The sequence below is a fragment of the Colletotrichum orchidophilum genome (assembly GCF_001831195.1).
Source record: "Colletotrichum orchidophilum strain IMI 309357 chromosome Unknown Scaffold_2.1, whole genome shotgun sequence".
Classification (NCBI taxonomy): domain Eukaryota; kingdom Fungi; phylum Ascomycota; class Sordariomycetes; order Glomerellales; family Glomerellaceae; genus Colletotrichum; species Colletotrichum orchidophilum.
Genome location: NW_019172958.1, coordinates 154,483 through 215,430, shown reverse-complemented (window position 1 = coordinate 215,430; position 60,948 = coordinate 154,483). Strand labels below are relative to the sequence as shown.

Below are 60,948 nucleotides of genomic sequence, written 5' to 3'. Positions count from 1 at the left end.
ACGAATTATAAGATAAAAGATTTATAAAATATTATTTAGGAATTCGGATTATATAAAGTAAAAAAAATAAAAAGATCTATTTTATATATAACGCTTATATAAAAAATATAGTTAAAAAGTTCGACCTTATAAATAATATTTATCTAACTACGCTATTATTTACGGGCGATTTAAAAGCGTATAAAGACTAATTTATACTTATATAAATAAAAGTATACTAAAAGAAAATAAGATCGGTCTTTTATATTTTAATATTAATATATCCGGACTATACATAGGCGGTTTTAACGTTATTTAAACATTTTAAAAACCTAAGTCCTAAATACCTTCGGGTAATAAATTAGGTTATTAAATATTTATATAGGATACGCTATTTAGCGATTTGTTACGGCGCATAAAGGGGTAAAATTAGTTAAGAATTTAATTATAACCTACCCTTATTTATAACCGGCGATACTTTTTTTATAAATAATAAAGCTATAAAAAGGTTATTATAAAGGTATATCGTAATTTTTTTAATAACCTAATCTAATAAAAAGCGTCTAAATAATTAATAATAACGACCTTTATAACTAAAATAGAGCTCTTTTATTTATAAAAAACTATTAAAAAGATAATAGCGCTATAAAGACTTTTTCGTAACTTTATATTTGATTTAAAAACCTTTTATATAGTTTATTATAATAATAAATAAATAATTAGATTAATAATAGCGGATATAGAAAGGGTTTTTATGCGCTTATATTATATAAATATTTAAAATATATAGTTCTATTAAAAGTACGCTATTAGCTATTTAAAAATTAAATATATAGTTACAAAAGATATATTAATAAACGGTCTTATAAAAAACCTAATTAAAAAAAAGTTCTTAAGTTTTAAAACTTATTTAAATTTAATAAACGTACGAAGAATAGTTACGAAAAAAATATAAGCATAGGAAATTAATAATTTAATTATAGTTCGAACCCCGAAGGGCGTTTATCGGAAAGTAACCTGCCCCATAAGGCTATATTAAATAAAAATTAATTATTTTATAAGGTTATATTAAAAATAAAAATAATAAAAATAAAAACGATAGTTTTAAAAAGCGTATTTAACTATTATTATTAACGGCGGCGTAAATAAAAAATTTCTTTTTTAATAATATTAAAAATATAACGGTTTTTAATAATAAAATTAGTAAAATATATAAAAACGTTATTATTATTATTTTATTAAAAAGAATTACTTATAATAGTAAACTTAGCTTTTTTTTTAATTTTTTTAAAAGCGAGAGAGGATTTAAAGTTTTTAGTTTTATAGACGGCGGAGCGGGCGTAAGTAAGAGTTTAGTATTATTAATTAAAAGCTTATAAAACAGATTTTTAAAGACTTACGTAGGAGTTAATAAAAGGGTTATTAATTAAAAAGCTTATTAAACGAATTATAAAAAGGTAGATATTAAATAAAATAATAATATAAATACGACCGTTTTAAAAATACTTAGCGTATTTATTTTTAATATAAGAGGCCTTTTCCGTAGTAATAAAATACGTATAATACGCTTCGGTACTTTTATTAAATTTTATTAAAGTAAGGTAAGAAATATAAAGAACGGGATTTAAAATATTAAGCTTTTTTTTTATATTTTTTTTTATTATAATAGCTTTACTTTTAGCTTTATTTTTAAATATAACTATAAGTAAAGCCGTACTGACCTTAGATTTAGTTAAGGATTTAACCGTTTTAATAAAGGTAGTATAGATATTAATACTTTTTTTTTATTTATAAATTATTTAAATACGTTAAGAATAACGTTTTAAAAAGTTTAAAAAAAAAAATTTATAAGCCTTAGCGACGGCTTTTTTAAAAGCGTTATTAAAAACGGCCTTACGGTTTATTTTCTTAACCCGCTACTTAAGCTATTAATATAAGAGCTTTTTTTTTTTAAAATTAATAAAGTAAAAATTAGAGGAGGTTTACGACTCCTCCTTTTTTTTTACCTCCTCCTTAAGGTTTTAAGGCCTTTATTAATAAGCTCGTTAGCCTCTTTTTTAATAATGGCCTTAGCGGCGGCGTTAATAGTGCGTTTAATAGCGGCGGCGGCGTAAGTAGCGGCCTTCTTAACCTTAACGGCGTAAGCGGCCTAGGCGCGCTCGGCGGCGCCTTTTTTAATAAAAGTAATACCGGCTATTATATATATATATATATTTAATTACTATATTATAATTTATTAGCGTTAAAAAAGGGTTGCGCAAGGCTAAAAACTAGCCTAAAAGATTTATAAAAACGATTTATAAAAAGGTTAAAAAAGAAAAGAGATTTAATAAAAAGGTAAGTAATAGAAAAAAGGTATTTTTATTATTTATTAGCCTACTTAGGTAATAACTTAACGACCGACCTTATAATAATTTATTTACTAATAAATACATATAATAATAATAATAACGCGTTTATATAAATATATTATAACGCTATTATTTATAAAATAGTATAGGATTATTATTCCTAACAAGTTCTTTTTATTAAACTTATTTTCTTTTATTAATTATTTTTATATTTATTTAAAAAGGATATAAAAAGGATTTATATATGCGATTTAATTATAAATAGCTTTATAATTAAGGGGGTATATCGTAAGAGGTCTAGCGTATAGCTATATATAACTAAAGTAGTACCTATTTAAATACGCTTATTAACTTACTTCCTAAGCGCCCTTAGCCGGTATATCTACCTAATCGATCTATAAAAGATCCTCTCAAAAAGATAAGCATTTTAGACTATAAGAACTACGTTTCTACGCTCCTGGCCTGCAACAAGTTTTTAAATACCGGCTCTAGGAGTAAGATATAAAAAACCGGGTAATATCGTATCGTATTTAAGAGTTTTAATTTAAAATTAATTAATAAATTTTTTTTAATAATTTCGAAAGGTTTAAATTTTTTATAATTTAATTTATCGCTTAGTCGTTTTATTTTAATGTTATAGCGAAGGAGGTATATATTATTTCTTTTTTTTAAAGTTAATTTACTAATTTTTAATTTATTAATATATTTTTTTATTCGCTATTATATAAATTCGAGGTTTAGGAAGGCTTTTTTTTAGATTTTTTTAAGTTTATTTATGTTTATTACGGTTTTTATAGCTTATGGTCCTTTGCGTGTTTTTTTATATATAGTTAATTAAAATCCGTAGTTAAAGTAAAAAAGGGATTTTTTTATATTTTTATTAATTACGCTGTTATATATAAACTAGGCTATTAGTAATAATATTACTTAATTATCTTAGTTATAATTTATATAATAGCGGAGGTATATTTTAAGAATTTAGTTAATTCTTTTTATTTATTTATCGGTTTATAAATAAAAAAAGGTCGATAATTTATAATCTATACCGAGCTATAAAATTAAAAATCTTTAAAACTTAATAATAAATAACTTATCTTTATTAAAAACTATTTCCTTAGGCAAACCGTAATTAATAATAACTATTTTAAAAAAGGTATATACTAATTTTTTAATATTATTTACTTTTTTATATAATATAAAATAAGTAAACTTAATAAGTCGGTCGACGATAATTAAGATATTATCGTATTATATATTCATAAGTAGTTTTTTAAACTTTAATAATTTAATAATAAAGTTTTAAAAAATTAAATACTATACTTTTAATAGTATTAATAAAAGTTATAGCTCTTTATAAGGCTTATAAAGGCTATTTTTATTTTTTTTATAAATATCGTAGCCCTTAATAACTTTAACGATTTTTATTCTTATAACGGTTTTATTATAATATTAATAAATCCGTTTTTATATCTTTATAATACCTTAGTAACTATATACTCGAGTATTATAAACTTTTATAATAAGCTTAGGAATTATTTTTTTAAACGGGCTAGTATTAACTCTTCTAGCTATTATAAAGAGTTTTATAATAGGTATAAAATTACCGTTATTGTTATATTTAAAGATTACTTATATTTCTTTAAGGACCGTAATTTTATAATTAAATCGTTTACTAAAAGCGTTTACTCTACCGTTTTTTAAACCTTTTTAATAAATAATTCGAAAATTAAATTTTAATAAAAATTCACTTTATTTAATTTATCGTTTATTTAAATTCTTATTTATCATAAAATTCGTAAGGTTTTTATAATCTATATAAATAATAACTTTATATTTAATATTTAAAAGCTATAGTCTCTATTTTTTAAAAGTTTTAATTATAATTATTAATTTTTTATTATAAATTTGTTAATTTAATTCTACTCTATAAAATATTTCAAAATAAAATATATAAAAGTAAAGTACTTTTTATTAATCTCGTTATTTTAAAATAACTTTTATAATAAAATCCGAGGCGTCGATCTTAACTTTAAACAATTTTTTTAAATCTAGGATTATAGTTATTAATTCTAAAATAATTAAGTCCTTAACTTTATTAAAAGCTTTTTTATATTTTTTATTTTAAATAAAGGTTATATTTTTTTTATTAAGTTATTAAGAGGTTTAATAATATTAGCGTAGTTTTTAAGGAATCGTTAGTAAAAGTTAACGAATTTTAAAAATAATTATATGTTTTTAATGTTAATAAGTATAGGTTAGTTTTTAATTATTATTATTTTAAATATTTATATATAGATTTATTTTAATATGATTATATAGCTAAAGAAATCTATTTTTTATATATAAAATTCGTATTTATTAAGCTTAGCGAAAAGCTTTATATTTTAAAGTTTTTAGAATATTATATAAACGTGTTTTTTATATATCTCGAAATTAAAAAAGAAAATAAAGATATCGTTAAAATAAACGACTATGAAGATATCGATATACTTCCTAAGTATATAATTAATTATTATTTAAAATATAGTGGGTACGTTAATAAGTTTAAAAGGCATAACTAAGTATTTATAAAATCCTTTATAAGTTCAGAATACCGTCTTCTATTTATTTCCTTTTTTAATTTTAATTTAATTAAATACTCCTTTAAGGTTTATTATAATAAACTATTAAGCTCCGTATAATATTTCCTTAAGTTCTACGATAAGGGGTAATAAATAATAATTTTTTTTAATAATTTTATTAAGTTTTTTATAATTAATTATAAGTCTAAGCTTTTTTTTATTTTTCTTAAGTATAAAGAAGATTAGTATTTTTATTAGAGAAAATAATAATTTAATATAACCTTTTTTAAATTTATTATTAATATACTCGTTAAGTTCGTTACGTTTAAATTAATTTATAAAGTATAGTAAATAAAACTTAGGTTATATTTTTTTTTTAATTCGATCTTTATATTTTAATTATTATATTTTAATAATTCTATTTTTTTTTTAAAACGAATAGTTTTATATAAATCCGATATTTTTTAAGTATAATTTAGAATAGGTCCGATCCTTGATCGTCCGTATTAAGTACGAATATTTTAATAAGTTTTATCGTTTTAATAAAGGCGATATATTTAATTTATTTTTGTTTGTTAAGTATTATATAAGACTTATTTAAACCCTTTTTTTTAAATCGTTTAGTAATTAAGTTTATTTAATAAAATTAGCCGGTTTTTTAATTTATTTATAAATTATACTTTCGTAACTATAAGATTCTTAAGATAACGTCGGTATCTCCGATTTTTATAATATTATATTTTAATTATTTTAATTAATTATTAATATATATTATAAAATATATAGTCTTTTAGTTAATATATCTGTTGTTATAATTAACTTATTTTTTTTTTACTATTTATAAAATATATAAGTTCGTTTTTTATATTTATAATAGTTTATATTTATTTACCGTTCTTAGTAAGATAAAAATTCTTTAAACGCCGTTATCGATAATAATATTTATATTATATTCGTTTATTTAAAGTTTAAATCGTAAATATTTTTTATTAAGGAGTGTTATAAAATATAAGAATTTATTTATTTTAGCCGTTTTTTATTGTTCCTTTACGATTAACGTGCTTAGTTTTTTAATATTTTAAAAGCTAGTGCCCGTCTTTTTTTTATAAGCCGTTCGTAATTAATTACTAAATTAGGACGCCTTTATTTTTTAATAAATAAATATAATATATTAATAATATCGTAAATATCGTTTATTTTTTTATTAATAGGTTCTCTCTTTTTAAAAAATAATTTATAGTTTTTAAATACTTTAATATTAAATTATATATTTAAAATATATCGGTTATATAAATAGTTTTTTAAATCCTTAGTAAGCTAATTTAATTCTTTTTAAAAGCTTATAGATTCTTATTATTTTAACTACTTATTTAAATCGGCTTCTTTTTTAGTAATAAAATTGTTAATATTAAATAGTATTTTATAATTAATTTTTAATTAAGTACGTTGTTAAGCGACTTTACGAGGTTTGTTTAAGTTATAAAGCGATTATTAACTTATTAGCTATTCGTAATCCGATATATTAATATTATCTAGGAGGGGGTTATAGTTTAGTCCCTCAATATTAGATTTTATAAATATATTATTAATAGTTTTTTTACTTAAGTTATTTAATTTAATACTTTTTTTAAACGCAGGGAAGTTTTATTTTAAATAGAGTATATTGTCTTTTGTTATTATTTTAAGTTATTTATATATTTATTATTTTAAAATAATAAGGATTATTTTTATAATTAGATATTAAAGAATATAAATATTTATTATATAATAGGCCTCGCTTAGTTCCTTAATATATTAATAATAACGTTCTTTTAATATCTAAAGTCTATATATTAAATATATAATATCTATTTCTTTATCGATTTCGTATTTTAATTAAAAAAGGTTTTTTTTTGTTTTAGCTTTTAGTCGTTTTTAGAGTCGTTATTAAAATAGGATAAATATTACTTTTATATCTAATCGCTTTTTCTTTAATAATCGGCTAGCTTTATAATAATTAATTAATATACGGATATAATCTTTATTATAATTTTTTATTATTAAAAAGCGATATTCATAATATTAAATTATTTTATTAAGTATTTATCGTATTATATAAATAAATTTATTTAAAATCTGTATTTTATAAGCTAAGATCTCGTTTTTTAATTAAAATAAGTCGTTTTTATTTTTAATTATTATCTTTTTTTTTAATTTATTTCCTATTATTATAAAAGTTTACGCTTAGTTAAGAAAGCTAATAGGTTATGTCCTAACTATTTCGTATATTATTAATAATATTTAAATATACTTTTTATTATAGTTTTTAATAGTTTTAAAATATTAAACTACTTTTTATTTATTTATTATAATAAAGGTCTTATTAAAGGGTTTTTTAGGGTATTATCTTAATTATCCTTTATTATTTCGGTAGGTGAGGTAGTTATTGTTATAGTATACGGTTTAAAAGAGTGATTTATAAGGTATTTTTTTAAAAGTAATATTAATTTATTTCTTAAGGATAGGTCGTTATTAAATTTATTTAAGCTATTTATAATTTTTAGTTATATATCTTAGTTTATTATAGTTATAATATTTAAATTTTTTTTTTAACGGGATTAGTTTTGTTTTGTTATATTAAGGTTTATAAATTTGTTATATTATTTATAAGCGGTGGTTTATTAGGGATTATTATTTTTGTTATAACGGTATTTTTAATTAAAGTTATGTTAAGGTTATTATTAATATTTACGTTTTAAATTAGGTTTTTATCGTTATTTTTTTTTTTATAAAAACGGTTATTAATTTTAATTATAAGTTTAGTATATTAAAAGAAATCGTTTAGTTTGTCGATCTTAATAAGTTCGTTTTTAATTTTATTTTTTAATCCTTAATAAAATATAAAAATTTTAATATCGTTAATAAGATTAAGTTAAGTATTAAGGCGTTTAAACTCGGCTAAATAGTTTTTTATTAATTTAATTTATTAAAATTATAATATATTACGCTTAGCTTATTATTTTTTATTTAGATTTTAAAAAAACGATTTAAAAGCTTTTTCGAACCTATCGAAATTATAATAAATATATCGTACTTTGATAGAGTATTTATTAAAAGTTTTTTTTTTAAAATATTTTTTTTAAAAGGGTTCGAATTATTTAAAAACTTATTTTTTAAAAAAGCTAATAGTATATACGACCTTCTCGATTTCGTTATTAAAAATTTTTTAATAAAAATTCTAAAAGTTTTTAATTTAAATTAAGAATCTTTTTAAAGTTCTAAAGGTCCTATTAAAAGTAATAAGTATATTAAGTTTAAGCTTTTATTATTTTTTATTAAAAAGGGTAATAACGATATTAATAGTATTTTAAAATATATTTATTTAATTAATAAGGTTTAAGGCTTTTTAACGTTTATTTTTAAGTTTTTTAAATATAATATTAAATATTTTTTATATTTCGGTAATGTCGCGGTCGTTTTTGGCTTAAGCTTTTATTAATCGGGTAGTAATAGTATTAAAGAGGTTTATTAATTTTTTATTATATTAAATACTTTAATTAATAATACGGTGTATTTAGGCGTACGTTATCTTATTAAAGACCGCGTCCCCGTTAAAGTTATATTTAATATTAAATATCTTTACGTCTCCTTTAGCTTAAGCTAGCTTAGTATTTAAAGCCTAGGGCTTTTTATTTTTATTAAAAGAGGATTCGATAAATATTATTCGTATTATTTAGTGAGTTTTTATAGAATCGACTTATTAAATAGGAGTAATTAAAGTATTACGATCGGCTAATCGTAATAAGGTTTATATTAATAAAAGTCGGGGCTGCGATATTTATAAATAATAGTCGTTATAAAAATAGCTTTAGTAAAGTTATTATTTATAAATCGTAAGATAAATAAGATTTTAATAATTAATTATAATCTTATTAAATAAGTTTTTAATAAAGATAGTTAAAAGTAATTATTAAATCTAATATAAAAATTAATTATTAAAAAAGCTATAGAAATCTGTTTTTAAACTTAGCTCGGGCTATCTTATATATAAATTTTAATTATAAATATATTTTTTATAATATTTTATTTACTATTATCCGATTATTTACTAAACGGTCGTCCGTTTTATATTTTTATAATCGCTTATTTTATTTATTTATGAGCGTCCGTTTTTTATTTTATTGTACGATCGTAGTTATATAACTTATTTATAGTTCTTTCGTCCTAAGGGAGGCCGTTTAAGTTTTTATTTATTATATATATAGTGTGGTAGCCGCCGTAGGTCTTATAGGGCAGGGCCCTAGTTTAGTAATGCGTGTTAGGTCGTAATATTTAAGTACTTAGCTATATTATTATAATTATAAAATTAAAACGTATTAAAATAAATAAAAAGTAAAAATAAATAAAAAAACAATTATAAAAATATTACTACTAAGTATTATATTAACTTAAATATTTTATGTTTAAAAAATAATAATTTAATAACTTTTTAACTTTATTAAACTAAATTAAATTTTAAAAAACCTATAATAATTTTATAAATTTTTAATATAAAAATACCGCTGCCACGCGCTATATTAACTTAGTATTTTTATATTTAAATAGCGACGGCTTAATAAATTTTTTACCTTATTAAATTAAATTAAATTTTAAAAAACTAACGATAGTTTTATAAATTTTAAAATTTAAATTTTAAAATTACGATATATTTATTTTTATATCTTTTTTAATTTAAATATTTTATTATATTATTATAATTCTTAAGTTTTTATAAATTAATATAATAAGTATAAAAAAAATATTAATATAATTTAAAAATAACGGATATAATAATTAATAAAACGGCGAAAATATATTTAATTTTTTTAATTATATAAATATAAATATTAATAAATTATAAATATTATTTATTATAATAAGCCGAGGCCGACGTATTATTGATAAATAAATAATTAAAAAAATACTTTATTTAATAAATAGAAAAATATAAAAAGCTAATAATAATCTAATTAACGACCTTATTATTTAATATTAATATAAAATTAAAATTTTTAGTAATAAATATATTTTATAAAATGCTTTATTATCGCCTTAATAACGCAATATAAGAGATAATATAATATTAAAAACCTAAGTAATAAATTAAAACGCTATTATTTTATAATTTATAATAATATTAAAAAAGAATTTATAAATTAATTATTAAAATTATAACTATTTAATTTATTAAAAGAGTTATAAAAAGCTTTTTATTATAATTATTATTTTTTTAATAAAAACGTAACGATAATATAAATAAGTGTCGGATTAGAAGCCTAATTCGACCTCGAGTCAGCGCTAGCGTAGGGGCCATCTAAGGGTCTTTATATTAACGTTTAACCGGCGATTTAATTAACGATTAAAACCTTTTTTTTCCACTTTACGTAAAGATTAATATAAAAGTAATTAACTTTTTATTATTATAATTCGATTAAATAAATAACTTTATAATTACGTAAATTAATATTAATTAATAGTTTAACTATTATTATAAATTAATAAAGCTATTATAAAATAAAAAAGGCGACTTTTTAATACCGTATAAGATAAAAAAATCGTATTATTTTAACTTTTTATAAAGACTAAAAGAAACGACTTTTTAACGTCGTACGGAATAAAAAATTTTCGATTTTCTAAATTTTTATTAAAAAAAGGCGTTTATTATATTAATAATGTTTTTAAATAATCTATTAATAAAACCGCTTAGGTTAATTACTAATTATTAAAAAAATCCTTCTTTTTTATACCTTTTTAATTTTAAAAAACCCTTTTTTTTACTTTTTTTTTTATTTATTTTTTATAATAAATATGTAAATTTATTTATTTTATATTTATATTAATTATAATCGGATCGCGCGATATTTATATTTATTTTATAGTTTATAAAATCTAAATATAAAATAAAAACGTAAATAATAAATTATATAATTTATTTAATTTTATAAACGTAAAAAATAAGCCTTTAATAAGGATATATATAAGCGCTGTACGATTAATAATTAAAAAAATCTTTTAAATAAATCATATTTACGCTTTATAATAAAAGTAAAAGTAAAAAAGGCAGCCCTAATGAACTTAAAATATATAACGATTAGATTAAAAAAGAGATTAAAAATATAGGGTAAACCTCGTAGGATCTTATTTAATTTAACCTCTTTTTTAACTCTTTTACTACTTTTTTAAATAAATAAATAGAATACTACTTTAATAACGATTTATAAATAAAAACGAGGCTATTATAAAAATTTTTAAATTTAATTAACCTATTATAAGTATTTATTATATAAAGGTAATAAGTATCCTTATAATTTAATAATAAGCGTTAAAAGAAAAGGCTAAGGCTAAAGTAATCTTAAAAAAAAAAGATTAAAAACGGATTTAAAACGGTCTTTTTATATTTATTAAAAAGAAATAAATTATTAAATAATAATAATTTGTTTAATAAACGTATACACTTCCCGGGTATTTATTTAAAAAGAAACGTATATATTTAAAACGTTATTAAATTAATTATAATTTATTTTAATAAAATATAATAAAACCGTTTAAATTAAATAAAAAAAGCTTATAATAATTAAAAACGGTATTAAAAGCTTATTTATAAAATAAAAGATAAATATAAAAAAATATTATAAAATAAACCTAAGGCGCGGGAATTAATTTAATTTTTAATAATAAGTCGAGCGACGATAAAAGGTTATTATTACTATTTTTAAACAAGTTAAATTTTAGTATATTAAAAATTAATATAACGATCGTTTTAAATTTTAATATAGGCCGTAATACGACCTTAAGCGAGTTAAGCTAAACGTAAGTAAAAGTATTTATTTTAAATTAATAAATTACTATTAATATCTAAATATATTAAAAAAAATAGTTATATAATGATACGGACGATCTCGGTAATAATTAAATTAATACGGCGTTACTATTTATAATCGAAATATATTATAAATAAAATTTAGCTAAGCGAACTTTATTTTATTATATAATTAATAACCTAGGCTATTAGCCTAACGATTAATTTAAATTCGTAAATAAATAGATTATTAAAAAGTTTAATAGATTTATTTATAATAATAAGGTCTTATTAAACTAAACGCTAACGAAATAGTTTTATAAAACCTTTATAATAACGGTTTAAATAACTAATTTCTTAATTTAATTTAAAACGTAAATTAACTAAGTAATTAATCGATTTAAATAATTCATTTAACAGATTAAAGAGCCCGAATTTTTATTTAAAATTATAAACGGAGCTATTTCGGCTTTAAAATCTATACTAATTAAAAAGATATTATTAAAAATAAGGTTATTATTATTTTTATAAACTTTTATTATAGGTAGCAAATCGTTAGTAAAAACGAGGCTATTTAACTTTATTTAATTAAATAAAAATATTAAATTGCGATTAATTAATTATAATTAACACTGGTTTAATCCCTTTTTTTAAATAAGCCGTAAAGATTTAAATTTAAAAGCGGCTAACGTATAATAACTAACCGATTTAAATAAAATCTTTTTTAAAAAAAAGAAGTATTTAAGGGGAAAATATAAAGTTTTATAAGAGATTTTAATTATATTTTATATTAATTATTAAAAAACTAAAATCTAAAACTATTAATATTATTTAAGAATTATTATCGTTTTTATTGAAAAAGCTAAAGAATATTATTATTAAATCATATATATATATAATATTTAATTAAAACGACTTTATTACGATTATTAACGCTTTTTAAAGCCGTTTTAAAATTAATAATTAAAAAAAAGGGCTTCTTATTAAACTTAAAACCTTATCGTTCGGATTAATAATAAAAAAAATAAAAGGTAAACTAAAAATAAAAATCTTTAAAAAGCTTATTTTATAGATCGATAAAATTAATAAAACCTTATTAATAAAGGGAATTAATAAATAAAAGGTCGATTATTTATTAATTATAATTTTACAAGTTAATAAAATAATATTTATTTTATTAAACTAGCTTAATAATTATAAAGCGCTTTATATTTAATTTAAAACCGGGTTTAATATTAAAACTAAAATACCTAAATAATAATAATTTTAGATCGATGAAGAATTATATTAATAATATTAAATTAACCGTATTTATAACGGTAAAAGAAAAAAAATTAAATACGGCGCCCGATTATAAAATTAAAATAAAAAAATAGCTCCGGACGGCCTTTAAAAGCCTCTTATAATAAAGTTCCATAGATTTTAAAAGTACTATGTATATTAAAAAAAAGGCTATTAATTTAATAGTTATTTAAAAAAAAACCGAAGTATACAAGCGATATAAAAAGGTAAAAAGAACCGTTAATAAAACTAATTTAATTAAATATAATTAGTTTTTTATTGATTATAAAAGTAAATCGCCCGAGGTTATAAACTTTATTATAAGGTTTAAAAATATAAAAAATCTAACCGTTTATTTAATTAATAATAATAAGGATCTAAACGTTTTAAATAAGACTTAATAGCTTTATTTTACTTTGTTAATAACTAATTATTTAATATTTAATAAAAAGCAAGCCGTAGAAGTTTTAAATAAATAAGCTTTCCTTTACGACTAGCTACGATCTATTAATAAAAAGATTACTTAACCTCAAAACTTTTTAATCTAATCTAAAATAAAAACCTCTTATTTTTAACTTTAAATAAATAAAAAAAAAGGTAATTTTAAAAAAAAAATAGGCTTAGTAATAGCATTAAAACCTTTTTTATATAATTTAATTAACTAAATAAAAAGGATCGTATAGATTTATTTTATTAATAATCGATATGAATTAAAAACTTTTTGAAAGATTATATTAAATATAAGAGTTTTAAAATAATTAATAAAAAGAAAAAGGTAGTTTTAAGTTTTAAAAAAAATTTATTTAGCTAAATTTAATATTACTAAAGCCGGTATCGTTAAGATTACGTTCGGACTAAATAAATAGCTCGTCGGGATTAAAATAGTTAATATTTAAACCTAATTTAGTATTATAACTTTTTATATATTATTTATTAATATTTTTTTTTTATACTTAGTAAATATAAATCGCTTTAATATTATATTTAAAAACTTTATAAATAAGATTATTAATAGTAAAGCTTTTAAAATTATTAAATGATAATAAGGCTACGTTTTTATAAAGTTTAAGACTAATATTTTATTAATTTGTTATTTTATAAAGACTAAACTATAGCGCTTTTATTAAAGGTTCGGTTATTTATCGGTTTAAAAGTTTTATACTCTACTTAAGTAATTAAATAACGATATTAAAATCATAATAATAAAATATTTAATTAAGTTCTATTATTAATATTAAATAAACGTATAAAGCCCGCGGCGATTTAAATTTAAAATTTATAACGAGCTTAACTTTAATTAAAAAATAATAATAAACGTTTTTTATTTAAATAGCTAATTAGTTTTTTATATAATTAATTTAATTACTTTTTTCTAAATAGGGTAGTTTTTTACTGATTTTTATATAAAAACGGTTTAAGTAATATTAAAAGCGTAGTAAATTAATATATATTAAGGCCTACCTAATAATATACAAATTAATACCAGAACGAATTTTAAATTTATTAAATTTAAAAAGAATATTAAATTATATAAAATCCAATTAAAAATAATATTAGTTAAGGCCTATTATAATATTAATAAAATCAAATAAGCTTATTAATAGTTAAAAAAAGCGTTTAAAATTATTAAAAATAAAAGCCTTAATTTTATAAATAATAATTATTTATAAATAGTATTAAAGTATTATAATAATACTACCGGATTATAAGGTTTAATTTTAACGCTATTAATATTTAAATTATATTTTAAAACTACTACTTCGTCGCCGCCGTCGCTTAATATTATTTAAAAAGTATAAATAATTAAGAAAGTAATACGAACTTTATAAGATCTAAGGGTAAAAAGGTAGGTTAGCGAAGCCTTAGTAATATATAACGGGCTTAATATATTATAAAATCTTAATATTTTATTAAATTTAAATATATAAATTTAGAAAGATATTATAAATAAATAGACTAGATTATATAATTTAATCTCTATCGATAAGCGCTTTTATATAATTATAAAAAATCGAGACTAACTATTTAAAGTCGTAATAACGGCGATCCGATTATATAATTAAATAAATAAAAAGATAATTTATAAAGAAAAAAGAAAAGAGTTAAAAGAGGTCGAATAGTTACCTCTTATTTAAAAAAGTAAAGATTAAATCGATTAATTAAAAATCGTTTTTAATAAGATTATCGTAATTAATAAATTAGATAATTAATTATTAAATCCGCCGCGACGGCGGCAAAGTCGGCTTTAAAAAAACTTAATTCTATAGCTTTTTAACTATAATAGATTAATTAATAATTATATCGATATTTTCTATTTAGCTAAAAAAAAGAATTTCGAACTAGCTTTTAAACTATAAAAAAAAAGGATTCTTATTATAAAAAGTAAGCCTTACGAGGCTTTAAATATCGTTAAAATAAAAACCTTACGAAATCGAAGTATATATCGCTTTATTTTATACGATCTAAATAAATATACTAATCTATAGATTTTTAAATTATATATAATTTAAAAAATTAAAAATAAAAGAACTAATACGCCGTATAAAAAATCTCGTTACGTAATCTAAAAATATAGCGATATTAAAAAAATAAAATTTTTTATATAATCGCCGACGGTTTAAAAAAATAGCTAATAATTAATACTAATTTTAATCCTTTTTTTTATTCAAAACGGATATTATATATAAAATAAAGATATTACGTAAATATATACGCAATCCGCTACTAATTTAACATAAAAAATCTTTACTTACTTTTTAAAAAAAATAATTAGTAAATATTTAAAAAGTACGATTATCGAAATACTTAAACTATTATATAAATTAATAAAATCGAAAACCTATTAATAAGCGACTTATTACGATTTCTATATTAAATAGCTAAGTATAATTATATTAACTTATAATTTATATTTATTAATTTTTAATTATTTAAAAGGACTTTATAGGATTATTAATATATAAACCGACGATATATTAAGCGTATTTAATATCGAATTTATATAAAAGGAAAATAAAAAGTTTAAAAAGGCCGGATTTATTATTAAATTAAAAGAGATCTTTACTACTAATTATTTACTAACGTTTAATAGCGGGATCTTTATAATTAAAAGTAATACCGTTATTTTTTATTAAAAAAATAAAAAAAAAATTACTTTCGTTAACTTTATATTATTTAATTAGTAAAAAAAATATTAAATAAAATAAATAAAAAGATCGTATATTATTAATATTTTTTAATTAAAAATAACGTTCGATACCGTAAAAGTAGCGTAAATTATAAATTTAATTAAAAAAAATATTATTATATTAAATAAACGGCTAAGTTAGTAAATAATAAACTTAGATCGCGGGCTAATTTATTATTTATTAAATTTAGCCTTTACTAAGCTTTATATTTTTATTAATAAATCGTTTATATATAACGTAAATCTAACCTCTTAACTTAAATATATTATTATTTTAATAAACGAGGTTATAAAAGACGACGAATTTATAATATACGGCAATATCGTTTATTATTTATTAATTAAAAATAAAAAAATAATTAAAAGCGTTTTAGCCTCTAAGGTCTACAGGATAGTTAATAATATCGACTTTACTTACGCGATCTCTATTATACTTAAACGGATTATAAATCGATTAACTTTATTTATAATACTAACGATTATTTATATAGATTTTTATTTATTATATAAATGCCTCGTTAAGCTAGGTACTATTAAAAAAAAGAGGCTAATGATCGATATTATAACTTTATAATAATTATATGAACAAAATAAGATTTTTAAAATCCGTTAAATTAATAACGAAAATAATTTAAGAAACGTTTTTACTAAATAAAACCTAAACCTAGGCTTAAAACAATTTATTAATAATAAAATAACTACGGTATATATAAAAAGATAAATTATATAAAAAAGGCTTAAAAAAAACGGAAAAAGAATTATAAATATTACTTTTATCGGCGTATTATATACTATTACGAAATCGTCAAATTGCTTTTTTAATTATATAAATTTAATAATATAATACAGGCCAGGAGCATAGAAACGAAGTTTTTATAATCTAAAATACTTATCCTTTTAAGAGGATATTTTATAAATTAATTAAATAAATTTACCGTCTAAAAGCGCTTAAGAAATAGGTTAATAAGCGTATTTAAACGAGTACTACCTTAGCTATATATAGCTATATGTTAGACTTTTTATAATATACCTTTTTAATTATAAAACTATTCATAACTAAATTGTATATATAAATTTTTTTTACATCTTTTTTAAATAAATATAAAAATAATTAGTAAAAAAAAATAAGTTTAATAAAAAAAACTCGTTAAGAATAGTAATTTTATATTATTTTATAAATAATAGAGTTATAATATATTTATATAAGCGCGTTATTATTATTATTATATATATTTATTAGTAAATAAATTATTATAAAGTCGGTCGTTAGGATATTATTTAAATAGGTTAATAAGTAATAAAAATTGCTTTTTTTTATTACCCGCCTTTTTATTAAATTTGTTTTTTATAACCTTTTTATAAATTGTTTTTATAAGTTTTTTAAATTAGTTTTTAACTTTATATAACCTTTTTTTAATATTAATAAATTATAATATAATAATTAAATATATATATATATATATAATAGCCGGCATTACCCTTACTAAAAAGGGCGCCGCCGAGCGTACTTAAGCCGCTTACGTATTACGGCTAGTTAATCGTAATAAGGTTTATATTAACAAAACTCGGGGCTACGATATTCGTAAATAATAATCGTTATAGGAATAGTTTTAATAAAGCTATTATTTATAAGTCGTAAAGTAAGTAAGGCTTCGGTAATTAATCGTAATCTTATTAAATAAGTTTTTAATAAAAATAGCTAAAAATAATCATAAGATTTAATATAAAGTTAATTACTACAAAAGCTATAGAAATTATAAATATAAGCCTAGCTTAAATCTATATTATATATAAGTCCCGTATATTATTAAATAGTTTTTTTATATTTAAGACCGATATTATAAAATCGGTCTTTTAAAAATAAACCGATTTTTATTTTATTAATTTATATTTAAAAACCGCTTATCGTCCGTTAATCCTTTTTATTATTAAATAACTTTTTTATAATTCTTTTAATTTATTAAAATAATATATATATTTTTATTATTTAATTATATATATAGTAAAGTAGCCGCCGTAGAGTAGTAGGGTAAGTCTTTAGTTTATTATATATATTAAATTATAATATTAAATTTTTTTTTAAAAAATTTAGTTTTATAAATTTATAAATAAATATCCGTAGCCTAGGTTAGGGCTTATTAAATTATTAATTTATTATTTTTTATAATATTAATATTATATTAAATTACGTAGAAAAATCGAGCGTTAAAATAAAAGTTAAAAAAATAAAAATAAAAGATCGTAAACGTTTAGTATTTTTAAAGTTTATTAAAACTTATTTAATTAATATTAATATATTTTATATTTATTATTTTTATATTAAAATTACGTATTAATTTAGTAAAGGGTCTTTTTATTATTAAATTTATATAGAAGTAAAGAAGCTTTGTAATAAGGTATTAATAATATCGATTTATAAATTAACTTTTTATTTTTTATTATATTCGTAATTATTAATAATTATAATTTAAAAACTTAATATTTAAAAAAAAAAAAAAAAAGGCGAGTAAAGAACTTTTAAAACTTTATAAAAAGCTAGCCCGTTTTTAATTATTAATAATAATTACTATTAATCGTTTATTTCGTATTTAAAAGACTCGGAAGTTAATATAGGATCGTTAAATTAAGACTTTTTTTTAAAGGATATAAAAAGTAAATAAGTCCGATATTTTAAAATTTATATTAAATATATATAAATGTAAAATAATCAAGGAATTATAATTCATATAGGTTTTTAATAATATAAATTAATCCTTTTTCAGGTTTAATAACGAATTCGCGTTTTTAAAACCGTTAATTCCGTTTTTTAATAATTTTTAAAAAGTTATTAAGAGTTTTAAAAATTCGTAATAAGTTCTTATATATTATCTTTATATTTATAATCTTTTTATTTAATAAAATATTTTTATTATTTTTTTTAAATTCGATAGTCAATAATTTATTCGATTTTATATTTTAATTTGTTAAATTCAACGATAATACGATCTTTTATATATAAACTTTTAAATATTAGCTCGAGGAGTAAAATATAAAAAACTAAATAATATTATATCGTATTTAAGAGTTTTAATTTAAAATTAATTAGTAAAACTTTTTTAATAATTTTAAAAAGTTTAAGTTTTTTATAATTTAATTTATTGTTTAATCGCTTCGTTTTAATATTATAATAAAAAAATTATACGTTATTTCTTTTTTTTAAAATTAGTTTATTAATTTTTAATTTATCGGCGTATTTTTTTATATATTATTATATAAACTCGAGGTTTAAAGAGGCTTTTTTTTAGATTTTTTTAAGTTTATTTACGTTTATTATGGCTTTTATAACCTATAGTCCTTTACGTACTTTTTTATATATAATTAATTAAAATCTATAATTAAAATAAAAAAGGGATTTTTTTTTATTTTTATTAACTACGTTATTATATATAAACTAAGCTATTAATAATAATAATACTTAATTATTTTAATTATAATTTATATAGTAACGGAGGTATATTTTAAAAATCTAATTAATTTTTTCTATTTATTTATCGATTTATAAGTAAAAAAAGGTTAATAGTTTATAATTTATACCGAGTTATGAGATTAATAATCTTTAAAACTTAGCGGTAAATAGTTTATCTTTATTAAAAACTATTTCTTTAAGTAAACTATAATTAATAATAATTATTTTAAAGAAAATATATATTAATTCCTTAATATTACTTACTTTCTTATATAATATAAAATAAATAAATTTAATAAGTCGGTTAATAATAATTAAAATATTATTATATTATATATTCGTAAGTAGTTTTTTAAATTTTAGTAATTTAACGATAAAGTCTTAAGAAATTAAATACTATGCTTTTAATAATATTAATAATAGTTATAGCTTTTTATAAAATTTATAAAAACTATTCTTATTTTTTTTATAAATATTATAGTTTTTAATAACTTTAACGACTTTTACTCTTATAATAAATTTATCATAATATTATAAATCCGTTTTTATATTTTTATAATACTTTAATAACTATATACTCGAGTATTATAAATTTTTATAATAAACTTAAGAGTTATTTTTTTAAATGGGCTAGTTTTAGTTTTTTTAATTATTATAAAAAGGTTTATAATAAATATAAGATTACCGTTATTATTATATTTAAGGATTACTTATATTTCCTTAAGGACCGTAATTTTATAATTAAATCGTTTATTAAAAGCGTCCGTTTTATTATTATTTCAACTTTTTTAATAAATAATTTAAAAGTTAAATTTAAATAAGAATTTGCTCTATTTAATTTACTATTTATTTAAATTTTTATTTATTATAAAATTTATAAAATTCTTATAATTTATATAAATAATAATTTTGTATTTAGTTTTTAAGAGTTATAATCTTGATTTTTTAAAAGTTTTAATTATAATTATTAATTTTTTATCGTAAATTTATTAATTTAGTTCCGCTTTATAAAAGGTTTTAAAATAAAATATATTAAAATAAAGTTTCTTTTATTAATCTTATTATTTTAAAATAGTTTTTATAGCGAAGTCCGAAGCGTCGGTCTTAATTTTAAATAATATTTAAAGGTCTGGAATTATAATAATTAATTCCGAAGTAACTAAATCTTTAACTTTATTAAAAGCTTTTTTATATTTTTTATTTTAAATAAAAGTAATATTTTTTTTAATTAAATTATTAAAAAGTTTAATAATATTAATATAGTTTTTAAAAAATCGTTAATAAAAGTTAACGAATTTTAAAAATAACTATACGTTTTTAATGTTAATAAGTATAGGCTAGTCCTTAACTATTATTATTTTAAATATTTATATATAAATTTATTTTAATATAATTATATAGCTAAGGAAATCTATTTTCTGTATATAAAATTCGTATTTATTAAACTTAGTAAAAAGCTTCGTATTTTAAAGTTTTTAAAATATTATATAAACGTACTTTTTATATATTTTGAAATTAAAAAAGAAAATAAAAATATTATTAAAATAAACGATTACGAAAATATTAACATATTCCTTAAATACGTAATTAATTATTATTTAAAATATAATAAATATGTTAATAAGTTCAAAAAGTATAACTAAATATTTATAAAGTCCTTTACGTATTCAAAATACCGTCTTTTATTTATTTATTTTTTTAATTTTAATTTAATTAAATACTTTTTTAAAATCTATTATAAGAAATTATTAAGTTTTATATAATATTTCTTTAAGTTTTATAATAAAAAGTAATAAATAGTAATTCTTTTTAATAATTTCGTTAAATTTTTTATAATCGATTATAAATTTAATTTTTTTTTATTTTTTTTAAATACGAAGAAAATTAATACTCCTATTAAAAAAGATAATAGTTTTATATAACTTTTCTTAAGTCTATCGTCGATATACTTATTAAGTTCGTCGCATTCGAATTAATTTATAAAATATAATAAATAAAACTTAAGTTATATTCTTTTTTTTAATTTAATCTTTATATCTTAATTATTATGTTTTAATAGTCTTATTTTTTCTTTTAAAATGAATAGTTTTATATAAATCCGGTACTTTTTAAGTATAGTTTAAAATAAGTCCGATCTTTAATTATCCGTACCGAGTACGAATATCTTAATAAGTTTTATCGTTTTAATAAAAACGATATATCTAATTTATTTTTATTTATTAAGTATTATATAAAACTTAGTTGAAAACCTTTTTCCTTAAGTCGTTTAATAATTAAGTTTATTTAATAAAGTTAACCGGTTTTTTAATCTATTTATAAATTATATTTTCGTAATTATAAAATTTTTAGAATAACGTCGATATTTTTAATTTTCGTAATATTATATTTTAGTTATTTTAGTTAATTATTAATATATATTATAAAGTATATAGTCTCTCGGTTAATATATTTATCGTTATAATTAATTTTTTTTTATTATTCGTAAAGTACATAAATTCGTTTTTTATATTTATAATAATTTATATTTATTTATTATTTTTAATAAAATAAAAAATTTTTAAGCGCCGCTATTAATAATAGCGCTTATATTGTATTTATTTATTTAAAATTTAAATCGTAAATATTCCTTATTAACGAATATTATAAAATATAAAAACTTATTTATTTTAGCCGCTTTTCGTCGTTTTTTATAATTAACGTATTTAATTTTTTAATATTTTAAAAATTAATACTTATTTTTTTTATGAACTATTCGTAATTATTATTAAATCGGGACGTTTTTATTTTTTAATAAATAAATATAATATATTAATAATATCGTAGATATCGTTTATTTCTTTATTAATAAATTCTTTCCTCTTAAAAAATAATTTATAATTTTTAAATATTTTAATATTAAATTATATATTTAAAATATATTAATTATATAGGTAATCCTTTAGGTGCTTAATAAGCTAATCTCATTCTTTTTAAAAACTTATAGATTTTTGTTATTTTAATTATTTATTTAAATCGGCTTTTTTTTAATAGTAAAATCGTTAATATTAGGTAATATTTTATAATCGATTTTGAATTAAGTATGTTATTAAGCGACGTCGTAAAGTTCGTCTAAATTATAAAGTAATTATTAACTTATTAATTATTTATAGTTTAATATATTAATATTATCTAAAAAGGGGTTATAATCCAGTCCCTCAGTACTAAGTTTTATAAATATATCGTTAGTACTTTTTTTATTTAAATTATTTAGTTTAGCGCTTTTTTTAAATATAAAAAAGTTTTATTTTAATTAGAACATATCGTCTTTTATTATTATTTTAAACTATTTTTTTATTTATTATTATAAGATAATAAGGACCGTTTTTATAATTAAATATTAAGGAATATAAATATTTATTATATAATAAGCCATGTTTAGTTTTTCGATGCGTTATTAATAACGTTTTTTTAATATCTAAAGTCCGTAAACTAAATATATAATATCTATTTTTTTATTGATTTTATATTTTAATTAAAAAAGGTCTTTTTTTATCTTAACCTCTAGTCGTTTCTAGAGTCGTTACTAAAATAAAACGAATATTACTTTTACGTCTAATTGTTTTTTTTTTTTTAATAATCAGCTAACTTTATAATAATTAGCTAAAATATAAATATAATTTTTATTATAATTTTTTATTATTAAAAAACGCTATTTATAATATTAGATTATTTTATTAAATACTCGTCGTATTATATAAATAAATTTACTTAGAATCCGTATTTTACGAGCTAAGATCTCGTTTTTTAATTAAAATAGGTCGTTTTTATTTTTAATTACTATCCTTTTTTCTAATCTATTTCTTACTATCGTAAAAGTTTACGCTTAATTAAAAAAGCTAATAAGTTATACCTTAATTATTTCGTATATTATTAATAATATTTAAATATACTCCTTATTATAATCTTTAATAATTTTAAAATATTAAACTATTTTTTATTTATTTATTATAATAAGGGTTTTACTAGAGAGTTTTTTAAAATACTATTTTAATTATTTTTTATTATCTTGATAAATAAAGTAATTATTATTATAATATACGGTCTAAGAGACTAATTTATAAAGTACTTTTTTAGAAATAATATTAATTTATTTCTTAAGAATAGGTCGTTATTAAATTCGTTTAGGCTATTTATAATCTTTAATTATATATCTTAGCTTATCGTAATTGTAATATTTAATTTTTTTTTTAACGGGATTAGTTTTATTTCGTTATATTAAGGTTTATAAGTCCACTATATTACTTATAAACAGTAGTTTATTAAGGATTATTATTTTTATTATAGCGGTATTTTTAATTAAAATTATATTAAAGTTATTATTAATATTTACGTTTTAAATTAAGTTTTTATCGTTATTTCTTTTTTATAAAAGCGGTTATTGATTTTAATTACGAGTTTAGTATATTAAAAGAAATCGTTTAATTCGTTAATTTTAATAAGCTCGTCCTTAATTTTATCTTTTAATCCTTAATAAAATAACGTATATATATAGCGAGTCGCCTATTATAGCGAGTCGCTTATTTTCCTTTCTTTTTACACCTTCTATCTTAATAACTATTTTTTTTTTACGTATAATTATAAATTCTTTTTTAAATAAAAATTATATTATCCTTACATTTTAAATTATTAAAAAAGACTTAAATTTATCCGTATAAAAAGTAGCTTTTATTTATAATATTTTAAAAATAATATTTTATAACCGATACGTTAGCCTATTACCTTAATATAAAATTCGTATAAATTTAAAAAAAAATAACTTTTTTAAAAGAAACCGTAATTTTTAAATAAATTATTAACTTAATTAATTAAGGATTTTTATTATAACTTAACGATATATAAAATATAGCCGATTACCTTTTTACTAAACGCGACGTAACATATATCGGATTATAATAAGTAAAGAACTTTATACGACGTTAATTATAATTAAAAACGCGTTTTTGATATAAAATTAATTATTAAAAGGTATTGACTAAGGATTTTATAATTATCTAAACTTAGTTTATTTTTATACAAAATACGATTACAAAATACAGAATATATAATTATAATATCTATAATTTTAATAAGACGGGCTTTTTAATAAAAATATTTTCGTATATAAAAGTTATTATAACTTTTAATTATTATAAAAAGCCTTATATAAAATAGCCTAGTAATTAAAAATAAGTTTTTATTATTTAGGGTATATATATAAATAGCTAGGCGTTACCTCTATACGTTATTATAAAAAGTAAATATTACCTCCGTTTATAATATACTAATAGCTAATTCCTTTTTAAATAACGTATCTATTTTAATAAAAATAAATAGATTATAAATAAAATAGATTTAAATTAGTTAAAGTATTTTAAAAAATACATAAAGTCTTATATAAAAGGTATTAAACGGCTTTTAATCTTTAATAGCTATAATAGCTATAAATCGATTAAATTCGATAAGTATTATAAAAAGCATAATATTATCGTTTTTTACATACCTCCTTATTTATTATACGAGCTTTAGCCTTTTAATATTAATTATTTTAGCCTATTAAAAGTTTTATATAATAAAAAAATCGAGAAGATAGATAATACGGATATAAATTATATATATTATTAAAAACGACTTTTTTTTTTATTTTTAAAATAGCTTTTTTTACTTTAATAAGCAAAGAAAACGTATAAGCTGGTTTTAAATAAGTTAGAATGATATTTTTTAATTTAAAAATAGTTATTTCCTATTTAAATTTTAAATTAAAAACGCTAATATTATTTAACTTACGCCTAAATAGCTAAGGCTTTTAAGACCTAAAAATACTAATTATAATATATAATACCGTACGAAATTCTATTTTATTTAAAAAACGGATTTATAATTATTAATATAGCTTATTAATATATTTATATAAAGTTATTAATTTGTAAACTAAAAATATTAATAAGTTAGTATATAAATTAACTTTTATTAAAACTAAATACCGTAGGCTTCGTATAGTAAATAAGATATTAAATAAACGCTAAAAAATAAAAAAAACATAACTACGTTTTAAAAGCTTACTTAATATTATTAAAACTAAAGTAATCCGAATAAAAAAAAGGGTTATTAATATTAAAAGCGAAAGTATATATTAAAAGGGTGCTCGTATAAAAGGGGTTAAATCGCGCGGGCGGTAATATAATAACTATAGAAAAATTAGATATAATATATAAATATATTAAGTAGTTTAAGAGACCTCTAAAGAAGAGGTTAATAAGTAGTTCTAATTAATTTCGTATAATATAGCTTAATTAACTTATATAAATAGCAGGAGGGTATTTAGAAGTGGGCGACTCGCTATGATGGGCGACTCGCTATATATATACGTTATAAAAATTTTAATATTATTAATAAGATTAAATTAAGTATTAAGGCGTTTAAACTTAGCTAAATAGTCTTTTATTAATTTAGTTTATTAAACTTATAATATATCGCGCTTAGTTTACTATTTTTTATTTAGATTTTAGAAAAACGATTTAAAAACTTTTTTAAACTTATCGAAGTTATAATAAATATCTTATATTTTAATAAAGTATTTATTAAAAGTTTTTTTTTTAAAATATTTTTTTTTAAAAGGGTTCGAACTATTTAAAGGCTCGTTTTTTTAAAAAAATTAATAACGTATATAACTTTCTCGATTTCGTTATTAAAATCTCTTTAATAAAAGTTTTAAAAATTTTTAATTTAAATTAAGAATCTTTTTAAAGTTTTAAAAGTTTTATTAAAAGTAATAAATACGTTAAGTTTAAGCTTATATTATTTTTTATTAAAAGGGGTAATAATAATATTAACGGCATTTTGAAACGTATTTATTTAATTAGCGAGGTTTAAAGCTTTTTAACGTTTATTTTTAAATTTTTTAAATATAGCGTTAAGTATTTTTTATATTTTAATAATATCGCGGTCGTTTTTAATTTAAAATTCTATTAATTAAGTAATAATAATATTAAAAAAGTCCGTTAATTTTTTATTATATTAAATATTTTAATTAACGACGCGGCGTATTTAGGCGTATATTATTTTATTAAAGACCGTATTTTAATTAAAATTATATTTAATATTAAGTATTTTTACGTCTCTTTTAACTTAAGCTAACTCGGCGTCTAAAACCTAAGGTTTTTTACTTTTATTAAAAAAAAATTCGATAAGTATCGTTCGTACTATTTAATAAATTTTCATAAAGTCGATTTATTAAATAAGAATAATTAAAATATTATAATTAATTAATCGTAATAAGGTTTATATTAATAGAAATCGGGGCTATAATATTCGTAAATAATAATTATTATAAAAATAGCTTTAATAAAGCTATTATTTATAAGTTATAAAATAAGTAAAGCTTTAGTAATTAATCGTAATCTTATTAAATAAGTTTTTAATAAAGATAGTTAAAAGTAATTATAAGATTTAATACGAAGTTAATTATTAAAAAAATTATAAAAGTTATAAATATAAGCTTAGTTTAAATCTATATTATATATAAGTCTTATATATTATTAAATAGTTCTTTTATATTTAAGACCGATATTATAAAGTCGGTTTTTTAAAAATAGATCGATTTTTATTTTATTAGTTTATATTTAAAAACCGTTTATCGTCCGTCGGTCCTTTTTATTATTACGTAACTTTTTTATAATTCTTTTAATTTATTAAAATAATATATATATTTTTATTATTTGATTATATATATAGCGAGGTAGCCGCCGTAGAGCAGCGGGGCAGGTCCTTAGTTTGTTATATATATTAGGTCGTAATATTACGCTATTAAAACCGAGAAAGCCGCTACATATACCACCGCCGTTACTAAATATATTATTAATACCGTCGTTATTAAAAAAGCCATTAACGCTACCACTAAGGCCGTTATTAAAAAAAAAACTAATAAGCTTATTAATAAAAGCCCTAAGGACCTTAAAAAAGAAATAAAAAAAAGGGAACAGTTAAAAATTTTTAATAATCTTTTCGTTATTAATTTTAAAAATAAAAAGCTTTTACGTTAATAATTTAAATAATAAATTAAAAAAATAAGTTATAAAGCCGTTTTTAATAACACTATTAAAAAAGCTATTATTAAAATTTATAAAAAATTTTTTAAGCTTTTTAAAACGTTATTTTTAATATATTTAAATAGTCTATAAAGAAAATATTAATATTTATATTACCCTTAGTAAAATAGTTAAATCTTTAGTTAAATCTAAAATTAATACGGCTTTATTTATAATTATATTTAAAAATAAAGTTAAAAATAAAGTTATTATAATAAACAGAAATATAAAAAAAAAGTTTAATATTTTAAATCCTATTTTTTATATTTTTTATTTTGTTTTAATAAAATTTAATAAAGGCACCGAAGTATATTATTTACGTTTTATTATTATAAAAAAGGCCTTTTATATTAAAAATAAATACGCTAAATGTTTTTAAAATAGTTATATTTATATTATTATTTTTTTTAATATTTACTTATTTACGGTTTATTTAATAAGCTTTTTAATTAATAATATTTTTATTAACTTTTATATAAGTTTTTAAAAATCCGCTTTATAAACTTTTAATTAATAAGATTAAACTTTTATTTACGTTTATTTTATTATTTATAAGGCCGAGGGCTTTAAATACTTTTTTATTTTTTAAAAAAGTTGAAAAAAAAACTAAACTTATTATTATAAACGGGTTTTTTTAATAAAATAATAGTAATAATGCTTTTATATATTTTATTAATTTTATTATTAAAAACTATTATATTTTTAATATTATTAAAAAAAAAAATTTATTTACGCTATTATTAATAATGATAGTTAAATACGCTTTTTAAAATTATTATTTTTATTTTGATTATTTTTTATTTTTAATATAGCTTTATAAGGTAGTTAATTTTTATTTAATATAGCTTTATAAAGTAAATTACTTTTCGGTAAGCGCCTTTCGGGGTTCGGGCTATAATTAAATTATTAGTTTTTTATTTTTATATTTTTTTATAACTACTTTTTTATATATTTATTAGATTTAAATAAGTTTTAAAGCTTAGGAATTTCTTTTTAATTAAGCTTTTTATAAGACCGTTTATTAATATATTTTTTATAATTATATACTTAATTTCTAAACGATTAATAGTATATTTTTAATAAAGCTATATATTTTAAATATTTATATAATATAAGCGTATAAAAACCTTTTTTATATCCGCTATTATTAATTTAATTATTTATTTATTATTATAATAAATTATATAAAAGGCTTTTAAATTAAATACGAAGTTATAAAAAAATCTTTATAAGGTTATTATTTTTTTAATAATTTCTTATAAATAAAAAAGTTCTATTTTAATTATAAAAGTTATTATTATTAATTATTTAAACGCTTTTTATTAAATTAAGCTATTAAAAAATATTATAATATATTTTTATAATAACTTTTTTATAGTTTTATTATTTATAAATAAAATATTATTAATTATAAATAAAAATAAGTTATAATTAAGTTTTTAACTTATTTTACCTTTTTATATATTATAATAAATCGTTAAATAGTATATTTTATATAAATATTTAATAATTTAATTTATTATTTAAAAGTATTTAAGACTTAAGTTTTTAAAATATTTAAATAATATTAAAACCGTTTATATATAGTCCGGACGTATTGATATTAAAATATAAAAAATCAATCTTACTTTTTTTAATATATTTTTGTTTATATAAATATAAATTAATTTTTATATATTTTTAAATTATTTATAAATAATAATATAATTAAATAAATATTATTTACAAAATCGAACTTTTTAACTATTTTTTTATATAAACGTCGTATATAAAATAAATTTTTTTATTTTTTTTATTTTATATAATCCGAATTTTTAAATAAAATTTTATAAGTTTTTTATTTTAAAATTTAGATATTATTTTTATAATATTAATAATAATAGCCGCGTATTATTTATAATTTTTATAAAGAAATATAAAAATATCGTTTATATAAAAAATAATAATAATTTTATAATTTAAATTTTAATATATATGTCGGATTAGAAGCCCAATTCGACCTCGAGTCAGCGCCAGCGCAGGGGCCATTTGAGGGTCTTTATATCAACGTTTAACCGGCGATCTAACCCACGGTTAGAACCTCTCTTTTCCACTTTATATAGAGATTAATACAAAACTAATTAACCCTTTGTTACCACGGTTCGATCGAATAAATTACTTTATAATTACGTAAATTAATACTAATTAATAGTTTAACTATTATTATAAATTAATAAAGCTATTATAAAATAGAAAAGGCGACCTTTTAATACCGTATAGGATAAAAGAATTGCGTTATCTTAACTTTTTATGAAAATTAAAAGAAACGACTTTTTGACGCCGTATAGAATAAAGGATTTCCGATCTTTTAGACTTCTATTAAAAAAAAAACGTTTATTATATTAATAATATTTTTAAATAATTTATTAACGGAACTACCTAAGTTAACCGCCGACCGTTAAAAAAATCTTTTCTTTTTTTACTTCTTTTAACTTTAAAAAACCCTTCTTTTTACCCTTTTTTTTTTATTTATTTTTTATAATAAATATATAAATTTATTTATTTTATATTTATATTAATCGCGACCGGATTACGCGATATTTATATTTAATTTACGGCTTACGAAATATAAACGCGAAGTAAAAACGTAAATAGTAAACTACGTAATCTATTTAATCTTATAAGCGTAAAGAACGAGCCTTTAGTAAGGATATATTTAGGCGCCGCGCGATCGAGAATTAAAGAGATTTTTTAAATAGATTATATTTACGCTTTTTAATAGAGGTAAGAGTAGAGGAGGTAGCCCTAACGAACCTAAGTTATATAATAATTAGATTAAAAGAGAAATCGAAAATATAAAGTAAACCTTGTAAAATCTTATCTAATTTAACCTTTTTTTAACTTTTTTATTATTTTTTTAGGTAGATAAACAGAATATTATTTTAATAACGATCTATAAGTAAAAACGAGGCTATTATAAAATTTCTAAGCTTAACTAGCTTATTATAAGCACCTACCGTACGAAAGTAATAAATATCCTTATAATTTAATAATAAGCGTTAAAAAAAGAGGCTAAGGCTAAGATAATTTTAGAAAAAAAAAGATTAAGAACGGATTTAGAACGGTTTTTTTATATTTCTTAAAAGGAAATAAACTACCGAATAATAATAATTTATTTAATAAATATATATGCTTCTTAGGTATTTATTTAGGGAGAAACGTATATATTTAAGACGTTATTAAACTAATTATAATCTATTTCAATAAAGTACAGTAAAACCGCTTAAATTAAATTAAAAAAGCTTACGATAGTTAGAAACGGTATTAGAAGCTTATTTATAAAATAAAAGATAAATATAAGGAATATTATAAAGTAAACCTAAGGCGCGGGAACCGATTTAACTTTTAACGACGAGTCGAGTAATAATAAGAGGCTGCCGCCGCTATTTCTAAACGGGTTAAACTTTAATACGTTAAAAATTAATATAACGATCGCCTTAAGTTTTAATATAGACCGTAATACGACCTTAAGCGAGTTAAGCCGGGCGTAGGTAAAAGTACTTATTTTGGATTAATAGATTATTATTAATATTTAAGCGTATTAAGGAAAGTAGTTATATAACGATACGGACGATCTTAATAGCGATTAAATTAATATAATACTATTTTTTATAATCGAAATATATTATAAATAAAACTTAGCTAAGCGAACCTTATTTTACTATATAATTAATAACTTAGGTCACTAGCTCGATAATTAATTTAAATTTATAAATAAACGGATTATTAAAGAATTTAACGGATTTATTTATAATAATAGGGTCCTATTAGATTAAACGCTAACGAGGTAGCCTTACAAAACTTTTATAATAACGGTTCGGGTAATTAATTTCTTAATTTAATTTAAAACGTAAGTTGACTAAGTAATTAGTCGATTTAAATAATTTGCTTAGCGGATTAAAAAGCTTGAATTTTTATTTAAAATTATAAATAAAGCTATTTTGGCTTTGAGATCTATATTAATTAGAGGGATATTATTAGAAATAAAGTTATTATTATTTTTATAAACTTTTATTACGGTTAGCGGATCGTTAATAAAAACGAGGCTATTTAGCCCTGTTTAATTAAATACGAGCGTTAAATTACGATTAATTAACTACGGTTAATACGGCTTTAATCCCCTTTTTTAAATAGGTTATAAAAATTTAAACTTAAAAACGGCTAGCGTACGGTAGTTAACCGATTTATATAAGATCTTTTTTAAAAAAAAGAAGTATTTAAGAGGAAAATACGAGGTTTTATAAGAAATTTTAATTATATTCTATACTAATTATAAGAAGATTAAGATCTAAAATTATTAATATTACTTAGCGATTATTATTATTTTTATTAAAAAAGTTAAGGAATATTATTATTAAATTATATATATAATAGTCGATTAAAACGATTTTATTGCGATCGTTAACGCCTTTCGAAGCCGTTTTAAAATTAACGATCGAAAAAAAGGGTTTCTTATTAAACTTAAAGCTTTATCGTTTAGATTAATAATAAAAGAGATAGAAGGTAAATTAAAGATCTTTAAAAAGCTTATTTTATAGATCGATAAGATTAATAAAACCTTATTAATAAAAGGAACCGACGAATAAAAGGTCGATTATTTATTAATTATAATTTAATAAGTTAATAAAATAAGATTTACCTTATAAAGCTAACTTAGCGATTACGAGGCGTTTTACGCTTAATTTAAAACCGGGTTTAATATCGAAACTAGGATACTTAAATAATAATAGTTTTAGATTAATGAAGAACCGCACTAATAGTATTAAGTTAACCGTATTTATAATAATAAAGGAAAAGAAGCTAGATACGGCGCCTAATTGCAAAGCTAAAACGGAAAAATAGCTCTAGACGGCCTTTAGAAGCCTTTTATAACAGGGTTCCGCGGACCTCAGAAGTGTTACGTATATTAAAAAGAGGGCTATTATTTTATAATTATTTAAAAAAAAGAAAGAACCGAAATATATAAGCGATATAAAAGGGCGAAGGGAACTATTAATAAAACTAACCTAATTAAATATAATTAGTTCTTTATCGATTATAAAAGTAAATCGCTCGAGATTATAAATTTTATTGTGAGGTTTAGAAATATAAAAGATTTAACTGCTTATTTAATTAATAACGACGAGGATTTAAACGTTTTAAATAAAACCTAATAGCTTTATTTTACCCTATCGGTAATTAAATATTTAATATTTAATAAAAAGTAAGTTATAAAAGCTTTAAATAAATAGGCTTTCCTCTACGGCTAGCTATAATCTATTAGTAAAAAAATTGCCTAATTTTAAGACTCTTTAATTTAATTTAAGACAAAAACCTCTTATTTTTAACTTTAAATAAGTAAGGAAAGAGGTAATTTTGAGGAAAAAATAGGCTTAATAGTAGCGTTAAGACCTTTTTTATATAATTTAACCGAATAAGCAGAAGGGATTATATAAACCTATTTTATTAATAATCGATACGGATTAAAGACTTTTTAAAAGATTATTTTAAATATAAGAGTTTTAAAATAGTTAACGGGGGGAGAAGGGCAGTTCTAAGCCTTAAAAAAGATTTATTTAGCCGAACTTAATACCGCTAAGGCCGGTATCGCTAAGATTACGTTCGGACTAAGCGAATAGCTCGTTGGGATTAAAATAGTTAATATTTAAACCTAATTCGGTATTATAATTTTTTATATATTACCTATTAATATATTTTTTTTTATATTTAGTAGATATAGATCGCTTTAGTATTACGTTTGAAAACCTTATAAATAAAATTATTAATAATAAAGCATTTAAAACCATTAAATAACGATAGGGCTACGTTTTTATAAGGCTTAAGACCGATATCTTATTGATTTATTATTTTATAAAGACTAAACTACGGCGCTTTTATTAAAAGTTCGGTTACTTATCGGTTCAAAGGCTCTATATTTTACTTAAGTAATTAAATAATAATATTAAGATTACGGTAATAAAATATTTAATTAAGTTTTGTTATTAATATTAAATTAACGCACAGAGCCTACGGCGATTTAAGTTTAAAATTTATAACGAGCTTAATTTTGATTAAAAGATAATAATAAACGTTTTTTATTTAAATAATAGGCTAGTTTTTTATATAATCGATTTAGCTATTTCTTTTTAAATAGGGTAGTTCTTTATCGATTTTTAAATAAAAACGGTTTAAGTAGCGTTAAAAGCGTAATAAATCGATACGTATTAAGGCCTATTTAACGGTATACAAACTAATGCCGGAATTAATTTTAAATCTATCGAATTTAAAAAAAATACTAAATCGTATAGGATTAAGTTAAGAATAGTGCTAATTAAGGCTTATTATAATATCAATAAAATTAAACGAGCTTATTAATAGTTAAAAAAAGCGTTTAAAATTATTAGAAATAAAAGCCTTAATCTTATAAATAACGATTATTTATAAGTAATATTAAAATATTATAACGATATTACCGGACCGTAAGGTTTAATTTTAATATTATTAATATTTAAATCGTATTTTAAAACTACTATTTTATTACCGTCGTCGCTTAATATTATTTAGAAAGCGTAAGCGATTGAGAAAGTAATACGAGCTTTATAAGATTTAAAAGTAAGAAGGTAAGTTAGCGAAGCCTTAGCGGTACGTAACGGGCCCGATATATTATAGAATCTTAATATCCTATTAAACTTAAATATATAGGTTTAAAGAAATATTATAAATAAATAGACCGGACCGTATAAACTGATTTTTATTAATAAGCGTTTTTATATAGTCGTAAGGGATTAAAATTAATTATTTAAAATCGTAATAACGGCGATTTGATCGTATAATTAAGTAGACGAAGAGATAATTTATAAAAAAAAAAAGAAAAGAGCTAAGGGAGGTCGAATAGTTACTTTTTATTTAAGAGGGCAAAGATTAAATTAATTAATTAAAGATCATGTTTAATAAGATCGTTGTAGTTAATAAATCGGATAATTAATTACTAAATCCGCCGCGACGGCGGCGAAATCGGCCTTAGAAAAACCTAATTTTATAGCTTTTTAATTATAACGGATTAATTAATAATTATATCGATATTTTTATTTAATTAAAGAGAAAATAGATTTTGAATTAGCTTTTAAACTATAAAAAAAAGGGATTATTCTTATAAAAAGTAAGCCTTACGAGGCTTTAAATATCGTCGAAAGAAAAACTTTACGAGATCGAGGCGTATATCGCTTTGTTCTATACGATTTAAATAAATATACTAATTTATAGATTTTTAAGTTATATATAGTTTAAGAGATTAAAAGTAAAGGAATTAACGTGCTATATAAGAAATCTCGTTACGTAATCTAGGGATATAGCGACGTTAAGAAGGTAGAATTACTTACGTAATCGCCGACGGTTTAAAAAAATAGCTAACGGTTAATACTAGCTTTGATCTTTTCTTTTATTAAAGACGGATATTACGTATAAAGCAGGGATATTACGTAAGTATATACGCAATCTATTATTAGTTTAATATAAAAGATCCTTGCCTACCTTTTAAAAGAGATAACTAATAAGTATTTAGAGGGTACGATTATTAAAGTATTTAAATTACTATATGGGTTAATAGAATCGGGAATTTATTAATAGGCGACCTACTATAATTTCTATATTAAATAGCTAGGTATAATTATATTAACTTGCGATCTATATTTACTAATCTCTAATTACTTAGAGGGACCTTATAAGATTATTAATATATAAACCGACGATATGTTAAACATATTTAACATCGAATTTATATAGAAAGAAGATAAAAAGTTTAAAAAAGCCGGATTTATTATTAAACTAAAGGAGATCTTTATCGCTAACTACTTATTAACGTTTAACAACGGGATTTTTACGATTAAGGGCGATACCGTCGTTTTCTATTAAAAAAGGTAAAAAGAAAAGATTACTTTTATTAGTTTTATATTATATAACCGGTAGAAGAGATATTAAGTAAAATAAATAAAAAGATTATATATTATTAATATTTACTAATTAAAAGTAACGTTCGATACCGTAAAAGCAGCGTAAGCTATAGATTTAATTAAAGAAGACGTTATTGTGTTAAATAAACGGCTAAGCTAGCAGATAGTAAACCTAAATCGCGGGCTAATTTATTATTTATTAAATCTAGCCTTTGCTAAGCTCTACGTCTTTATCGACGGATTATTTATAAATAACGTAGATTTAACCTCTTAATTCGGATATATTATTATTTTAATAAACGAGGCTATAGGAGACGACGAGTTTATAATATATAGTAATATCGTTTATTATTTATTAATTAAGAGTAAAAGAGTGATTAGAAGCGTTCTAGCCTTAAAAGTCTATAGGATAGTTAATAGCGTCGATTTCGCCTATACGATCTTTATTATATTTAAATAGATTATAGATCGATTAACTTTACTTACGATATTAACGATTATTTATATAGATTTTTATTTACTATATAAGTATTTTATTAAGTTAAGTATTATTAAAAAGAAGAGGTTAATAATAAATATTATAGCCTTACGGTAATTATATAAGCGACGTGAGATTTTTAAGATTCGTTAGATTAATAGCGAAAACAATTTAGTAAACGTTTTTATTAAATAGAACCTAAACCTAGGTTTAGAACGATTTATTAATAACGGAATAATTACGGTACGTATAAAAGGATAGGTCATATAGAAAGGGCTTAAGAAAAAAACGGAAAAGGAATTATAAATATTATTTTTATCGGCGTATTATATATTATCGTAAGATTATTAAATTGCCTTTTTAATCGTATGAGTTTGATAATAAAAAAGAAATAGTTAATATCGGATTGGAAGCTTAATTCGACCTTGAGTTAGCGCTAACGTAGGGGCTATTTAAGGGTCTTTATATTAGTGTTTAACCGGCGATCTAACCTACGGTTGGAACCTCTCTTTTCTATTTTATATAGAGATTAATATAAGAGTAATTGACCCTTCGTCACCACGGTTCGATCGAATAAATCACCTTGTGATTACGTAAACTAACAATATATAAGAATTTTTAATTATTAAAAATAAGCTTAGGTTTTTAAATATATTTAAAACCGTTTTATATTATTAATAAAATATATTACAAAATTAATAAAAAACTTTTTTAAATTAAATATATTTTTTATCGATTTTAAATTTATTTTAAAGTTTATAAATAATTAATTTATCGTATTTATTAATTTCCGTATTTAAAAAGGCGTTTATAATATCGTATTAAAATAATTTTAAATTAAACTACGTTATTAAAACTATTATTAATTTAAAAATCTTACTTATAAATATTATTATATATATATTATAAATTATAATTAATTATAAGTCGCTATAAATATAAATCTATGTTTTATAATATTTAATTTTATTATATTAATTAAGTTTATATATAAATATTAATTTTAATAAAAATAGTTTTGCATATATTTTTAAATAGTTAATAACTAATTAAATTTTTTTAATTTTTTTAACTTTTTTAATTTTTATAAACTATTTTAATAAAAAGCTTTTATAAATAATGTAGAAATTTAAAAAGTTTTTTTTAATTTTTTAAAACTTTTAAAAGATTATTAATATATATTATTTTTTAATTAATAATCGTATTACATTTAATTTAATTATTTTATATTACGGTTTATATTATTTTATAAAACATATAATATATAGAATTATAATCGTAATATTATATTTTTTTATTAAAAAAATAAGTTTATAAAAAATCTTAATTTAAGTTGTTTAAAAATCCGTTTTTTATATTTTTTAATTATTTAATAAAGAATTAAATAATTATAAAGTTTATTATTATTTTTTAAATTTACGTATTTTTAAATATAAACGATTTATATATTTTTATTATTTTTTTTTATTTTTTTTAACGTAATTTATTAAAATAATATTAAAAATTATATTTCTAATCCGCTAAGTTTTTTTTATAATATTAAATCTAAATATTTAGTTTTATTATTATTATTAAATATTATTTTTAAATTATTAACTATTTATATATTTTATAATATAGTTTTTAAACTTTTAAATTTTATAATAATTAGTTTTTTATTTATAATTATTAATATACGTTCGGTATTAAAAGTCTATTTAAAAATTATTAATCCTTTCCTTTTTTTAAAAGTTATTTTAAATATTTCGACGTTTTTTAATATAAAAATTACGGTTTAAATTATTTAAATAAATATTTTAAATTTAATAATTTTTTAAATAAACTTATTTTTATTTATATTTAAAACGTTTAAAAGCTTAAAAATAATATTTATAATATTTATAAGCTTTTAAATATTATCGATAATTAAATTAATTATAATTATAAATAATATTTTTATAATATCCTTTTTTAAATAGAAAATAGTTTTATTAAAATATATATTATATATAATTATTACCTATTTAAATATAAGAACCTAATTCCTATATAAATTATAAGTATTTACTATATAATAAGGTATTTAATATACCCTTATAGAAATACTTTATAATATTTTTTTTTTACTTTTTTTTTTAGTTTTTTAAAAGCGGGTAAGCTTTATAATCGTAAACGTAAAGGCCTTTTTAATATAAGTATAGGTCTTAAATTATTTTATAAATAAATTTAAACGCTTATTATTTAAAATATTATTTAAACTATTTTTTTTCTATTCAATTAAGCGATTTTTAAATTATATCTTAGCGTAATAAAATATTATAAAAGAATATTCTTATTAACGTATATTTATTTTATAAGCTTTTTAAAAGTTTAGTTATTAATTTTATTTTAATACTTTTAGTAATCGCTTCTTTTTTTATATACTTACCCCTTTTTATTAGGTTTTTTATATATATAAAAAAGAGCTTAAAATCGATCCTTTTATTTTTTATTTATATTTAAAAAGGGGTTTTTTTATATATAGTAATTATTATTTTTTTATTATTTATATAGATTTTATAAATTACTAAGCCTTTTTAATGGCGTATTTAAAATTTAAAAACTCTTACGATTTTAAAAATTAATTTTATTTATTTACTTTTTAAAAAGAATTTAAAAAGTTTTATAAAATATTTATTTTTAATTATAAATAGTTAAGAATAGTTTTTAAAAGATTTTAGGAAATTAAAAAGGTTTTAAAATATACGGTAATACGGTTTTAAAACTCGATTTTTTAAAAAGGATTTAAAAATTATTTTTTATATATATATAAAAGCGTAATACTCATATTTTATTTTTAATAACTTTTTTATATTTACTTCCTAAGCGTTATAAACTAAATTTTAAAAGGCTTTTAGTTTTAAATAATTAGCTCGGAGATATTAAACTATCGCATCGTCTATTTTATTTATATAAATAATATTAAAATTAAATTTATAATATAATAAAATATTAAACTAGACTATTATTATAAAATATAAAGAGCTTATTAATATTAAAAAGCGGGCTATAAAGTAATAAATAATAAATTTATATTAAAAAAAAGTAAGAATATCTTTTTTAAATAGTTAAACTATTATTATATTTTTATTTATATTTTTAAAACGTAAAGTCGTATCGAGGCCGTAATATTAAATTCCTATTTTTAATAAATACGTTTTAAAAACGATATTAATATAAAAGCTTTTTATAATAGCGACGTTTTTTAAAACGAGGTTTTTAATATTAAGGCCTTTTTTATTATAAAGAGCTTTTTTAAGGACTTTAATACTTATTTTTATAATATAAATACGGGTAATACCCCTTTTTTATAAGTTCGCTTTTTAAATAAGGTTTATAAAAACTTTTTTTTAATAAGGCCTTATTATTAATTAAATAGTATCCTTTATAATTATTATAGACCGTATTATTTAATAAAACGTAGCGTTTTTTAAAAAATATTAAAAATATTAAAAAGCTTATAGAACCGCTTTTTTAAAGTTTTTTATTATTATTAAAAATAATAACCGTTACGACGTTTTTAAAGTAAGTTTTTGAGCGGGTTTTATTATTACTTTGGTTTTTTTAATATATATTTTTAATATTATTAGTTAATTTTTTTTTATATTTAATTTAAATATAATCGAAAGTTAATAATATAACTCGGTTTTTTATTTTAACCGCTTTTTTATTTATAAGCTTTTTTATATATTTAAAAGTTTTTATAAAAGCTTTCCGGACTTTTTCATAATCTTATAAGGATTAATAATAATCTTTTTTATATAAATAAGCTCTAAATATCGTTTTTTAGTTATTAAGTTTATTTAAACGTTTTTTAAAAATAGTAAAAAGGCTAAGGCTTTTATTACCGCTTTTTAAAAACTAATTTTTTTAATAAAAGATTTTAAAAATCCGTCCGTATTCTTTTAAAATTAAAATTATTTAAAACTCTCGTTTATAATAAGCTTATTAAATATTTATATTACTTAGGTCGGTATAAGGCGGGTTTTAATAGTTTTAAAAAAGCTCTTTATTATTAAAACCTTTTAGACCTTAAATATATTATAAGCCCGAGATCGCTTATATATTTTATATTAATCGGAATATTAAATAGTTAAGGAGACGTTATTTTAAAAAGTTTTAAAAAGTATATTATTATATTTTTCGCGGATTATTAAAAAAGTTATAGATTTAAAAAGTATTAAATTACGCTTTAGTATACGTATAAGCTCCTAGAAGTTAATTTTATTTTTATATAAGAGTTTTATTTAAATATTTATAAGTTTTTATAAATTAATTATTTAAAAAATAAAAGATTTAATCGTTTAGTAGCTCGTTATAATCGTTATTTATATTTAATTTCGATTAATATAATTTTTAATAAGTCGTTTATATTCGTTTTTAATATCGTCGAACTTAATAAGACGTGGTTTTATAAGCTTATTAATTAAAAGAATTTAAATTTAGTCGATTTCGTTATTATTAAACGTTTAGATTTTACTTTTATTATTACCGTTTTTTTAAATAATTAATTATTTATAATAATTATTTTTTAATTTAATAGTACGCTTAGCGATTAGTTTAATAAAGTCTAGTCTTTTTAATAGTTATATATCGTCGTTATTAATATTTTTTGTATTTAGATCGATAAAATCTTAAACGAACGCGTTTTTTATACGTATTTAAAAATTAATATATTAAATTAGCTAATCCGCTTTTATATTAAGGCGTTAATTTTCGTTAAATATAAAAAGTTAAATAGTTATTAATATTATTAATAAACGCTTTACGTTTTTATAAATTTTAAAATAATAAAAATACTTATTCGCTTTTATATTTTAAAAAAAAGGTCTATAAAAGCTAAATTTATAATTATAATAAGCTAAAAGTATAGAAACGTAGTTTTTATAATTTAAAATATTTATTTTTTTAAAAAGATATTTTATAAATTAATTAAGTAAATATACCGGCTAAGGGCGCTTAGGAAGTAAGTTAGTAGGCGTACTTAAGCGGGTACCACCTTAGCCATACGTGGCTGTGCGCTGGACCTCCTGCGATAATAAACTAATAATAAATAATTAAATTAAAATTGTTAAAAAAGCAAACAATTTTTATTTTAAAACTTTAGTAAAATATAAAATCAAATTAGCTTTATTTAAACTTATTTTAATAATTTAAACTTACTAAAGAAATTATTAAATACGTTTTTTAAAAAAGACTTATAATATTTCCTTATAATTATTTAATAGTTTAGTTATATATTAAAGCGACCTTATATATATAAACGGGCTCGTTATATCTTTTTATTTAAAAAAGTTAATAATAAAAATATATTTATTATAATATTTATTTTACTATTTACTTTATTTTTTATATTACTATTCTATATTACTTTTTAATTATATTTTTTTTATAATTAATACGTTTAAATTATATAAGGTACTTTACTAATTAGCTGCGTATATTAATTAGCCGCGTACTTTTTTTAACTTTTTAAATATTTTATAAATTTATATAATTATAACATAAAATATTAATTAACTCTTATCGATATTTAAATTATTAAACAATTTTATATTTTTAAAATACGTTTATATATTATAATCTATTTTATTATATATATTATAACGTTATTAAGTCGACTAATATTTTTTTAATAAACCTTTTTTTTTATTTTTTTAAAATGTTAAACGTTTTTTTTTACTTTTTTTTTAATATAACTTAGGATTTTTTTATATTAAGTGCTTTTTTAAGTTAGATACGTGTTTTTTTTATTTTCCGGTATATTATAAATATTATATTAATATTTTAAAATATATATATTTAATTTATTAAAATTAGAATTAAATACGCTATGATTTATATACTTTTTATTAGCTAGTTAATTATTTTAATTATTAATATTAAAAAGCTTTTTTAATAAGTTAAGATCCGAATTTTAATAAAATTAAATTATAAAAGCGCTTTATAATAGTTAAAAAGCGTTTATAATTATTAAGTTAGTAATATTAAAAAGTTACTTATAAAAAATATAAGTATTTATATATATATATTAAGCTTTTTAATTATAAAATTTAGGTTTTATAATAAAATTTTAGCTTTACGGAAAGCAGATTTAATATTTTTATTTAAAAAAATCTTATTATAAGCCTTATAAAAGGTAATAAAAAACTTAGACTTTATAATATAATTAGTAAAGGATTTAATAAATAAGTTAATTTTATTTTTATGTATATACTTTAAAAATAAATAAAACGTAATATTTAATAATTAAAATAAATAAAATAAATACGGGGGTATATTAACGGTTATAATATTATTTTATTTATAATATTTATCGAATTCGGCTGATAGATGATTTTTATATTTATCGATTACAAATATTTAATAAATACTTTTTATATAAGCCTGAGTATATTTATTAAAATATTTAATTTAGTCTAAATTAGTTTTATTATTAGTTTATTTATTAATAGTTAGTTTAATTATTTAGTTATTTAGGAAACCGGATTTTATCGATTAATTAATAAAATAATAAGACTTTTAAATAATTACGAAAAGCGGGATATATTATTTTTTTAAATTAATATATTGTCGTAGGAGGTCTAGCGCATAGCTACGTGTGGCTGAGGTGGTACCCGTTTAAGTGCGCCCACTAACCTACTTCTTAGGCGCCCTTAGACGGTATATTTACCTAATCGGTCTATAAATATCTTTTTAAAAGGATAAGCACTTTAGACTATAAGAACTACGTTTCTATACTCCTGGCCTGCAATATATATTTAATAATTATAGTTTATTTATGGTTATTAAGTTAAACGGATTTTACTTTTTTATATTTATCGGTATACGTAACGATTATTAACCCGGTAATAACGCTTATTATAAAGTTAAGTTTATCGAAATTATATAGATCTTTATTATTAATATTATATTTAATTATTATATTACTTAATGACGTAAATTATTTTAAAATAACTTTCAGATCTTTTTAAAAAGCTTTTTAATAATTATATAGATAATTAAATTTAGTTTTTAAAGTCGGTTATAAGTCGATAAACTTCTGAATTTAATATTTCTTAATAAGCGTTTTATTTTATATTTAAAATAAGAGATTAGCTATATTTTCTATATTAATAAGTTATAAAAAAAATCCTTTAAAATCCTATTTAATAATATATTAAAAAAGTATTTTTTTTTGATCGAATTAAGTTTATATTATTAAAATTAGATTTAATCGCAGCGTAATTAATTATTTATTTTATTATATAAAGTGCTTTTAAAGATATTATATATTTTTATAACGCGTCGTATATTAAATTTTTAATTTATAATACGTATAGCTCGGATCGCTTTAATAATAAAAATAATTTTATTTTTTTAAATATAAATTAGTATTATAGTTATTAAGTTATTATATATTAAAAGTTTAAATAGTTAAAAATAAAGCGCGTTATAGAAAAAATGCGTAGCTAATTAATATACGCGGCTAATTAATAAAGTATGTTATTTATTTAATTAATTTATAATTTTACTTACTTTATTAAAAATGTTTTTTTATTAAAGAAACTATATTAAATAGTAATATAATTACATTATAATTTAATTAATTTTTTTAATTTCGAAATTTATTTTATATATATATAAAAATATAAAAAATACTTTATTTTATACGACTTTTTAATAAGCTTATTGAATACTATTTAAATTTAAAAACGTAAAAATATATTAACGTGTTACGTTACAGTTTCGTAAATACTTAGATCTCGTATTATTCCGCTTATTAATTAAGTAATTATATATAAATAATTTTAAAATCTTATAGCAAGCTAAGAGTATAAAAACGTAGTTTTTATACTTTAGAATATTTATTTTTTTAAAAGGATATTTTATAAACCAATTAAGTAAATATATTGACTAAGGGTAATAAAAAAATAATTTAATAAATATGTTTTAAATAAATACTACTTTAATTATATATAATTATATACTAAACTTTTACGATATACCTTTTTTATTATAAAGCTATTTATAATTAAATTACGTATATAAGTCCTTTTTATATATTTTTTAAATAAATATAAAAATATTTAATGAAAAAAATAAGTTTAATAAAAAAAGCTTATTAAGAATAATAATCCTATATTATTTTATAAATAATAACGATATAATATACTTATATATATATTACTATTATTATTATATATTTTTATTAATAAGTAAATTATTATAAAGCTAATTATTAAATTGTTATTTAAATAAGCTCGTAAATAGTAAAAATACTTTCTTTTACTATTTATTTTATTATTAAAATTTGTTTTTAATTTATTTATAAATCGTTTCTATAAATTTTTTAATTTAATTATTAGCTTTATGTAACTCTTTTTTAACGTTAATAAATTATAATATAATAATTAAATAACGTATATATATAGCGAGCAGGCTATTATAACGAGCGGGCCACTTCTAAATACCTTTTTATTATTTATGTAAATTAATTAAGCTATATTATATGAGATCCATTAAAATTATTTATTAGCTTTTTTTTTAAAAAATCTCTTGAATTATTTAATATATTTATATATTATATTTAATTCTTTTATAATTACCGTATTACCGTTTACGTAATTTAACCCCTTTTTTTAACTTTTTAATACTTATTTAATATTTTATTTATTATATAAAGCCCGCGGTATTTAGTTTTAATAAAAATTAATTTAAAAATTAATTTATTAATACTTTTAGTTTATAAATTAATAGCTTTATATAAATGTATTAATAAATTATATTAATAATTATAAATACGTTTTTTAAATAAAATAAAGCTTTATACGGTATTATATATTATAATTAAATATTTTTAAGTTTTAAAAACCTTAGCTATTTAGACATAAATTAAATAATATTAACGTTTTTAATTTAAAATTTAAATAGGAAATCAGTATTTTTAAATTAAAAAATATAATTTTAGGTTATTTAAAATTAATTTATACGTTTTCTTCCTTTATTAAAATAAAAAAAGCTATTTTAAAAGTGTCGTAAGAGGTCCAGCGTATAGCCGCGTATAGCTAAGGTAATACCTATTTAAATACGCCTACTAACTTATTTCCTAAGCGCCTTTAGATAGTATATTTATTTAATTAATTTAAGAAATATCCTTTAAAAAAGATAAGTATTTTAAATTATAAAAACTATATTTTTATATTTTTAGCTTATAATAATTATAAGCTTAGCTTTTTTGAACCCCTTTTTTAAAATATAAAAATAAATAAATATTTTTATTATTTTAAAATTTATAAAAGCGTAAAACGCTTATTTATAATATTAATAATTACTTAACTTTTTATATTTAATGATAATTAACGTTTTAATATAAAAATAGATTAGCTACTTTAATATATAAGCTTTTAAATATACGTAAGAAACGTATTTATTTAAAATCTTATTAATTTAAATACGAAGGACGTTAATAACGACGATATATAATTATTAAAAAAATTAAACTTTATTAAACTAATCGTTAAGCGTATTATTAAATTAAAAAATAATTATTATAAATAATGTATATATATAGCGAGTCGCCTATTATAACGAGCTACTTACTTTCCTTTCTTTTTACACCTCTTATTTTAATAGCTATTTTTCTTTATATATAATTATAAATTTTTTTTAAATAAAAGTCGCATTATTTTTTTATTTTAAATTATTAAAAAAGACTTAAATTTATCTATATAAAAAATAGTTTTTATTTATAATATCCTAAAAATAATACTTTACGACCGACGTATTAGTTTATTATTATAATATAAAATTCGTATAAATTTTAAAAAAAATTACTTTTTTTAGAAAAAACCGTAATTTTTAAACGAGTTATTAACTTAATTACTTAAAGAGTTTTACTATAATTTAATAATATATAAAATATTATCGAATATTTCTTTAATAAATGCGACGTAATATATATTAAACCGCGATAAGTAAAGAATTTTATATAATATTGATTATAATTAAAGACGCGTTTTTAATATAGAATCGATTATTAAAGGGTATTAATTAAGGATTTTATAATTATCTAAGCTTAGTTTATTTTTATATGAAATACGATTATGAAATATAGAATATATAATTATAATATTTATAATTTTAATAAGACGCGCTTTTTAATAAGAATATTTTCGTATATAAAGGTTATTTTAACTTTTAATTATTATAAAAGGCTTCGTATAAAGTAGTTTAATAATTAAAAATAGGTTTTTATTATTTAGTGTATATATACGGATAACTAGGCGCTATTTTTATATATTATCGTAAAAGGTAAATATTATTTTTTTTATAGTATATTAATAGTTAATTCCCTTTTAAATAGCGTATTTATTTTAATAAAAATAAATAGATTATAAATAAGATCGGCTTAAATTAGTTGAAATATTTTAAAAAATATATATAGTTTTATACGAAGGGTGTTAAACGGCTTTTAATCCTTAATAATTATAATAATTATAAATTAATTAAATTTAATAATTATTATTAAAAGCGTAGTATTATCGTTTTTTATATACTTTTTTATTTATTATACGAGCTTTAGCTTTTTAATATTAATCATTTTAGTTTATTAAAAACTTTATATAATAAAGAAATTAAAAAAATAATACGGATATAGATTACGTATATTATTAAAAACGACTTTTTTTTTATTTTTAAAATAGCTTTTTTTAATTTAATAGGTAAAAAAAACGTATAAGTTAGTTTTAAATAAGCTAAAATTATACTTTTAATTTGAAAATAATTATTTCCTACTTAGATTTTAAATTAAAAACGTTAATATTATTTAATTTATATTTAAATAACTAAGGTTTTTAGGACCTAAAGATATTAATTATAATATATAACGCCGTAAAAAACTCTATTTTATTTAAAAAACGGATTTATAATTATTAATATAACTTATTAATATATTTATATAAAGTTGTTAATTTATAAACTAAAGGTATTAATAAGTTAATATATAAATTAGCTTTTATTAAAATTAAGTACCGTGGGCTTTATATAATAAATAAGATATTAAATAAGCGTCGGAGGGTTAAAGAAATATAACTACGTTTTAGAGGCTTATTTAATATTATTAAGGCTAAAGTAATCTAAATAAAGAAAAGGGTTATTAATATTAAAAACGAAAATATACGTAAAAAGGGTATTTGTATAAAAGGTATTAAATTACGCGGGCGGTAATATAATAATTATAAAAAGATTAAATATAATATATAAATATATTAAATAGTTTAAAAAACCTTTAAAAAAGAGGCTGATAAGTAGTTTTGATTAATTTCGTACGATATGGCTTAATTAACTTATATAAATAGTAGGAGGTTATTTAAAAATAGGCGATTTATTATAATAGGCGACTCGCTATATATATACGTTAGTTAATTATTTAAAAGAACGGTAATAATAAAAATAAATTTTAATACTTAACGACGACAAAGTTAATTAAACCTAAGTTTTTATAATTAATAAGCTTATAAAACTACGTTTTATTAAGTTCAATAATATTAAAAATAAATATAAACGACTTATTAAAAACTATATTAATCGAAATTAAACATAAATAACGATTATAATAAGTTATTAAACGATTAAATCTTTTATTTTTTAAATAATTAATTTATAAAAGCTTATAAACGTTTAAATAAAACTTTTATATAAAAATAAAATTAATTTTTAAGAGTTTATATATATATATTAAAACGTAATTTAATACTTTTTAAATTTATAACTTTTTTAATAATTTATAGAAAGTATAATAATTTATTTTTTAAAACTTTTTAAATAACATTTTTTTAATTATTTAATATTTTAATTTATGTAAAAAATAAAAGCGATCTTAGGTTTATAATATATTTAAAATTTAAAAGGTTTTAATAATAAAAAGCTTTTTTATTATTTTTAAAAAACATTTAAATAAATTTAATAATTAAAAAACGATATTTAAAACTTATTTATATAAAAAGAATTATTATTAGTTTTTATAAAATTATAAAAAAGTCCGGAAAGCTTCTATAAAAGCGTTTAAATATATAAAAAAGCTTATAAATAAAAAAATAATTAAAATAAAAAACCGAGTTATGTTATTAATATTTAATTATATTTAAATTAAATATTCAAAAAATAAATAATTAATTAATAATATTAAAAACGTATATAAAAAAACTAAAAAAATAATAAAACCCGTTTAAAAAACTATTTTAAAAATATTATAATAATTATTATTTTTAATAATAACAAAAAGATTATAAAAAAACGGTTTTACAAGTTTTTTAATATTTTTAATATTTTTTAAAAAACGTTATACTTTATTAAATAATATAGTTTATAATAGTTATAAAAAATATGTTGCAGGCCAGGAGCGTAGAAACGTAGTTCTTATAATCTAAAGTGCTTATCCTTTTAAAAGGATCTTTTATAAATCGATTAAATAGATATACCGGCTGAGGGCGCTTAGGAAGTAGGTTAGTAAGCGTATTTAAACAGGTACTACCTTAACTATACGTAGCTATACACTAGACTTTTTATAATATACCCCCTTAATTATAAAGCTATTTATAATTAGATCGCGTATATAAATCCTTTTTATTTTTTTTTAAATAGATATAAAGGTAATTAATAAAAAAAAATAAGTTTAATAAAAGGAACTCATTAAGAATAATAATTTTATATTATTTTATAAATAATAGCGTTATAATATATTTATATAAACGCGTTATTATTATTATTATATATATTCGTTAATAAATAAATTATCGTAAGGTCGGTCGTTAAGCTATTATTTAGGCAAGTTAATAAATAATAAAAATACTTTTTTTTTATTACCCGCCCTTCCGTCAAATCTTTTTTTTTTTTTAATTTTTTTATAAGTCGTTTTTATAAGTTTTTTAAATTAGTTTTTAACTTTATATAACCCCTTTTTAATATTAATAAATTATAATATAATAATTAAATATATATATATATATATATATATATATATATAATAGCCGGTACTACCTTTATTAAAAAAGGCGTTACTAAGCGCGCCTAGGCCGCCTACGCCGCTAAGGTTAAGAAAGCCGTTACTTACGCCGCTATTATTATTAAATATACCGCCGACGTTATTATTAAGGCCGCTACCGAAAAGGAGGCTAATAAGCTTATTAATAAGGGCCTTAAAAACTTTAAAAAGGAAGTAGGGGAGAGGGAGGAGTCGTAAACCTTTTTTAATCCTTACCTTATCGATTCTAAAGAAAAGGAGCTTTTATATTAATAACTTAAGTAGCGGGCCGAGAAGGTAAGCCATAAGGCCGTTTTTAATAACGTTTTTAAAAAGGCTATTACTAAGGTTTATAAATTTTTTTTTTTAAGCTTTTTAAAACGTTATTTTTAATATATTTAAATAATTTATAAATAAAAAAAAAGTATTAATATTTATATTACTTTTATTAAAACGGCTAAATCCCCGGCTAAGTTTAAAATTAGTATAGCCTTATTTATAATTATATTTAAAAATAAGGTTAAAAATAAAGCTATTATAATAAAAGAGAGTATAAAAAAAAAACTTAATATTTTAAATCCCGCTCTTTATATTTTTTATTTTATTTTAATAAAGTTTAATAAAAGTACTAGAGCGTATTATATATATTTTATTATTATAAAGGAGGCTTTTTATATTAAAAATAAGTATGCCGAGTGTTTTTAAAGCGGTCGTATTTATATTATTATTTTATTTAATATCCGCTTTTTTATAATTCGTTTAATAAGCTTTTTAATTAACGACCCTTTTATTAATTCCTACGTAAGTTTTTAAGAATCCGTTTTATAAGCTTTTAATTAATAATATTAAACTCTTATTTATACTTACTTCGTCGTTTATAAAGCCGAGGGCTTTAAATCCTTTTTTATTTTTAAAAAGGTTAAGGAAAAGGCTAAGCTTATTATTATAAGCGGTTTTTTTTAATAAAATAATAATAATAATACTTTTATATACTTTATTAGTTTTATTATTAAAGGCCGTTATATTTTTAATATTATTAAAAAAAAAAAATTTTATTTACGTCGCCGTTAATAATAATAATTAAATACGCCCTTTAAGGCTATCGTTTTCGTTTTTATTATTTTTATTTTTAATATAGCTTTATAAAATAATTAATTTTTATTTAATATGGCCCTATAAGGTAAGTTATTTTCTAATAAGCGCCCTTTAGGGTTCGGGCTATAATTAAATTATTAATTTCTTATACTTATATTTTTTTTATAACTATTTTTTATACGTTTATTAAATTTAAATAAGCTCTAAAGCTTAGGAACTTTTTTTTAGTTAAGTTTTTTATAAAACCGTTTATTAATATATTTTTTATAACTATATATTCAATTTCTAAATAGTTAATAACGTATTTTTAACGGAGCTATATATTTTAAATATTTATATAGTATAAGCATATAGAAACCTTTTTTATATCCGCTATTACTAATTTAATTATTTATTTATTATCATAATAAATTATATAAAAGGCTTTTAAATTAAATACGAAATTATAAAAAAGTCTTCGCAGCGCTATTATCTTCCTAGCAATTTCTTATAAATAAAAAAGTTTTATTTTAATTATAAAGGTCGTTATTATTAATTATTTAAACGCTTTTTATTAAATTAAATTACTAAAAAGTATTATAATATACCTTTATAACGACCTTTTTATAGCTTCGTTATTTATAAAAAAGGCATTATTAACTACAAATAAAAGTAAACTATAATTAAGTTTTTAATTAGTTTTATTTCCCTACGCGCCGTAATAAATCGCTAAATAGTGTATTTTATATAAATATTTAATAACTTAGTTTATTATTTAAAAATATTTAAAACTTAGGTTTTTAAAATATTTAAATAGCGCTAAGACCGCCTATATATAGTCCGGACGTACTAATATTAAAATATAAAAAACCGATCCTATTTTCTCTTAATATACCTTTATTTATATAAGTATAAATTAATCTTTATACGCTCTTAAATCGCCCGTAAATAATAGCGTAACTAAATAAATATTATTTACAAAGTCGAACTTTTTAATTATATTTTTTATATAAACGTCGTATATAAAATAAATCTTTTTATTTTTTTTATCTTATATAATCCGAACTCTTAAATAATACTTTATAAGTCCTTTATTTTATAATTCGTATATTATTTTTATAATATTAACGATAATAGCCGCGTATTACTTATAATCCTTATAAAAGAGTATAAGAATATTATTTATATAGAAAATAATAATAATCTTATAGTTCGGATTTTAATATATATAAGGATCTTTAGTTATTAAAAATAGGCCTAAGCCCTTAAGTATACTTAAGAACGCTTTATATTATAAATAAAACGCGTTGCGAAGTCCGTATAAAACTCTTTTAAGTTAAACGTACTTCCTATTGATTTTAAATTTATTTAAAAATTTATAAATAATTAGTTCGTCGTACTTATTAACTTCTATATTTAGGAAAGCGTTTATAATATCGTATTAAAATAATTTTAAATTAAACTACGCTACTAAGGCTATTATTAATCTAAAAGTCTTAATTATAAGCGTTACTATATATATATTATAAATTATAACTAATTATAAGTCGTTACGAATATAAATCTACGCTTTATAACGTTTAAGTTTATTATATTAGTCGAGCTTATACGTAAATACCTACTTTAATAAAAGTAGTTTTATATACGCTTTTAAACGGTTAATAACCGTTTAAGTTTCTTTTTTTTTTAACTTTTTTAATTCTTTACGAGCTGCTTTAGTAAAAAGCTTTTATAAGTAGTTTAAAAATTTAAAAAGTTCTTTTTAACTCCTTAGAGCTTTTAAGAGATTATTAGTATATATTACTTTTTAATTAATAGTCGTATTACGTTTAACTTAATTATTTTATATTACGGCTTATAATACTTTATAAAATATACAATATATAGGATTATAATCGTAATATCGTACCTTTTAATTAAAAAAGTAGGTTTATAAGAGATCCTAGCTTAGGCCGTTTAGAAGTTTATTCTCTACGCTTTTTAATTACTTAGCGAAGTTATATATAATTATAAAGTTTATTATCGTTTTTTAAGTCCGCGCGCTTTTATATATAAGCGGCTTATATATTTTTACCGTCCTTTTTCATTTTTTTTTTAATATAATCTGTTAAAATAATATTAATAACTACGCCTCTAATCCGCTCGGCCTTTTTTATTATATTAAGTCTAGGTACTCGGCTCTATCGTTATTATTAAATATTATTTTTAAATTATTAGTTATTTATATACTTTATAATATAGTTTTTAGGTTTTTAGATTTTATAATAATCAGTTCTTTACCCGTAACTATTAGTATATTTTTAATATTAAAGGTCTATTTAGGGGTTACTAATCCTCTTTTTTTTTTAAAAGCTATTTTAAGCGCTTTAATATTTCTTAATGTAGGGATTATAATCTAAATTAATTAAACAAATATCTCGAGTTTAATAGTCTTTTAAATAAGCTCGCTTTTATTTATATTTAAAACGTTTAGGAATTTAAAAATAGTATTTATAATATCTATAAGCTTTTAAATATCTTTAATAACTAAATTAGCCGTGGCTACGGGTAATACTTTTATAATATCTTTTTTTAAATAAAAAGTAGTTTTATCGAAATATATATTATATATAATTATTACCTATTTAAACGTAGGAACCTAAATCTTATATAAGTTATAAATATTTACTATGTATTTAATAAGGTATTTAATATACCCTTATAGAAATATTTTATAATATTTTTTTTTTATTTTTTTTTATAGTCTTTTAAAAGCAGGTAAGTTTTATAATCGTAAATATAAAGGCCTTTTTAATATAAATATAGGTCTTAAGTTATTTTATAAATAAATTTAAGCGCTTATTATTTAAAATACTATTTAAATTACTCTTTTTCTATTTAATTAAGCGATTTTTAGATTATATCTTAGCGTAATAAAATATTATAAAGGAATATTCTTATTAATATATACTTATCTTATAGGCCTTTTAAAAGTCTAGTTATTAACCTTATTTTAATACCTTTAGTAATCGCCTCTTTTTTTATACGCTTACCCCTTCTTATTAATTCTTTTATATATACGGGAGGGAGCTTAAGATCGATCTTTTTATTTTTTATTTATATTTAAAATAAGGTTTCTTTACGTATAGCGATTATTACTTTTTTATTATTTATACGGATCTTATAAATTACGAAGCCTTTTTAATAGCGTATTTAAAATTTAAAAACTCTTATGACTTTAAAGATTAATTTTATTTATTTACTTTTTAAAAGAAATTTAAAAAGCTTTATAAAGTATTTATTTTTAATTATAAATAGCTAGGAATAGTTTCTAAAGGATTTTAGGAAGTCGAAAAGGTTTTAAAATATACGGTAATACGGTCTTAAGGCTTAATCTTTTAAAAGGGATTTAGAAATTATTTTTTATATATATATAAAAGCGTAGTGTTCGTATTTTATTTTTAATAACCCTTTTATATTTACCTCCTAAGCGCTACGGACTAGATTTTAGAAGGCTTTTAATTTTAAATAGCTAGTTTAGAAATATTAAACTATTACGTCGTTTATTTTATTCGTATAAGCCGTATTAAAATTAGGTTTATAATATAATAAAATATTAAATTAAACCGTTATTATAAAATATAAAAAGCTTATTAATATTAAAAAGCGGGTTATAAAGTAATAAGTAATAAGCTTATATTAAAAAAAAGTAAAATTATTTTTTTTAAATAATTAGGCTATTATTATATTCCTACTTATACTCCTAAAACGTAAAGTCATATCGAGGCCGTAATATTAAATTTTAGTTTTTAATAAATATATTTTAAAAACGATATTAATATAGAACTTTTTTATAATAACGACGTTTTTTAAAATAAGGTTTTTAATATTAAAACCTTTTTTATTATAAAAAGCTTTTTTAAAAACCTTAATACTTATTTTTATAATATAGATACAGGTAATGCCCGCTTTTACGAATTCTCTTTTTAAATAGGGTCTATAAGAACCTTTTTTTAATAAGGCTTTATTATTAATTAAATAGTATCTTTCGTAACTATTATAAACCGTGTTATTTAATAAGGCGTAGTATTCTTTAAAAGGTATTAAAAATATTAAAAAGCCTATAGAACCGCCTTCCTATAGTTCTTTATTATTATTAAATATAGTAACCATTATAATACTTTTAAAGTAGTTTTCTGAGCGGGTTTTGCCGTCCCTTCGGTTTTTTTAATATACGTTTTTAATATTATTAGTTAGCTACCCCTTTTCTTAATATTTAGCTCGAATATAATTAAAAGCTAATAATATTATTCGATTTTTTATTTTAACCGTTTTTTTATTTATAAATTTTTTTATATATTTAGACGCTTTTATAAAAGCTTTTTAAACTTTTTTATAGTTTTATAAGGACTAATAATAATCTTTTTTATATAGGTAGGCCCTAAACGTCGTTTTTTAATTATTAAATTTATCCGAGCGTTTTTTAAAGGTAATAAAAAAGTTAAGGCTTTTACTACCGCTTTTTAAAAATTAGTTTTTTTAATAAAGGATTTTAAAAATCCGTCCGTATTTTTTTAAAATTAAAATAGGGCGTTTAAGACTCTCGTTCGTAATAAGCTCGTTAAATACTTACGTTATTTAGGTCGGTATAAAACGGGTTTTAATAATTTTAAAAAAGCTTTTTATTATTAAAACTCTTTAGACCTTAAGTATATTATAAGCTTAAGATCGCCCGTATACTTTATACTAGTCGGAATACTAAATAATTAAAAAGACGTTACTTTAAAAGGCTTTAAAAAGTACGTTATTATATTTTTTATAAATTATTAAAAAAGTCGTAAACTTAAAAAGTATTAAATTACGCTTTAATATATATATAAGCTTTTAGAAGTTAGTTTTATTTTTATATAGGAGTTCTACTTAGGCATTTATAAGTTTTTACAAATTAATTATTCGGAAGATAAAAAATTCGATCGTTTAATAGCTCGCTATAATCGTTATTTATATTTAGTTTCGATTAATATAGTCTTTAATAAGTCGTTTATATTCGTTTTTAATATCGTTAAATTTAATAGGACGTAGTTTTATAAGCTTATTAATTCAAAAAATTTAAATTTAATCGATTTTGTTATTATTAAGCGTTTAGATTTCGTTTTTATTATTATTATTTTTTTAAACGGTTAATTATTTATAGTAATTATTTTTTAATTTAATAGTGCGTTCGGCGATTAGTTTAATAGAATCTAGTCTTTTTAATAGTCGTATATTATCGTCGCTAACGTTTTTTATATTTAAATCGATAAGATTTTAAACGAATACGTTTTTTATACGTATTTAAAAACTAATATATTAAGTTAGCTAGTCCGTTTTTATATTAAAGTATTAACTAATATTAAGTATAAAGGGTTAAGCGGTTATCAATATCGTTAATAAACGCTTTACGTTTTTATAAGTTTTAAAATAATAAAAATACTTATCCGCTTTTATATTTTAAAAAAAGGGTCCGTAAGAGCTGGGTTTATAATTATTATAGGCTAGGAGCGTGGAAACGTAGTTTTTATAATTTAAAATGCTTATCTTTTTAAGAGGATTTTTTATAGACCGATTAAGTAAATATATTAACTAAGGGCGCTTAGGAAGTAAGTTAGTAGGCGTATTTAAGTAGGTATTACCTTAGCTATACGTGGCTGTGCGCTGGACCTCCTGCGACAAAATATTATTTAATTAATAATAAGGCTTTATTAAAAAAAAGTTTTTATAAACTTTATTTAAAAATCTTTTTTATAAAAATAAATATTATTTATATTTATATTATAAAAATAAATATTAAAATCTTTAAAAAAGCTTTTTATAATAAAAAAAAGTTTTAATATTAAAAACCTTATTTTAAAAAACGTCGTAATTATAAAAAGCTTTTATATTAATATCGTTTTTAAAATACGCTTATTAAGAATTAAAATTTAATATTACGGCTTTAATATAATTTTATATTTTAAAAATATAAATAAAAATATAATAATAATTTAATTATTTAAAAAAAGAATTTCATTTTTTTTAATATAAATTTATTATTTATTATATTATAGCCCGTTTTTTAATATTAATAAGCTTTTTATATTTTATAATAACGGTTTAATTTAATGTTTTATTATATTATAAATTTAATTTTAATACGGCTTATATAAATATAATAAATAATATAATAATTTAATATTTCTAAATTAATTATTTAAAATTAAAAGCTTTTTAAAATTTAACTTATAACGTTTAAAAAATAAATATAAAAAAGCTATTAAAAATAAAATATAAATATTACGTTTTTATATATATATAAAAAATAAATTTTAAACTATTTTTAAAAAATTAAATTTTAAAACCGTATTATTATATATTTTAAAAGTTTTTTAATTTTTTAAAAAAATTTTAAAAGCTATTTTTAATTATTTATAATTAAAAATAAATATTTTATAAAGCTTTTTAAACTCTTTTTAAAAAATAAATAAATAAAATTATAAAAGTTTTTAAATTTTAAATACGTTATTAAAAAGGCTTAATAATTTTTAAAATCTATATAAATAATAAAAAAACAGTTATTATTATATATTAAAAAACCTTATTTTAAATATAAATAAAAAATAAAAAAATCGATTTAAAATTCTTTTTTATATATATAAGAAAATTAATAAAAAAAAGTAAATATATAAAACAAAAAGTAATTATTAAAAATATTAAAATAAAATTAATAATTAAACTTTTAAAAAGCCTATAAAATAAATATATATGAATAAAAATATTTTTTTATAATATTTTATTATATTAAAATATAGTTTAAAAATCGCTTAATTAAATAAAAAAAAAGTAATTTAAATAGTATTTTAAATAATAAATATTTAAATTTATTTATAAAATAATTTAAGACTTATATTTATATTAAAAAGGTTTTTATATTTATAATTATAAAGCTTACTCGCTTTTATAAAATTAAAAAAAAAGAATTAAAAAAAATATTATAAAATATTCCTATAAAGGTATATTAAATATTTTATTAAATATATAATAAATATTTATAATTTATATAAAATTTAAATTTTTATATTTAAATAAGTAATAATTAAACGTAATATTATTTTTAATAAAACTATTTTTTATTTAAAAATAAATATTATTAAAATATTATTTATAATTATATTAAATTTAATTATTAAAAATATTTAAAATTTTATAAATATTATAAATATTGTTTTTAAGCTTTTAAATATTTCAAATATTAATAAAAACGAGCTTATTTAAAAGATTATTAAATTTAAACTATTTATTTAATTAATTTAAATTATAATTTTTATATTAAAAAATATTAAAATATTTAAAATAGCTTTTTAAAAAAATAAAAATTAATAATTTTTAAATAAACTTTTAATATTAAAAATATATCGGTAATTATAATTAAAAGATTAATTATTATAAAATCTAAAAACTTAAAATTTATATTATAAAGCATATAAATAATTAATAATTTAAAGGTAATACTTAATAATAATAATAAAACTAAGTATTTAGATTTAATATTATAAAAAAGGCCGAGCGGATTAAAAACGTAATTATTAATATTATTTTAATAAATTATATTAAAAAGAAAAACGAAGAAAGATAATAAAAATATATAAGCTATTTAGATATAAGAACGCATAGATTTAAAAAATAATAATAGATTTTATAATTATATATAATTTTACTAAGTAATTAAAAAACGTAAAGAATAGACTTTAAAATAACTTAAATTAAGATTTTTTATAAACTTACATTTTTAATTAAAAAGTACGATATTATAATTATAATCTTATATACTATATATTTTATAAAATATTATAAATTATAATATAAAATAATTAAATTAAATATAATACGATTATTAATTAAAAAATAATATATATTAATAATTTTTTAAAAGCTTTAAAAAACTAAAAAGAACTTTTTAAATTTTTAAATTATTTATAAAAGCTTTTTATTAAAATAACTTATAAAAAATTAAAATTTTTAAGAAAAATAAAATTTAAACGGTTATTAACTATTTAAAAGTATATATAAAGCTATTTTTATTAATATAAGTATTTATATATAAGCTTAATTAATATAATAAATTTAAATATTATAATGCGTAAATTTGCGTTTATAACGATTTATAACTAGCTACGATTTATAATATATATATAATAGTATTTATAATTAAGACTTTTTAATTAATAATAGCTTTAATAGCGTAGTTTAATTTAAAATTATTTTAATACGATATTATAAATGCTTTTTTAAATATAGAAGTTTATAAGTACGACGAACTAGTTATTTATAACTTTTTAAATAAATTTAAAATTAAAAAGAAATATATTTAATTTAAAAAAGTTTTATTTAGACTTTGCGACGTATTTTATTTATAATATAAAGCGTTTTTAAATATATTTAAAAGCTTAGGCTTATTTTTAATAACTAAAGATCTTTATATATACTAAGATCCGAATTATAAAATTATTATTATTTTCTATATAAATAATATTTTTATACTTTTTTATAAAGATTATAAATAATATATAGCTATTATTATTAATATTATAAAAATAATATATAAATTATAAAATAAAAGATTTATAAAATATTATTTAAGAATTTAAATTATATAAAATAAAAAAATAAAAAAATCTATTTTATATATAACGCTTATATAAAAAATATAATTAAAAAATTTAATTTTATAAATAATATTTATTTAGCTACGCTATTATTTATAAATAACTTAGGAATATATAAAAATTAATTTATATTTATATAAATAAAAATATATTAAAAAGAAATAAAATCGGTCTTTTACATCTCGATATTAATATGTCTAGACTATATATAAACGGTTTTAATATTATTTAAATATCTTAAAAACTTAGGTCCTAAGTACTTTTAAGTAATAAATTAAATTATTAAATATCTATAAAAAATATACTATCTAATAATTTATTATAATATATAAAAAGATAAAATAGGTTAAGAACTTAACTCTAGCTTACTTTTATTTATAGCCGGCGATACTTTATTTATAAATAATAAGGCTATAAAAAGGTCGTTATAAAAATATATTATAATACTTTTTAATAATTTAATTTAATAAAAAGCGTTTAGATAACTAATAGTAACGACTTTCATAATTAAAATAGAACTTTTTTATTTATAAAAAACTATTAAAAAGATAATAATATTATAAAAACTTTTTTATAACTTTATATTTTATTTAAAAGCCTTTTATATAGTCTATTATAATAATAAATAAATAGTTAAATTAATAATAATAAACATAGAAAAAGTTTTTATATACTTATATTATATAAGTATTTAAAATATATAGCTCCGTTAAGAATACGTTATTAACTATTTAAATATTAAATATATAATTATAAAAAATATATAAATAAACGGTCTTATAAAAAACCTAATTAAAAAAAAGTTTTTAAATTTTAAAACTTATTTAAATTTAGTAAATATATAAAGAATAATTATAAAAAAAATATAAATATAAAAAACTAATAATTTAATTATAGTCCGAACTTTAAAGGACGCTTATTAAAAAATAACTTATTTTATAAAGCTATATTAAATAAAAATTAATTATTTTATAAAACTATATTAAAAATAAAAATAATAAAAATAAAAATAATAGCTTTAAAAGGCGTATTTAATTATTATTATTAATAATAATATAAATAAAAAATCTTTTTTTAATAATATTAAAGATATAATAGGTTTAATAATAAAACTAATAAAATATATAAAAACGTTATTATTACTATTTTATTACTATTTTATTAAAAAGAATTATTTATAATAATAAGCTTAGCTTTTTTTTAATTTTTTTAAAAATAAAAAAGGATTTAAAACTTTTAATTTTATAAATAATGAAATAAATATAAATAAAAGTTTAATATTATTAATTAAAAATTTATGAAACGGATTTTTAAAAACTTATATAAAAATTAATAAAAAATCGTTAATTAAAAAGCTTATTAAATAAATTATAAAAAGGCGGATATTAAATAAAATAATAATATAAATATAACCGTTTTAAAAGTATTTAACGTATTTATTTTTAATATAAAAGGCCTTTTTTATAATAATAAAATATATATAATACGCTCCGGTACTTTTATTAAATTTTATTAAAAATAAAAAATATAAAAAGCGGGATTTAAAATATTAAACTTTTTTTTATTTTGTTTTATTATAATCGTTTTAGTTTTAATTTTATTTTTAAATATAATTATAAATAAAGCCGTATTAATTTTAAATTTAACTAAATATTTAACCGTTTTAATAAAAGTAATATAAGTATTCATTTTTTTTATTTTATAAACTATTTAAATATATTAAAAATAACGTTTTAAAAAGTTTAAAAAAAGGAAAATTTATAAATTTTAATAACGGTTTTTTTAATAATATTATTAAAAACGGTTTTATAATTTTTTTTTAACCTATTATTTAAGTTATTAATATAAAAGCTTTTTATTTTTAAAATCGGTAGCGAAAGGATTATTAAAGTCTTTTAACTTTTCCTTTTTTTAATTTCTTTTTTAAGGTCCTTAAGGCTTTTATTAATAAGCTCGTTAACTTTTTTTTTAATAGCGGCCTTAGTAGTGGCGTCGGCGGCGTAAGTAGCGGCCTTTTCGGCTTTA

The 60,948-nt window shown here is 18.0% G+C and overlaps 5 protein-coding genes across 5 annotated transcripts; all 5 read right to left on the bottom strand.

The window, feature by feature from the left end:
* Positions 1-3,398: 3,398 nt before the first annotated feature.
* On the bottom strand, positions 3,399-3,548 carry CORC01_00202 (uncharacterized protein; the record flags this gene model as incomplete). The annotated part of the gene is made up of 1 exon (XM_022611860.1): positions 3,399-3,548. A coding segment is annotated over one exon (150 nt), but the record flags the coding sequence as incomplete, so codon positions are not given.
* Positions 3,549-19,222: 15,674 nt separating this feature from the next.
* CORC01_00201 (uncharacterized protein) lies at positions 19,223-19,351 on the bottom strand (the record flags this gene model as incomplete). Its single annotated transcript, XM_022611859.1, has 1 exon — positions 19,223-19,351. A coding segment is annotated over one exon (129 nt), but the record flags the coding sequence as incomplete, so codon positions are not given.
* A 420-nt stretch (positions 19,352-19,771) lies between these two features.
* On the bottom strand, positions 19,772-19,921 carry CORC01_00200 (uncharacterized protein; the record flags this gene model as incomplete). The annotated part of the gene is made up of 1 exon (XM_022611858.1): positions 19,772-19,921. A coding segment is annotated over one exon (150 nt), but the record flags the coding sequence as incomplete, so codon positions are not given.
* A 22,325-nt stretch (positions 19,922-42,246) lies between these two features.
* CORC01_00199 (uncharacterized protein) lies at positions 42,247-42,432 on the bottom strand (the record flags this gene model as incomplete). The annotated part of the gene is made up of 1 exon (XM_022611857.1): positions 42,247-42,432. A coding segment is annotated over one exon (186 nt), but the record flags the coding sequence as incomplete, so codon positions are not given.
* A 547-nt stretch (positions 42,433-42,979) lies between these two features.
* CORC01_00198 (uncharacterized protein) lies at positions 42,980-43,129 on the bottom strand (the record flags this gene model as incomplete). The annotated part of the gene is made up of 1 exon (XM_022611856.1): positions 42,980-43,129. A coding segment is annotated over one exon (150 nt), but the record flags the coding sequence as incomplete, so codon positions are not given.
* Positions 43,130-60,948: the final 17,819 nt, after the last annotated feature.